This window comes from Pseudoliparis swirei, chromosome 15 (genome assembly GCF_029220125.1).
Source record: "Pseudoliparis swirei isolate HS2019 ecotype Mariana Trench chromosome 15, NWPU_hadal_v1, whole genome shotgun sequence".
Lineage (NCBI taxonomy): Eukaryota > Metazoa > Chordata > Actinopteri > Perciformes > Liparidae > Pseudoliparis > Pseudoliparis swirei.
The window spans coordinates 15,707,492-15,779,580 of record NC_079402.1 but is presented as its reverse complement, the minus strand read 5'-3'; the positions used below and the strand labels follow the sequence as shown (position 1 = coordinate 15,779,580).

General features: G+C 41.2%; 3 protein-coding genes across 4 annotated transcripts in view; 1 reads left to right on the top strand and 2 right to left on the bottom strand.

Moving 5' to 3' along the window:
• klf4 (Kruppel like factor 4) overlaps positions 1 to 1,755 on the top strand; it is a 4,028-nt gene extending 2,273 nt beyond the window's left edge. Inside the window, exons 4-5 of the mRNA XM_056432549.1 lie at positions 513 to 683; positions 1,147 to 1,755. Coding sequence (XP_056288524.1) covers positions 513 to 683; positions 1,147 to 1,322 — 347 coding nt within the window. The 3' untranslated portion in view covers positions 1,323 to 1,755. The remainder of the gene's footprint in view (positions 1 to 512; positions 684 to 1,146) is intronic.
• A 2,396-nt stretch (positions 1,756 to 4,151) lies between these two features.
• Positions 4,152 to 10,986, bottom strand: rad23b (RAD23 homolog B, nucleotide excision repair protein). Its single transcript, XM_056432317.1, has 10 exons — positions 10,793 to 10,986; positions 10,200 to 10,281; positions 9,298 to 9,377; positions 8,946 to 9,109; positions 8,777 to 8,832; positions 8,095 to 8,222; positions 7,632 to 7,752; positions 7,384 to 7,511; positions 4,790 to 4,951; positions 4,152 to 4,632 (listed from the first exon to the last, which is right to left on the bottom strand). The coding sequence occupies exons 1-10, from the start codon at positions 10,856 to 10,858 to the stop codon at positions 4,519 to 4,521; spliced, it is 1,101 nt and encodes a 366-aa protein (XP_056288292.1). The 5' UTR covers positions 10,859 to 10,986; the 3' UTR covers positions 4,152 to 4,518.
• Positions 10,987 to 16,051: 5,065 nt separating this feature from the next.
• znf462 (zinc finger protein 462) lies at positions 16,052 to 64,191 on the bottom strand. Of its 2 annotated transcripts, none has more exons than XM_056432578.1 (13): positions 63,154 to 64,191; positions 42,185 to 42,429; positions 36,745 to 41,963; positions 36,050 to 36,184; positions 31,844 to 32,328; positions 30,229 to 30,347; positions 28,158 to 28,355; positions 25,500 to 25,740; positions 25,157 to 25,296; positions 24,356 to 24,579; positions 21,736 to 22,063; positions 20,435 to 20,573; positions 16,052 to 20,020 (listed from the first exon to the last, which is right to left on the bottom strand). In XM_056432578.1, the coding sequence occupies exons 2-13, from the start codon at positions 42,387 to 42,389 to the stop codon at positions 19,807 to 19,809; spliced, it is 7,647 nt and encodes a 2,548-aa protein (XP_056288553.1). In that variant the 5' UTR covers positions 42,390 to 42,429; positions 63,154 to 64,191; the 3' UTR covers positions 16,052 to 19,806. The 2 variants fall into 2 exon arrangements, with proteins under 2 accessions (XP_056288553.1, XP_056288554.1); XM_056432579.1 differs by having other exon boundaries at positions 63,497 to 64,191.
• Positions 64,192 to 72,089: the final 7,898 nt, after the last annotated feature.

Genomic DNA, 72,089 nt, shown 5'->3' with positions numbered 1-72,089 from the left:
ATTTACTTATCCCCAAAACCAGCAGCTCAAAAGGAGTGAAACCTACATTGGGCCTTGAGCAGCAAACCTTCTATTCATCATAAAGTTATTTTAAAGCAGCCTAAAAAGATACGCGAGCATATGTTTAACTTACGTTATTTAACATGTTCATCCATTGGTAGTCTTTAGCTATCGCTGTGTCCCTTACTGTTAACCTTTTACACCATAATACTATGAAGTTATTTAAAAATGTGGCTGTCTTTCGAAATAATATAAAAATGAAAAAGGGGTTTTCTGAAGACGCCTGATGTTTTCTTTTGCACTTTGCATGTTGAGACACAATATAAGTTCAATTCGGCGACTCCTGCTGTGTGTCGACCGACATCTTTACAATATGATCTGTAATGCAAGCCGGGTCTGTGACCTGTGACCTGTGACCTGTGACATGTGACCTGTGTTATGTCCGATGCATTCATACACTGAAAACTCTCCGCGCTAACATGAAGATGACCATTTATCTCTTGACCCCACAGATCCCCTCATGATCTCCAGCGGGGACTGCTTGCTCCAGGAAGCAAAGCCTAAACGTGGCCGGCGCTCCTGGCCGAGAAAGAGAGTTGCCTCACACACCTGCGACTACGTCGGCTGTGGGAAAACGTACACAAAGAGCTCTCACCTCAAAGCGCATCACCGCACGCACACAGGTATGCCTCTGTGTTTTAGAAGTTCTTTACGGTGTTCTTCAGCCATTCGTATCCAGGTTAAAACCGAATAATCTGCGTGTCTCTTGCGACACTCTCATGCAGAATCACATGTTGAGTTATTACTTCATGTTTCACGGTTTAACACATTAGGTTTTGTACCGGTTTTCATTGTGAAGAGCTAATTGCAGATATTATCCTAAACGAGCGAGTCACGGGGAGTTATTGAGTCGTGATAGGGGTAAAATGGGTGAGGGATGGTGAAGGCGACTTGCTAGACAGGTGTGGTGACAGGTTTATACTAATCCCTGTTCAAATACAAACCCCAGGCAGATTAGCTTGGTGTTCATACACTGTAGCTGTAGGACAGGACGGACCTCTTTTCTCCTCAAGGTGGGGAAGGTTGGGCCAGTTTAACCCCGGGGCCGGCACTAACTGCTCCATGTGTGTATTGTTTCCATCAAAGGGGAGAAGCCGTACCACTGCGACTGGGAGGGCTGCGGTTGGAAGTTTGCACGTTCGGACGAGCTCACACGCCACTACAGGAAACACACCGGCCACCGGCCATTTCAGTGTCAGAAATGTGACCGGGCCTTCTCAAGGTCAGACCACCTTGCCCTCCACATGAAGAGACACTTATGAGACTTTGCGATGGACGAAGACTCCAGGAAAAAAAAGAGAAAAACGCATGTCAGCAAGAACCCTGAACAAACTCGTGACCTACAGTTTTTAAAACCATAATTTGCCTTCAAGCCGTTCTCAAGCAACAAGACAAGCTGTGGTGTTCACGGCAAAAAAAACACAGCGTTTCTCTCCCTCAAGAGCTTAGAATCTTCCCTCAAAGACTGATCCCGTCTTTGCACATTGAGCAGGCGACTTTGAAAGGACCTCTCAGTCAGGGTTATACACTTTTATGAAAGGGACCAAACTGGAATTTGTCTTATTTAACTGACAAAACTTGGAGGACCAGGTGCCAACAGCTTTTAACTGGAAATGTTTTTTGTGTCAGGGAAACCAGGAGCAACAGACAGACATCTCCAGAGGCCTTAGACCAGCAACATGCCGATATAGGCTCTGTTTAGTAAGAGTAGGAGCTGTCCTGCAACCGCAGGGTGGGTTCGATCTCGCCTCCCTCTTAGTTGCAAGTCCGAGTGATTGACGAAGACACTGAACCCCCCCAGTTGCTTCCCCGCTTTCACCACCACCCCACTGCTCCTTATAAACTAGATGGATGGGTTAAATGCAGAGAACTAATTTCCCCTTGGGGATAAATAAAAGTGTATATTCTATTCTATTCTATCAACTACACACTGTTCAACATACTGTATTAATAAATTCATCTATATTTATATACACATTTTACCTGCAATGCCATTCATTTCAGGTACAATGTTAATTTATACAGAACGGTGCTCCGTAACTCCCGAAGGAGGTTTTTTTTTTTTTTCATTAAAGAAAAGGTACCAAAGATTAAGGACAATATACAAAAGAGTGAAGACTATGAAAAAGTGCCATATGGTTGTTTGTGCGTTTCTCAGAAACCCCTCTTCCACAATCTGACTTAAATCAGGGGAACAATTCACTTTATAAACGGTGATGGCAATCTTTAATGCACTGCAGTCGCAAAGTGCAATAATTTATATGAGACATTCATATTTTTGTATTGAATGAGTAACTCTGAACAAATATTTTTTTGTTTATAGCCAAAATATGTAATATAATCTTGAATTTTGTACATTTGTAAATAAAAATGCTTTGTTATTGTTTTGTATTTTACACTATAATAAAATAAACTGTATTTGAAATAAGAAAATGGCCTTTCTACTCTACCCTATCTACATCATTATATCATTGAAAACAAAACATCAAAGATGTACCTGCTAGTGTAATGAAGACGCACATTTAAAAGGCAGCAATAACTCACGCACAATATCAATATCCTCCCTGACAATCGCCATATCCCTGCAGGCAAACTAACACAATGTTGCCGTTAAAAACATTTTTTTTATTTTTTAAAAGCACTCCATCTATGTCCTGTTTCCATGGGGTTCTCTTTCCACCTGTCAGTGGGAAGAATGGGGAGGACAACCGAGTTACTGGCTGGCATTCAAAAGGTGACACCGGATCCGACCGCCACTCCGGTGCACGATGTGAATATAACCTATAACGAGGTGAGAGATGCATTCACTCACAAAATAAGTTCCGTGACAAAATTTTGTTCACTAAACAAACTGAGTGACTTACACAACCTTGAAAGGAAGCCATTAAACAGGTAATAATTGCCTATGTTTTAATGTATGTTAAGAAAAAAGGGCTTTTCTTCCACTACATTATTTGCAGTAAATATTGTGATTTTGTTCCAAAACATAGAGGACATGATTGTTTTTTTTATATATTATAATATTATACGGTGAATCATTTTGAAGAAATAAGATAGCACTTATAATTAATAATTAATTAGAAATTAATCTAAACTGTAAGTGCTTAATCTACAATTTTTTTTATTTATCCATACATATATATATATATATACATATATATTATTTATGAAATGTTTAAATTGCCAGGAGGATATATATATATTTATATATATATATATTAAAAGTTCATATCATTTTACTGTACAGTATGGCATCATTGCACTCCACAAAACATGTCTTTAAATTAATAAATAGAACAAACAAGCAACACAAAGAGGTATAACTATTGCCTTACTTTGACTGTGTGTTAATACAAACAAAAGTGTATTTGTTGCTCCGTCCTCCACAGTAAACAGCATGTCTCCGACAGTCAACCATCTTCAAGCTGGCAAAGAGAGCTCAGGGTTTCACTTTTGGAAATATGTTGTGGTCTCTGCTGCCCCCTATAGGTCAACTCAGTTTAGAGCACCCAGGACACTTGCCTTTCAGCTTTAATGCCTATATCGAGCATCATGGGGCCCCTCGTTAGGCTTAAAAAATATAATTCACGAAACAAGACTGAGATTTATCTGTAGTGTTTAATAGTGGCTTGACACTTTGTAAAGTAAATTGCATGTGTGTAGTACACTATACATGTTCCTGGTCTGTTTAGTGTTTATTGCAACACATGTTGTGAGCCTTATTTATTGCCCTATAATTTGGGGTTGTAGTGTCAGGCAACAGATTCATTTTATTGGGGTGTAGGACTGGATTTTCTCTGAAAAAAAGGCTGACTGGCCAATAAATTAGAACCAACATTATGTAATAAAACAACTGTACACATGATTCACTAAAAAGAAAAGCTATCTGGTATCTGGAACTGCCTAATCTCCATGTAAACATGGCAGATTAGGCAGTTCGCATTTGTTTCTTAATATTTCTTATTTATACGTACAAATTAGAAGTTATTGCAACTAAAGCCTCCCACGTGTATGTAAACCACATGCATGTTCAAATGCATTCACATATGCATTGCAGATGAGAGATGTCTAATCGAAAAAAGAAACTCATACATGTTGTGCACAACTTTTAATTTTTTCAAACCTTCATTACTTGTGAACTTAAAAATAAAACTAAACAAGAGTGCATGAATACTGTCAGATCTCTACTGAACAAACCTCACTTAAAATGTGACATACTGCTAAATCATATTGATTAACTAAATGATTCAAGAAAATCAAAAGCACACATGTGAAACTGATAAAAAGTTATCGTACTTCAATTGTTCTTCCTTTTCGAACTGATCATAAACCGCTGATAATGATTCAGAGTTATTCAGGTAAATGTGGAAGTGGTGAATACATCTTTTGTTGTTGTGAGCTGTAAAAGGCTTGTACACACATTCAGCAATCAAAAAGTCGAGGAAGCGAAATGAAGATTCAATCATCCTCGAAGTTCTGTTGTAAAAGGAAGTTGGCCGCCAAGTTCTCGTTCTTCTCGCATGCAAAGTAGGCTTGTATAACGAGTCCCTCCGGAAACCCTAAAGCTTTTAGCTGGAATGAGAAAGAGAACAGTTGCAAATTAGTCAAACAATACTTTAATAATAAGCACGTTGTATTTTCTGCTCGGCAACATCATCAGCTGTGTGTCGCGGTGCAGAGAGGAAGCGGTTGGTGACCGTGTGGCGCTCCCCCTCCCCCTCCCCCTCACCCTCTCAATGGCCTCTTTCTCCTGTGGCGTGACCTGGATGTAGCTCATGTGACTCCCGCCGGATGCGTCACCTGCTGTCCCCCCGTCTCCACCTGCCGGCACCGCCTCTGGATTGGGTTCATTCAGCATCTGGATGAACTGCTCCTGGTGGCTGCTAATTTCCTAAAGTGGTAAACGAACATGTTGACGTCTAGAACTCTGAAACGTAGTACACAACAACAAATAATTGCCATCTATACATTTCGGGGACTCGCAAGAGACACATCTCGTAAAGAGAACGGTAGAAATCCGGACTTTAAGTCTCTAATATGGGAACAATTAAAAAACGCTGGATCCTACAAATTCCCATAATGCAACTCAATACCTGCTTCCTAAATCCCCTCATCTTTCAAAGTCCAAAACTGAGATCCATACCTGCAAACTCATGAGGGGTGAAGAAGGTGACAACGGGACGAGACTTTTTTTTTTTGTCGTCGCCACACCACATCCAGGTTGTTTGATGACACCTCAAAGCTTTTAGAACTACGGTCTTTTGATTGTTCTGGATTTTTTAAGAAAAAAGATCCTCTGAATAATTCAGTGATCGGGCCCTAATAATAGTAATAACAACTTTACATTGCCAGTATATATAATATGGTTAAAGCCATTCAACTTCCTTTTGTTTTGACTCGTGTGCTCTGCTGAGCTTTGAGACTGTTCCGTGACTCTGTTCCGTGACTCTGTTCCGTGACTCTGTTCCGTGACTCTGTTCCATAAAACCAGCCACGAGATAAACAAACAAACCAACTCTAAAAAATCAAGCATGTCTAAAAAACATAAAAACATGGAAAACCATTAATGACCCATAGCACTCAGACAAAAAACCAGACAATTTTGGTGGCCCTGAGCACCTGAGCACCTCAGAGATCAATTACTGTGGATTGTGGATTGGCATCCTCATTACCACTTGTCCATCGCATAACATATCTTTATCTTCTCTGGGACTTTAACTTTAACTGTCGTAATTTTAAAATCCTCAGGAGCATCTTCTCAAGGACTGCATTACAAAATCAGGCACATCTGTCAATCTCTCAAAATCAAAAAGAATTAGTTCTCGCTTACGTTGGGTGACTGAAACTGAGACTGGATTACTCCAGTTGATGCTTAAATAATAGCTAGCTCCCTCCAGTTTAGGTCGAACAGTGCAGATCAGGTTTGCAGTCAAAAAAACTCACTAAACTCAATCCATCACTGCACAAGCCTGGCTCCCAGTAAAAATCACTGGCCCCATTAAAAATCAAGAAAATTTTTCTCTCTTCTCTTAACCAACACTGGTGATGCTCCATCAGATGCTCACGCCCTTCTTCCACTATCCCACTTACTCACTTGATGCACGCTAACTACCTAGAGCTACTTGACTACTTGTAGTTCCAAAGTAAGTGGGAGCCAGCTCCTTAAGGATTAGTTACTCTTTTAGGCAACCCCCCTCAGAATTTCAGTCCGACACACAGTCACCCTAAGACCCTTCTTACTTGCTTAAGACCTTCCTCTTTGACACCTTCATAGTTGAGTTCCAGTCAGGTGGTGGGCTTCTTGATATGCTGGGATATGCGGGGATATTTTTGCTATATTTTAGGATTCTCTGAGTACTTTTCTCCTCTTTTCTCCTTTTTTTCTCTGAATTTTCATCTCTCAAATGAACGTTACTACTCTCCTTCCCGTTTCTCCTTCGAGTTTTGGCTCATGTAATGACCCGGACCCTATGGATGAACATAAATCGGATTGGATGGCCTGATCCTGTGCCTGGGTTCCTGCCTGTGACTACGCCACTGTGCCCAGACCTCTGCCCCCTCCTCCCACCCCCCACTGCCTGATGGATGTGGATCGGTCTCATAAATGAATATGCCTACTATGAACTATTCATACACTCTGTCATATTCATTGAATATGTTCAACTCTAAATCTGTCTTCTCATACATCACACATCCATTGCATCCATCTAGGGAGAGGATCCTCTCTGTTCTCCTCCTCTGTTTCTTTCTTTTCCCCCCTGAAGGGTTTTTGGGAGTTTTTTTCCTTCCCGATGTGAGGTTTTGGGGGCAGGGATGTGTGTGTGTACAGATTGTAAAGCACTCCGAGACAAATTTGTAATTTGTGAAATTGGGCTATACAAATAAACTGAATTGAATTGAATTGTTCCATGACTCTGTTCCTTCCTCTACCTGGTTGTTACGATCCTAAAATTATAACTTCTATACATACCTGCCATAAACATCATGATACCCGATACCAGAATTCAATACAATAAATACGATACTGGAATATTTATCTACAGTAGTAATAAAAATTAAAATATATTTTTTAAAGCCGAAGACCGTCTAAAAAGCTCCGCAACTTAACGCCACTCGCTGTGAGAGCGCTGCGCAGCACTCTTCCAATCTACACTATTCACGTGCATGACCTATTTTGATTTAAAAACGGCGAATTCCGCCGAAAGGTGACAAGTTTGCAGGTATGGAGATCATATATTTTTAAACACGGTGTCAGTGAACTGCGACTCCAATGCTTCAACCGTGAACTCGCTCAATCGGCACGGTGCCGAGGTCCCTCCCCACCTGCAGCAGCTCAGGGTTCTCCCGGCCGATCTCCTGCAGCAGGGCAGGAAGCAGGGCGGCGTTCTGCTGGATCAGCTGTCGCATCACGTGGAACTGAGGCTGGTTTCTTAGGAAACTGAGCGGGTTGCCTGAGAGGATGAAATGACAGTCGGAACGTTTCAGAACCCAAAAGACATAAAGACAGGACGGTACCAGCATCACGCGTTTGCTCCTTGCTAGAATATGCCGAATAGTTACGCGTCACTTACCTCCCCCAGCACTGGGTGAAGAGCCAGTGTTGGCGGGAAGGCTAATACCACCTATGGGTGCAGCCTGAACACTCACTGGAGTCACCAAACCCACTGGTCCCGGCTCTCTGCCTGGAATACCCTGAAAGAAAAATAACAAAAGTACAAGAATTAATTAAAATATATAAAATAAACATGATATATCGGTGCCACAATTTGATTTGGGGTCCCATCATGTTATGCACACATTTGAGGATTCTGATTAAAAGTGGTTATTATGGATGGAAGATTTGTACAACTATGTCATGCATGTTGCTGTCTATTAAACTAAAACCAGCATATCAAGACATTCCAAAGGCTAAATAAATGATACATTTACAAGATCCTGGGACCCCAAAGCACACAGACATGATGTATGATGTTCCAATCAAGACATTTGCTCTGCAACCCTTTTGCTGGGGCCACAGACTGGAGGTTGCCTTACTGTGAGCAGGTACTCCACCGCTCTGTCTGGGTTGTTGAAGCTCGCTCTCAGAGCTGCTACCACCCGCTCCCTCTCGTAGCCCATGAGCATCATCTCGGTCACCATGGCGTCGTATGATGGGCCCGTCACTAAAGGAACACACGCACCAAGACGGATCAATAGTGGGACTAAAGAGCTTCAGTCAGCCAACAGCACCGTGATGTAGGGCTGCAACTAACGATTATTTTAATAATCGATTAATCTGTTGACTATTTTTTTTCGATTAAACGGATTAAATAAAACTAAAAACTGTCATTTTGAACCCTTTATTAAAAACAGGGTTTGTACGCTCAGTTAAAATGGTTATTTCCAGGCCCGGAAAAATCATTGAAAAAAATAAAATCCCAAAATGTTTGGAAAAGTAATGCAAATTAGTTTTATTGATACGTTCATTTACGCTGTGTATATACTGTATGCTTTGGAATTCTCATTGATAGTTTAAATACTGCATCTTCTCACTTTGTCATGTATACACAGAGTTTTGACAAAATGTTTCGTCATTGAAAGGTCCTGGTCCATCAACATGTGTATGAACCCCGTCGAAAACAGAACTGACAGCGCTTTACTCGCCCGACTATTTGTGGTTTAATCTCGCCGGTGAGGGGGCGTGGCTTATCCGCGTTGCTTTGCGCCGCAGCCTTACCTAGATTAGAAACCGCCTCATCAATCAGGTTTGTGTTTGTTGACGCCTCAGAGCTTCTGCAAGAGGAAACAGACCTTGGGTGAGGCATGATCCGCACATCACATCTCAATAGAAGACTCACTGAGACCAGAAGGTCGGTGGAAGACAAACACATCTCCTCCATCTTTACCCGACAGGAGTGGAAGCCGGCTCGGCAGTCGAAGACGGCGTCTCCTCCGGTTTGCCGTCTGTGGAGGCTCGCTCTGATGCGCTTCCAGAGCCGGACGAGGAGGCTGCAGCGCTGCTAGCCGAAGTGGCAGGTGACGGCTGCGGGGTGGCTGAGGCCGTTTTAGCCTGCGCGGGAATACATCATTTTCTTAAAAACATGTTACTTTTCCAGATATCAACCGATATGGGTCATGGCGTCATCAGACATAAGCGGGTGGCTGTGGAAGGAGACGGTCACAAAACCGAATCATAGTTCAGTGTTAACATTCATGGGCATGCTGTATATTTACTGAAACAATTTCTCATTCCCAAACCTTCGTCACCATGACGACCACAAAGTTCTTCTCATTGATTTTGTATTCTTTGAGAGCCGTGTCATCGTTGAGGACTTTACCTGTGAAGAAACACACAAATGAGTCACAGATCCACTGGCTTTACCTGGCGTGAGCTCTGAAACGACGTGCGGGGGCGGAACAATAGACGGCATCATATTTAATCTTTGAGTGGGTCGTAGAGTGGTTAATCGCCAACTTTTATCACCACATCTGGGTCTCTTTGTTGTATTGTTTTTTTGAGTGTCTGAGAAGCTAATGCATACACAGAACTTAGAACATGTAGTGAGCCTGTGGCAATGCTTTACAACAAAGTGCGGTGGTATCATTTAGTTGTTTGTTAGTGTCTGACAAAAATCCTAATTACTACCCGGGTTTCCCCAAGATTGATTTGTTCTTGTTTTGAAAATCAGATGACTGCAACGCTTGTTTAAACAAATGGAGGTCGGCATGTCACGAAATCCTTTCAAAACCAAGCTACATCCTTTGAAGTAGAATGTGTCCGACGTCTTTTTGCTGTAAATGTTGTGCAATTGGAAACAGGAGATTAAAACCATGATGCTTTAATGCATCGGCTTAAAGTGCAAAACAGAAGCAACCGTTAACCAGCTCTTCAGCATTACATGGCTATAGCTGTATAATATTACTCGGGGTCTAAATAATTTAAGCCTCTCAATGCAAAGTTAGGACAAATCCAAAGTGTGGACATGTGCATACCAATGCAGCGACTATAATACAAACAGATGCTTACTTGAAATTATGAAATTACACAAGTTCTCAAAATGTGACATAACTTTGTTGAGAGGCAAGACAAAAGTCGGACAACTTCTGCTATTTAAAGGCTAAATCCTTGTAAACATACACAAACTAAATCTGCAGCTCACCAGCATATATCAGTTTCAGTCCATCAACTGCGAAGTTTTCCTTTCCAGTCTCCTTTTCAATCTTCTCTTTCAACACCTTCACCTGTGGAACAAAGTGACACGTTTTCTAGTGTTAAGCAGGAACTACAGCACGAGTTAGAAAATAAAGTCCAAAGTGTGCTTCATAAAAGTGGAATTTAACAGACGTGCAGTTGGTGCACTACCAGATACACCACGTTAAACACTCCAGACTGGTGGCACAGCGACGTTGTATTCCTAAATAAACATATTAATATGACACCGACAATACCGTTATACCCCCCCTCACTAATCTGTCCATAAATGGGCTACGGCTAAATGCTGACAATACAAAATACTTTTTTTCTGATCAGTAACGTCAGTAAATAAATTACGTTAATCGGTCTCAAGCCCGCTGGCTAACACACGCCGTATTAACCGGGACAGTTGGAGCTTCTCTCCGGTATCCGTTGTGTTAACGCGGACCCATCTATCCATCGTCTCTTTTGAAACGGTCGAAAACAAAAGTGATCCCTTCCAGGATATAGCCGACTCCCACTCCACCCCCTTCACGAATGCATGCTCTCAAGTCTCACCGTCTCCTCTTCATCGATGTCGATTTTGAACGTCTGCTGTTGTAAGGTTTTCAAAGTTATCTGCATTTTGTCGACAGAGGTTATTTAATTTGTTATATCCCCGGGACTCGTTTAAATGTTGTAGATCCGAAGCAAGAATCTTGTCTGTTTTTGTTGGCTCATTACAAACTGTCAGCCGCCATGACTTTTCGCCTTTCTTCTTCTACGTAAGATATTTACGCTACAGCGACCCTACTGGACAGTCCTGAAACTGCAGCTACAAATCAGCAATTTTACAGGTGTGCTTTTTCCCCTTTTTATTCGTAGTTTAGTTAATAGTATTATCATCATATCCTTTAATTAATCCTTTAAATAAGTTACCTCAGTTAAAAATGCACAATGGCCACTCTCAGAGGGTTTTACTATTATAATGATATTTTATTGGATTAGTAATAGTGATATATGAACATATAAACAACACTTAATGTTATGGTTTGTCAATATTGAACCACTTAGTGGCGTTATCGACAGTTGCATAGTTTAATATTGTAGGACAAATATATACACTCTGCAGTATAGTATCTCCAGTGCACTTCCACTTAAAAAAAGATTAAAGAAAAATACATCCAACAATACAAAGATGTACTAGCCTAGAGCATACTTTTTTTGGTTTAACCTTCCCAGAAGAGCCCCTTAAAAATAATAAACAGCATATTATTGACAGTTATTTTGATGAAACAGTGCATGGCAAAGAGAGGGTATTATAATAACAATATTAGAAACATCCTGTAATAGAGAACAATGTAACTTCACCCTTCTGTAGGACTGGAGTGTGAGAATCAGACAGAGCAACCACTCAATCCCTTTAGCAAATGCATTGCTAAGTACCAACCTGTATTTTCTGTCAAAAGAATTTCATATTTTCCGTCAACTTTAAATTAACGTGATGAAATATTTTTGGGACTTTTGCTATCTAGGTTTTGGATTAGTTGTTTCATTATGCTCCTCTCAGAACTGATATTAGAGGAATAAACAAGCATGCTTCCAATACTGAACACAAGTTAGCATTCCAGGCCATTATCACAATGCCAGGTCCTTCAAGCATGGAGGCATTTCAATATCATCCATCCAGCACTCAGTATTCAGCGGCTTTATTGACTTCTGCCTCACATGCTGCCCGGCTCACAACTGACTCTGAGAGGACTGTTAAGTGCCAGAGATAATATGCTGGAGCTGAATGGGGTCTCTTCCCCAGGCCACTTTTCTCCTTCTTCTCATATCACTCCACCTCACTTTATATCACTGCATGTGTGCAGCTGTTAATCTCTCACTCCTCTCAGCTGCCCCTCCCTGTTCTAGCTCTCTTACTCTTCGTTTATCCTGATATTCTTTTCTATCACTCCATTTGACACCCCCTCCCCTTCTCTCTTGTCATCCAGTTATTACGACCGGAGCTGTGCCCTTGTCTATACCTTGGCTCAAGCGTACGCTCATCAGGCATTCCTTATGTTGCTCCACTCAGCCGCAGTAGCAGCAGCAGCATCATCATCAGCGTCCTCCTTTCCCCTCTCCCCACTGTGGCTGTGTCTCTTGCTCCTGTCTCCAGGGGTCGTCAGTCTGCCATCGGCCCCCCTCTGAAGTAGTGAGCCACAGAGATTACAGTCTAATCCCTGGTTGACTTGGAGATATTTTTAAGAGATGATGTTAGACATGTGAAAGACTAAATACTTGCCCCCTTCTAAAACAGGCGGGAGAGGAAATTCAGAGGATATGTGCGAAATGAAGACATTCAAAGGAAAGACTCTTCAGATAGTCTCCTCTAAGTGCAGTATTTTTTATTTTTTTTTAGATTCAGGAAGATGTTGAGACCAATCGGTGAAATATAAAGCGGAAGCAAAGCCTGCTGATCTCAATGAATTGTGGTATTTAGAGCACAAGAGCCGCAGCATTTTGTGCGTATGCTTTCCACAGACACAGACACACACACACACACACACACACACAGACACACACGCACAGCATTTGCAGGGTCTGCTTTTTTGGTCAGCAGAGTTCCTGCTGGGTGTGGAGTGGAGGAGAGAGAGACAGAAACAGAAGGGTGGAACACAGAGTGAAGGCCACTGAGATGCCTCCTCAGCCCCGAGCTGTTTCCTGTGGACGAGCTGCTGTGAGTATTATTGGTTGTTTCAAGGGCTCTGTGGACATGTTCCACAGGAAATCCTATATATGTCACTGCAAATGGGAATTATGTTGCACACAAGCTAAAATAGAGAAACCAAGACATTGTATGTTTAACTTTGGTCAATAATGTAGCTGCTCACAGATTGAATTGCTCCTCGTCCAGAGTGTTTCCACTGAGCATCAAAACAACACAAAGGCTCAAGTGGCGGTGGTATCCATGAGAGTTTTCCTTTACTATAATAAAAATGATTGATATGAACAAATATATAAGACACAAGAAAGAAGTGGAAGGGCGCGTCAGCAGGGCCATAACAGGAGGCCGGCTCACTTGGCAAGAGGCATCAGATACAGCCTGGTCCAATGTCCAATGGACCCTATGAGACGTGAAGTCACAAGGACTCCAGGGAGGAAGCAGAGTTAATAATATGAAATGGAGAGATACAAATTCATCCATAAGTAGAGAGAGAAGAGGAGAGAGGTGCTCAGTGTATCCTAAAACGTTCCCCAGCAGCCTATCAGCCTATAGCAGCATCTCCAGGGGCTGGACCGGGTGAACCTGATTCAGCCCTCACTATAAGAATATCAAAAGAGGAAAGTCTTAAGTCTACTCTTAAATGAGGTGACTGTGTCTGCCTCCCAGACTGAAGGTGGAAGCTGGTTCCATAAAAGAGGAGCTCTAGTAACCAGTAGCCCCACATTTAGTGAGGCAGCTCTCTAGTGGGGCAATATGGTACTACAAGCTCCTTAAGATATGATGGAGCATCACCAATCAAGGCTTTGTAGGTTAGGAGAAGAATTTAAATATGACTTTTGATGTTACAGGGAGCCAGTGCAGAGCAATTCTTAGTGTTTCTGAGTACACAAGCTGCAGTATTCTGGATCAACTGAGACTTATTAGAGCAGCCTGATAATAAGGAGTTGCAGTAATCTAGTCTAGAAGTAACAAACATGTGAACCAGTTTTTCTGCATCTTTGTGAGATAAGATGTGCCTGATTTTTTAAATGTTACGTAGATGAAAAAATGCAGTCCTTGAGATTTGCTTCACGTGGGACTTAAAGGACAAGCCCTGATCAAAGATAACGCTGAGATTCTTTACGGTGGTGTTGGATGCTAGAGCAATGCCATCTACAGACACCACATCACCAGATAATTGATCTCTGAGGTGTTCAGGGCCGAGAAAAGAAACTTTAGTTTTGTCAGAGTTTAACATCAAGAAGTTGCAGGTCATCCATGTTTGTATATCTTTAAGACATGCTTGAATTTTAGCGAGCTGTTTGGTCTCCTCTGGTTTGATCGATGGATATAATTGAGTATCATCTTGTCATCAGGTATTTGGTTCTACACTAAAGTGTTTTTGATCTGACGATGGCCCGAGATTATGAGTTATTACAATTCATCCTCATGGGAACACGATACAACTGTTTTTAAGATATTTAATGTACAATCCCAAACGTGACCCTCGTGGTGGCACTAGGTCATGTGATCCCCAAAGCCATTAGTAGTCATCCTCTGGGCACTAACCAATATAGTTGTTCAAATATTTCCACCTGTATCGAGGTCATATAACGACCAAGTGCCCTCCTCAGAGCCCACACGGCTAAAAATATATTTTTGTTTTGACCCGCTCATGACTGGAATTTCTCAAAGCATCTTTTATTCCTCCCAGTTCTGTCAAACCTTCCCTTTTTGTTTTTCTACCTGGAAACAGATATTTGCTTTAGCTCGGTGTATGTGTAAATAGAATGAATAAATAAAAATAGTTTCTCCCGACGAGAATCATATCCCACATAAATCTACAAATAAGAACATAGCATATCTTTGAGTAATATTTGTCTAGTGAACGGCAAGTGTATTATTGCCACCCCGAGTATTACATTAAATCTTGCTTTTTTTGTTTCTACATGTCCTCGAGTCTCCAGCAATATACTTGCGAAGTGTGTTGCCACTATTTTTCATAAGAAATATCGTGGGCATATAGTGGAACAGCTATTTGGGAAAGGAAAAGCTTTAGTCAAAAAGATAATATCTACATATGGGCAGAAAAAGAGTTGGATTAGGACAGTAAAGGCAGAACATGCAATAAAACCTGAAGAGAGGAGGTCCATCCAGATGATGGGTTCATCACGGGTTTAAAAAAGATGTGCGGGAAGAGTGAAAGATAATGTACTTAAATGTACTTAATGTCTGTTCAAGGTGGCTCTTCCAATTCTAATATAGCCTAATGCTCGATAGTTTAAGGAATAATAATGTATTATAGCTTAATTAGGTAAAATCTGAATCTGCAATGTAACCAGTACCATTTCTCTGTCAGGTAAATGTAGTACTTCAATGTTTTCCTCGTAGAAGTACACAGTAGACAGTTGAGTCTCATGTTTTGGAAAGCGCTTTGGGACCTTTTCTAAGTTATTATTTCAGGGAATAATGACTTTTTAATATGATCATAATCCAAATATTTTCATATCTAAACATCATGGTAAATCTGTATCTGAACAGGGCTCTTGGGGCGTGTTTTGAGTTGCTGCAACTGGGTGGGTGACGCCACTATGTCATGGCAGGTGTGTTGCCGAGGCCCCACGGAGGCTCAGTGTCAAGGGTCAAGTTGTTTGTCTGAAATAAGGGCCAAGCGTTCGGCCCGCTCTGAGCAGGCACGCTTTGCAAGGTCACTTTACTCGTTTGATCCAACTTGATGATGTTAGTTTCTTCAGAAAAAGGCATTAAAGATGAGTTTAATTATAAAAATGTCACTTTGTCCTTGACAGCGAGGCACTTCAAGTACACTTAATTCCCAATTTGCTATTCAGGAAGCTTGCTTCTGAGTGAGTTTTAACAGTTTGACATCTGCTCTGATGTTCATAATTCACTGACGTAGAGGGCAGCGGAAGTTAAATATGATATACGAGGAAGTGGTATAATGCGTTATATCAGGTCTGCGGAAAATATAAAAATTAGTTTACAAATTAAAAGTGCAGCATGTACCCACAATGGTATGGTAAACCCATAACATCTTCGTGCTACTGTTAAACAAGATACAAGTCAAACTTCAGAGCCCTGAATTAATATTTATTATGAGTCTGGACAAGGAAGAGATCAACAAAATGAACCGTTATCTGATAACTTTATTATCAAGTTAAAAAAAGACAATGAATTACAATATTTACAGAATATCCAGAGATAAATGGAATAAAATTGTAAACAATCATTCTAGGCAACATCACAACCCACCATCAGGTAATCAGGTTTATATGGGAAGAAAGGCAAAAAGGAGATTCTAGTGTCAAACTATGGAGACAACAGTCTGAAAAGAGAAATTCAACAGAACAAACTAAACATATATACAGGTATCCAGTGTGTTGTCAGCAGGGGCTTAACTTTGGGTAAACCGGGAATATCGCAGTCTAGAGACTGCACACAGTGAGGGATTCATAGTCATTTTCTATTAAAATGATCACAGAACAACAAACAATTTTGGGTTGACAGCTTCATTACCCAGATTGCCCCAGTGTAGCGTCTGGTTTGCACTGGGCGTTCAAGCTGGGCAACAAGCTGCCTTAACAAAGCTTATTTCTACAACAACAGGTTTCAAACAGTTTTACTTTCAAAAAGCTACACGCTGGTCCTGGAAAACAAAAAAATGGGCTTTGAGATTCAGCACCAACTCATTTTTTTTTCTTTTTTCTAAAGTTATTACAAGGACTGAGGACCATCATGGGGCTGCTACATTCCCACCTCTCGGCAGGCCTATTTGGAGCACGTGAGCTGATGTCCTTACTGGCCATGGATAGGAGATACTGGAGTGTCAGATGTTGGACTGGACATGAGTCAGCGAGATCTCAGAAGGATCTATAGGTCGACTAGCCAAGCCCAGAAAAGGACCAAGCAGTTCTAGGTAAATGCCCCTAAAGGAAACCTTTTTTTTTGTCTCTTACTTTATCATGTTTTTCCTCTTCACAATAAAAGTCCAGGCCATGAATTAATAGAGATCTGCATACTTTTCCTTCATGTGTTTAAATATTGTACAACCACACCGCTCTTCCGATCTGCTCATTCCCATTACAGTACAGAAAAGGAGATATTTTTGTAACCAGACATTGTACAACAGCGTGATAATGTTGGATTGGGGATTAAAAAAGCCCCTAAGGGTTAGCTATCTATCGTCTTTAGAGTTATTTTTTTCTTTTTCCTGAAAAAAAAGAAAGAAAAGAAAACACCTAAAGGAAAAACGTTTAAAGTATCTTTTCTGAAACACCACGGTTCAAACACTTAACAAGTAGTTTTGTTTTCTATACACGGCTGCAAACGTGGTTGGCCTGGGTTACAAACACACATTTCCCATTTCCATCAATGGTTTAATGCTCAGGATAGACACAGCAGCAAACGCAGTCTTGGTAAATATTTCGGTACCAAGAACACAATTACATTAATCGTACCCTTTAAAAAAAAAATTTATATTCATGTTATCAGCCATATTATTTCAGATTGTTTCATTTTGCTTATTGGTCTTATTGGAATTGGGTTTTTATTCGACAGAATTGCTATTTATTATCTTATAAGGCTTTAGGGTATTCAAGCAGCAACTTTCAACAAATACAATCTCTGCCTTTTGTCAGTATCAACAATAACATGACAACTTTATCTAAAAAGAAGCACACATATCCAGGCTCTGACAGTTGTGCCAATACACAATTTAAAGGAGTTTAAGTTGGGGGGATTTTACACCTTTTTAAGTTCCTGTGGCTAATGAACCAATTATTTTTAAGGTTTTCTGTGCTGGTGACACTTGTCTTTTCAGTGCATTCCATAACTACAAAACTGGACCACAGACTGTCGAAAAGCATCACTGTTGTGTCTGTGGCATCAACCATATGTTTCTGAAGAGACCTCTCGAAGCCAAGTTTTGGGTTTTATGCTTAATTCCAGCCTGTCAGTCATTTGCAGCCTAAACATCTGAACTTGGGTGATGTGAACGGGCCTTGGATGGAGTTGAGGTAATCACCAGGGCCAGAGACATTTGTCAATCAAGCAAACATGGCTCCAACCCCAGTTTAACGTGGAGTTTCATTTGTCGTGCTTACAACATTGGAAAAACACACACACTTAGCAGCATTCTCTCTCTCTCAATAAATAGCTTTCCCTTTCACTCCGCATAATATAGCACAACACCTCAGATCACACTGGCAACAGTTTTCATCGGGACTTTTAGTTTAGTAGAAAGTAGTTCCAACAAAATCTACTCCATTCTCTTAAATGCTGTGAGTAAAACAAATGAAACTCCACCCACTTCCATTGATTCAGGAATAATCTCAAAGATTCTTTTTTAATACCTCAAGATTGTGCCAAAAAAAGAAAAATAAGCTATTTTCTCATAATTACCACCAGGGGTTGATACGAATATATATATATATATATATATATATATATTCATAATAAGGTTAAACCAACACTACAGGCCCCAACATCCTCTTCGCTGCTGTTTGCACTCCCTGGTTTCTTGATACAATACATTTTGTTGTACTCATACTCAATTAGAATAAAATCTAATCTAATCAGATTATATTTAAACAATGACTGTATGAATTGCCACAAAGGCACACGTTAATAGAAGGAAAATTAGCTGTTGAGTCCATACATTATTGTGGAATTTTCTTTTAGAGCGATTAGGGATGATTGCCTGGTTACTTCAAAATAGCAAACTTTTTTATTTAAAAAAAAGCAATTAAAGCTGTTTATTGTCAATTAGAGGAACTGGATTGTTAAGGCACTTGCACACTGGCTTCAACACTCAGCCGTGGTGGTCAGCCTCATCAAAACTTTGCATTTAATTGTCATTTTGGTGGACATACAGAGCGAGATAGGCACATCATTTTTTTTCCCACTGAAAAGACAAGTGTGATGTGTGTTTATTGATAACGATGACACACAATACGCCAGCGTTCTAATTAATTATGTTCCAGGCTAACTCTTGCTGTGCTCAGTTTAACGGATACCTACATCATGACACATTAAACATATCTCTGTTGTTGTATTGATCTTTTGAGTGCACAGGTGGATCTTACAGGGGAAAGGAGATTTTAACTCGTCCCATTACTTCCATTATTCCATCACGTGAAATTAATGGACAATGAAATGGTACAGTCAAAATGCGAAAGGGTGCCACAGGTTGAAAGCTTATACGTAGTATAATATTGAGGGACCTACAATATAGCAATTTGCTACAAAAATTGGGGAAATTGTCAGTATTTCTACAAATAAAGAAAACAGGATTTGTGGTTTTACTAAAAAATAGTTAAGGTGCGATTCTTTCTCGAAGACGACTTCTACACACTTAACACAAGGCTAAGATGAAAATAAGTCTAAAATGTGGACAATAAGCAAGAATAGGTAGCTCTACAGGGGGCCACGGTTTAAAATGCTTTCACGTCATGTTTGTTCTATTTGGGTACATTTACAGTACCCCTGTTCTGGGGGAGCGTAAAAGGTGCTTCAAATAATAAAATTCTAAATTTAGTTAATCATTTTGGACATCATTCTCTATAAATAGCATAGTTTCATCTAGGTGGGATCTTTCACTGTAGATTTGACCAGAATGTCAGCAATAAAGAGTTCTGTTCACTATTGGTTACCAATATATTAAGATCTGTCCTAGGGGACTGTCCGTTTAGAGAGCTCAGCCGTTTTATGCAGCACAATCTAATACTTAAATATGTAACACCTAAAATCTAGTAATGCGCCAACTCATAAGAAGTCACTTTTTTCTGTTTCAATCTTTTTGTTTCCTTTTTTACGACTCAACTCAGTGCTGGTACTACCCATGGTCACAGTTTCTAGCACCTCATCCCAACAGGCCACAAACACTTCATCCAAACTGCTGATCTCTTTTGGTGTCAAGCGGTTCTGTGCTTTCCACAGACTGGCTCGGACTTCCCAGTGAGAGATCGGCGGGGTTCCCTTCCTCGATGCTGGACGCGTCCAATCCTGCGTCCATGGATGCAGGGAAGCAAGTGGAAGAGGAAGCTGAGGCCTCTAATGCGGAGGTGGTGCTGGTGTCCGTGTTGCTGTTATTAACCATCCTGACAATGAGGGAGAGAGCATAGATAAGTGCCTTTTACACGTGATTTTTAAATATACAGATATATACTAATACTAATAAAACAGGACTACGGCCATGCCATATATGGCATCGATTCAACGTGTTCATTGGTGGCAGCACAGGTGTGCCTCGTTATACAAAACACATAAAGAAAAAATAGGATACACCATAATTTACTCAATGATATAATAATAAATAATCTAGAAGTCAGTGTAAAGTTTAGACGAAACATTCTAAATGTTATTCTTTTACGTCAATACCATTGCCTGTAGTGGTTTTTATTCACATGACAACACACGACTGAAATGACTAGAAAATAAAAGATTTTGGTTTGAATGATTGCTTTGATTAAATATTTAAAGATTGAGAAATAGTTTTTAAAAAATGTACTAACATGCCATGTCGAAGGACATGCCGCTCCCAATCGAGGCTGTTGGTGAAGCAGCGGCCACAGAACTCACAGGGAAGACGCTTCTCTGCACTGCCGGGCACAGAGCTGCTGCTGCTGCTGCTACCGGGAGATGCAAGGACCTCTGGGAAATAGAGTTCACATGATTGGTCAGGCTCAGAATAGTAGCACAAGTGTTCATTGTTGCTATAATATTTGAAACCAGTTGAAATATGAACTGCTATAGTTTGTTCATTATCAGGTGATCAGTACTCCGTACATAAGTATGCATCAATCTCAAAGTAATAGTTCCTCTGTAGAACAGGGATGATCAGTATATACACTACCGTTCAAAAGTTTGGGGTCACTTAAAAATGTCTTTATTTTTCAAAGAAAAGCACTGTTTTTTCAACAAAGATAACATTAATCAAAAATACACACTATACATTGTTAATGTGGTAAATGACTATTCTAGATGGAAACGTCTGGTTTCTAATGAAATATCTCCATAGATGTATAGAGGCCCATTTCCATCAACTATCACTCCAGTGTTCTAATGGTACATTGTGTTTGCTAATCGCCTTAGAAGACTAATGTCTGATTAGAAAACCCTTGTGCAATTATGTTAGCACAGCTGAAAACAGTTATGCTGGTGATATAAGCTATACAACTGGCCTTCCTTTGAGCTTGAAATTTGAAGAACAAAATTAATACTTCAAATATTAATCATTATTTCTAACCTTGTCAATGTCTTGACTATATTTTCGATTCAATTTTAAATTCATTTGATAAATAAAAGTGAGTTTTCATGGAAGACACAAAATTGTCTGGATGACCCCAAACTTTTGAATGGTAGTGTATATATATATATATAGTATATATATATATATCTTGGTATGAAAATCTACATTTTCCTCAGTGAGCGACCTATACCAGTCCAGCAAACTGGACCAAGACTATGGCTATTTCGCGGGAACATTTTTAAAAGCACATGTATCATGTATGCTTCCGGTATTCTGGCAGTGTGTTTGTTTTCTTACTTATAGGTCCATTCACTTTTCACACAGATCACAATATTATGGATAGTTACTGAGAAAATGACAGAAAAATTGTCTTTTCATCGTGCGCTCATATATCGTGTAATCCATGAAGGTTTTGTAAAGAAATGTGGCCTGCGTTGACTCATAAGCGGTTCTATATTAGTTCTGGTCCTGACTGGTCTCGTGAGGTCAATTGGACCATGTTAGAGTAAAGATGCATATGAGTAGATATTATGTAACAACAAAGATGACTTCATCTGCATTCACCTTGTAGGCCGGGCTTCTCCTCATCCACATCCCTGATGTCATCTTCATCTTCTTCCTCCTCCTCTTCCTCTTTGAAGTTGTCCTCTATCTCTTCATCATCCATCCCTCTCTGTTCCTCCGCGATGTTTTCCATAATCTCCATTCCTTCGTTGTCGTCATCGTCGTCCTCCTCCTCCTCCTCCTCCCCAGCGAGTGCAGCGACATTTCCGTCTTCAACTATCTCCATAATGTCTCTCTCTTCTTCCTCCTCTGCGCTGCTCCCTTGTTCTTTTTTCATCTCCAGCTGGTCCAGGTTGACGCGGCCCATCAGCTCGAAGTTCCGGATCACCTGATCAGAGACAGGAGGTGTTGTCAGTTATGGTATGGTGTGCTCAACAAAAGTATTTATCTCAAAGAACTCCCTTTTTGTGGATTTTCTTTTCTTTTATCAACAAGTGAAAGGGCGGACACAATATTTTCACAAGTCATAACACTTATGTGTGTTTAATTGTACTTTTTTTTTTTACTAAAGTGAATTACAACTAAAAAGTGAATACATTAAAACTGAACTTCTCTCCGACCAGTATTTGTTTACAATGCAACAGAAGAACAAACAATTTAAAAAGATGAAATATTTTTTGATGACAGAACCATCTCGTTTCATTGCTTGAAGCATCCTGTTGCAAATGATGTCACTCTTGCTGAGCAATTCCCTCCTCCCTCTCTCCCCGAGGACTGCTGCATCCTTCCCAGCAGAGGCAATGTCTGCTCCGACATGAAGAGACGCTCTGTCTCTCCGAGGAGGAGCCCTGCTCGCTTGTTGTTCCTCGACACTGCATTTCAACATTTTACAATAGAGTGTTGCCCGTAATGAGGCACATATTTACATAACCTAGATGGAAAATAAATATATATTTCCTCGTAGCCTCCATTGCTTTCTGGACTGTTTTTGACCTTCAGCAACACATGGGCTAAAACCTCCTGCACATTGCTAATCAGTTGGCCTGACTGTATTCATGATGATTTGTCTTCATATCTTCATTACAATTGAAATATTTTTTTATCTGACGACGCTCAAAGGATCCTGACAGTGAATTATTTGTTCTTTTTTGGGTTTTAATGCAACGCATCTCTCTGATGGGCAGTAACCTTTTAGTGACTGCGACCTTGACCTACAGTACGTAACATCTCTGTATCACCAATTCTTTGTCAAAGGATGATCTTTATGAGAAAGGTTTAATAGTAATAACAATATGCAAGTCAAAATATCCTGTGTTCCTTCTCTTCACAACCCCCGAGAGTAAACTAAAGTACATTTTGGGGATTTTCTACCTCTCAAAAATGAGTAAATTCCATTTATTATCTGTGAACATAACATGTTAATAAGGCTATCCATTCATTATTCATTCCTATTTCAGCTAACACAAGGGCTGGACCTTATCCCAGCATGCGTTGGCTGAAATTAAGGATCTTGTCATGTCGAGAATTAAAAAACAAAAGACGTGTGCCCTTTTAGTTTAATGTACTCTAAACTTGTAAAATACCATCTGCCTTTTCACATCATCTCATAAATTATCCCCATTAAGATGAAACCGTTTCCCTCCTGAATGTGGGAAGAATATCCATAGGTTAATATTCACTTTCCAGAATCTTTAAAACGTTTACACCCTTTCATATTGACTTCTGATTGACTTTACGGCCTATTGTTATTGGAATCTTCTCATAACTTCTCATAAAATAAAGTTTTATGATGCATCTTCAGGACATTACACCACAATCACATTAAATGAAAGCTGCATGGAATCATTAACAGTGTTTTTTCTTGCCTGAACTCAAAGTGGGCTGATATGGATTAGTTGTGGGGGGTAGCCGACTGTATTTATAACATGTACTCAAGTTAGTGGTTCAGATGTTAAAAAATAAATGTATGCTTCAGCTCGGTTTCTTTTGGTCATTTGATCTGTTTCAAACTGGTGAACATGCTCGGCAAACAGCTTCCAGTGTTCGCTGGAAGTCAAGTTTGGGTGAACCTAAAATCCCCAAATAATCTTTTCCCCCTGCTGTTGCGGCATGCACACACACCTATTTATATATATATATATATATATTTTTAAAATATATATATATTTTATTTATTATATTTATTTTATTTATTTTATTTTATTTATTTCATTTATTTTATTTATTTTATTCATTTATATATATATATATATATATAATTTATTTCTAAAACTGAATCTGTTTCTTTTTTTAAAGGCACCTTGTGTTCAAATGTCTTGAGGATATTTTATCTGGGTTTTTTTACGTCTCCTTTGGGAGTTTTAAATTGGATTTTGGCATCATATCCCAACACTGTGGGAATATAGACAGTTGATTGGCACAAGCCTCACACCCTCCCATAAAAACCAGCAAAGGCCATATGGAATTAATTGCACAGCTTGTGTTGAGTGTATCAGCTGTAAATATACCACGTTACAGCCATTAAGCGGACTGATCATTAAAACGTGTTTTTTATGAGTAAAGCACATTCGATAAGCCCGAAAATCTCAAAATATATTGTAGAAATCACTAACGTAAGATATATCCATTTAAATAAAACTACTTAAAGCATCATGCGTATCATGAATTGTTGCGCGCTGACCTTGTGCTCCAGGCGTAGATGCTCCTCGAGCTGGCTCCGCTGGCTGCTGTCGTAGAAACAGAGCTGGCACTGGTAGGGTTTGATCTCGGCGTGCTTCTGCAGGTGCAGCTGCAGGGCCTGGTCGCTGGAGCACGTGAAGGTGCATTTGTGGCACCGGAACACGAGGCCCTGCAGGTGGCGCGACAGCTTGGAGCGACTGACCTCCAGTGGAGCCACGCGCTCCTCTGGTGGAGGAAGAGGGAAAAGGGCGGAGTGGATTAATGCGTTTGAGGAAGAGGAAGGGGAGTAATGGCAGGAGATGAGGAGGTGAGCAGCAGGAGCTACCGCAGGATGGGCAGAGGAGATGAAGGGGCGCAGGAGGGATATCAAATGACACGTGGCACACGCAGAAAGGTAATCCCGGTGGTTGTCACCGTCTGGTGGTTTTGTCAGTTATAACACAAACACAAAGAAGAAACCTCAGTTTCATTCCTCAAGGCTCGCTTTGAATTCGGTGAACAAATAGCTCTCCTTACGGTTTAGAGCACTTTGTCTCTTTTGTTAGAATTCTATTTGCATTTCATATAATGGAGTATAACGCGAGTATCAAGGTTTCCGCTGGTTGACTGGCAACCTCGCAGTGAAGGCAACGACGTACTCCACTCGGCCAAAACAAGAGCAGCCGCGTCTCCGTTTACTTTAAGCTCAATCTCTTCATCAAACTCTCAGCAAGAAAGCAAATTAGCTCACGATTCCCCAAAATGATTGAACTGTTCCTTGACAAGTAAAGTTGACTACGTCCCACTCTGGCGCGACGCGTACCTCTGTGCAGCACAATGTGGTCGATCATATTGCTCTTGTGTTTGGTGTGGTAGAGGCAGAGAGGGCAGCGCAGGTCTTTAGGGATGATTTCAGGTGCATGGTTGTTGTGACCGGCCTCCACATGCATGGTGAAGGTATGCCTGAGAAGGATTCAGAGACAGAGAGAAGGATCCTTTCACTATTTGGGGAACATATCCAGCGCCAGTATCTGTCTCAGTTATTATACATTAATAAACGTAGATAGTTTATAAACCTGGCTCAAAGCCTGCAGCATATACACTCACATTAACAGCATGGAGCATGTGCATACAACATATCGGTCGTGTTCCTATTCGCTCCTTACTTGTAGCAGGTGAAGAAGGAACAGTCTTTGCACTTGAAGAGCTTCTTGCCGCCGTGCCGGTCCCTGTAGTGCCGACGCAGGCTCTGCATGTACCCAGAGCTGAACTCACAGAACTCACAGGTGAGCGCGCTGTCCAGACGACTCTCACCCAGCATCGAGCCAGAGGACATCTGACTGCGGGACGCCAGCTGGTAATGACTAAGCTGCTGACGAACATCAGCCGGCTCCAGGTATGAGGGGTCTGAGAGAGGGGCAGAGAAATGAGAGAAACTCGTGAGGACCAGCTTTTAAAAGACAATGCATTGCTATAGATGTAACGGGTGTTTCCACACAAAAGAAAAAACAAGAGTCTTCTTGGGGCTCCCTCCCAGGTTTCAGATGTTTATAAATTGTTAGCAGTTGCACCAAAGAGACACATGATTTCATTTAAATGACTGTTTGAGGCCCGCCAAAGTAAAACTTCCAAATCTTTCACAAAAAAAGCAAAGATTAAAGAAAAGTCCTTGTTAGTTAATGCAGATTTATGTCGCTGACCTTTCTACCTTTGTAACTTTTCATCTTTTGGACCCAAACCACAGGTTGAGAAGCGCTGGACTTAATTAACTTTAATTACCTAACTGTACATAAAGGAGAAAAAACAGCTGCACTTCCACCAGCTTACAACAATAACATTTAAAAAATCAGCATTAACAATCTAATGTCACATATAATTATACAGTATATATATTTAAAAAATAATTAAAAATAATAATATATATATATATATATATATATGGAGGCAGTCTTATTCATATTGAAGTACATTACTGTTATTCTAATATGAACACATTGTCGCTGGAATGAACATAATATTTTCTCCGCTAATTTCGAGAAGAATTAGGCATATGTTTCCACTGTGCATCTAAGACTCATGTTGTTCCAACACATATTTCCTCACAGCAGGATGAAGTTTAACCTACACTATGTATCTTCTCTTTCATCTGCCTCTTGTGTTAAATTAATCAGAGATGTCTGAAGATTTATTTTAAAGAGAAGATGCACATATTCCGTACGTACAGTGTTTAATGAAAGACTATCACAGTAGTTCAGGAGATAAGGACTACCATGGATCTAATGTCCCCTCCCCCTCACAGATACAGTATTACTATGATTGTCATCATTCGTCCCCTACCTCTTTCCCTCCTCATTCCCTTTCTCAAGAGTCTATCATATCCATCTTCTCGCCCTACTTTGAGCCTCCAACACATCAATAAATAAACCACAGTGACACTAATAGAATATCTATCCATGTGAAAAATGCCTCATTCAGCACTCAGAGTATGAGAAAGCATGGAAGAAAAAGAAACTTTTACTTTATAAAATGCTTAAGATCTAGTTTCTCACTTCTGCAGAGGCGACTGAGGCATTCACACAAATCAAACAATGCCACAGCTGATTCATGTTTTTAATATCCTCTGCATTGTGGAGATGTAGGGAGATGAGATGGCAGATGGAGAGAAAATTCCGTCGTACGGTGGCGATGTGTCTCGTTGAAAGGATTACGGGCCAGAGATGTCTATCACATCGCATAAATGAAAGGAGGAATACTTCTGTGAGAAGTTGGAGAACAGCTTAAATACATTTAAAGGCTGACCTTAAAGCCCCATAAAAAAGTAAGGACAGGATTGGAGATCAAAGAACTTGGGTCTTACGTTCATAGTTTCAGCGCCAGTGAAATCCTAATCCTTTCAAAACAAACCCTCTATTCCACTTCCACTATCAGAATGTAAGACATTAGACTGAAGCCAGCTAGTTTGGAGAGAGATTCAAGATGTCAGCTCTGCTCTTTCTCAATGCTTCACTTGTCTCGGGAGGGCACAGCTGACAGTGGTGGTTGCTGCATTGAGGAATGCTGCCCTGCTTCAGCTCCAGGGAAGATCCCACAGCTCCAGCAGCAAGGTGACAGCTGCTGCCGAGAAGCGTCTGCAAGCTGCGCGACGCACGGCCGCGAAAAACACCTCAAACATGGAGATCAAATCAAGGAGATAGATCCTGCACCGACCTCTTTGATGGGACATATGCCGTAAAACCAAGGCGTCATAATCAACATGAACGGTGGTCAAACGCCTAAATTATGATATTATTCATTCATCCCGTGTACAAAATACTTTCCCAAACGTCTACGCCGCTTAACGTCTACAACCCTAACTGCTGTTTTTAATATATTTATAGGGAATTTAATTGTTTACTTTAATGGTAACCCACCTGGGATGTGAAGGCCCACCAGAAAATGTGAGATATTTGGTCAAAATGTTGTCTTTCAATATATTTATAGATAGAGCTTAAGTTTTAGTTTAATATATATTTTTTTCTACTTCCTTATGTTTTTGAGAGCAATACGTGCATTTCATAGATTATACACAGTATGTGCTAGATCTGAAATTATGAGTCAATTAATCCATATTGTATAGTATTATTGTATATTTTCTAATAAAAGTCAAGATAATATAAGCCTATTTCTAAAAACACATAATTCATATATATATATATATATATATATATATATTCACACATATAGAGAGGGAGATGCTGTACTATAAACATATGTTCCAGATCCGGCCTGACAAGCCCATAGTTTGGTCCAATTTCTACTAAATAACATAATGCAAGATCTCATACCATCCAGGGCCAAGGGATTCTGCTCCGCCTTACTGGCCAGCCGTGGGGGCCTGAGGGCGCCGTGAGCAGTCTGCGTAGCAGCCCGGAGTTTTGCGAGGGTCAGGGCCTCTCCGTGGTCTCTCAGAGAGTGCTCCTTCAGCTGGCTGATGGTCATAGAGGAGAAGGGGCAAGACAAGCACTTGTATGTGCGCTGCTCACCTGGAGGGAAATCAAGAAATGCAAGTCAACAACGTGGCTTCTGATTTAAATGTGCTCCACAAACGCAGCAGAGACATGTGCATAGTTCAAGATCCTTTAGAAAAGAAGAACAACAAACATAGTGATAATAAACACTTCCTCCGCCACACACAAAGCTATTCCCCTGTGAGCCAGTCTGTAACATTTGTCACTTTTAGGACTCCTCGAATAAGTGTAATTTTGAGCTTTCACACATAAACATGATCCACATTCTTCAACACTGTCAAACAATTATTCTTCTAGTTGACGAATCTTTGAATATACACATAAATAGACCGTAGTCTCACACTGCCAGAGTCTGAATGTTATTAAGGAACTTATTTTCTTCCATAATTAGCACGCTTTGTGCATGTTAATGAACACAAATATAATGCCTCCAGCTTATCTCATCCACACACTACAGTCATATAGACTAAACACCTTCTGTGATTTACGCCTTTACAATATATGACTGTACTTAGGCTGCACTGGCTACTGTGTGGGGGATTTATGGCATATTTCTTCCCGTAGCTGTTGAATATATTCGCTCAACAAACTGATGCAAGCAGCATCCTGATTTTACCAGAAGTTCCTGATTGAACTATTTCTGGTAAGAACATGTTTTGAATAAAATAGGTCCTGAATATTGGACACATTCTTATCCAAATCCGTCAAATAACGCAGCTTGGTCAGTACTTGTCAGCTTTAAACTACGACGCTCCTCGTACCGCTCTAACATTAGCTTTGGATTTGTCGGGAACGGCCTGTCAATATACGCTAATTGCATGCAATTGTGTCTTTTCAAAATAAAAGTGCTTCTTCACAGGAAGTGAACAAAACCACTTAGTTAGGTTTAAGAAAATAACACAGAAAGTTCTGTGCTTGTTTGACTCCCCCAGCCTGTGTGGATTATCTCACATCTTGTACTACTACGTCAAAGGCTCTGAGCATGTCATAAAGGAGAAGCAGGTGTTTTTACAATGGCGTTTTTCGCCAGCCTGATGCGTCGCATTCACGCGCTGAAGGATGCCTCCGTGCGCCGTGTCAGACGCAGAGGAGCGCTGACCAAGCTATTTAATACACGGGGAGTGAGAACAGGTTGGAATGTGGCTGTATCAATCCACAGTATCTCAAGCTGGTTGGACTGAAGGCATGGACACAAATGAGAAGAAGAAAAAAGATTGCTTATATCAATCATCAACATCCCCGAACTCGACTTTTCAAATGTAATTGCAACTCGAAATTGGTTTGTGCCATTAATCCACAGCAGTTGTTAGGGCGACTCTTTTTTCTTTCCTCGTTCTTTCCAATCAGACAGTTGAGAGCACTCTAAAGTCTTTTGATGATTGGCCTTTCTAGTTGGCCACTTTTAAAATAGTTTCTTTTGCTCATGTATTGATTTCCTAAGTGGAGCTTTTTTTATTTTTATACATTTGCTTGAATGTCCATGACGTCTGGCTCCCTCAAGAAAAACTAAAAAAACAATCACGGGCAAAGAACCGCATCCAACGGAAGACACCTGTAGGCATTTAACTCATGCTGAGGGATTCATGTCCATATTCCCAAATAAACAATATTAACAATACATTCATCGAGGCTATTTGTGCTAAAAATCCAAATGTGATTCTTTTGTAGGTGCTTAATTAGGTGTATCTAATCTGTGAATGGTGACGTTGCTCCCCCAGCTACTGCATTGGTTACACTGTGCAGGATACACTAAATCATGCACAGCCTCTTTATGTGGAAGATGATGAACAGGAGGCTGCTATTCTGGCCTGGGAATACCTTGTTAGTCATGGATACAGCTGTAAAATGGGATTTGATGTGTGTGTGTGTGTGTGTGTTTGGTTTTTACCTGTGTGTGCCTTTTGCAGGTGGCTCTTCAAGCGACTCACGTAGGCAGATTTAAAGGGGCAGAGTTTGCACTTGAAGGGCTTGTGGTGCCCGTGGTGAGACTGCACATGTCTGTCCAGACTGCCGATGGGATGAAATATACAACGAAAAAAAGAAACAGAGGGGAGGATATGAGATAAGAGGATAAAAGCCAAAAAAATTGATGGAACGAGGACAAAAGGATAGCAGATCAGGAGAGAAAGTGACAAGAATAGTGTTCAGGAAAGAAATAGAGCTCTACTCAACAGCATCCACTTTGATGATTTCAACTGCTGGGTTTGTTTTCTCTTCAGAAGCATCTAAAGTGCTCAATTCTGTTTACCTCACAAACAACAGCCGCACATTTCCAATGACTACAGAACAAGGAGCCGTGGGGGGGGGACTCATCTTCCCACAATTCCTTGGTGGGAGTGAATGTGTGAGTGCCTGTGGGAACAGTGGCTGTGTTTTTAATGCCAGCCTCCTAGGTGGCATGGGAATTGGGCTTCTTTCTGGGTCAGGGCACATACAGTACAGAGGGATTACACCTGGGAGCTCAGAGGAGATGAGGACTCGCTCTTCCCCTCTCGCTCTGTGTCTCTGTGATGGATAAAACAAATCACACAACCAGGATGTCTGTCTCGCTGTAATGTTTGTCTTAGTCTCCTAGCAGGCAGGACATCTGAGGAAAGATTGAGGATTCAAAGGGATTGTGAAGGGTAAACTGAATAAGGTGTAAAATAGTGCTCTGTACAAAACAAGTTTAACATTCTGTTGATTTGCAGAACAGCTGGAGCACAACTGGTAAAGTACAGAAGGGAGATAGCTTAAAATAAACTGCTACCGGGGCGACATATTGAAGTCTATTGATGCAGGTTTATATATTCTGTAATGACCTAACAATATAGTTGTTTGTGGCGGAGTCATTCGCCATTCCTGCAGTGGATTTAAATTAACTTCATATGCGTAACGGATTCCCAGGAAATGATGCATTCATGTAATCTAGTGACACTATTTGCTGTCTCATCTCCCATAGCCATATCACGCCCGTGTTAAATTACTGTAATCCAAGATGGTTTTGGTTTAATTCTTCTCCTCTGCATTTCATTCAGTACAATGTGCATCAGTAAATGCTATGCAGCTGTATGGTTTATTTTTTCGGGCAGTCACACTGAGCTGCAGACTGCGGATGATTCTTTCCATCGTGACCACCAGCAGCCCTCGTCCAATGACACGTCGCCTTTTAATACGTCAGCTTTCTAATTTGCTTAATGCTTAAACTCCAAAACCGCAGAGAAGAATGGATTGAGGAAACCCTTTTTGTTTCTTAAAAAGTAGTCCCCGTACTAAAGGGACCAAGAACTTCTTATTCCCAGGTCAACCAGGACTAAAATCTGAAGGATTACAATTTGAACTAACCTTACTGAGAAGCACGAATGAAAGGAACTGGACAGTCAGAATAGCTCAACGGTCAACGGTGGAGATAACGGTTTAACACATTTACACAAATGACATACTTATAAATATGTGTCAAGTCGACTCGGGAGACTCTACTGTGGAAACAGTGAAGCTCCTCAGACACGGCTCCTCTTACTTACTTGTGTCTGAAGGGTGAGACGAACTGGCAGTACTGGCAGCTGTATTTGTCTTCGCGGCTGAACAGCGCCATGGCTGAGTGGCTCCTCTCATGGGACCGCAGTCCCTGCATGGACATGAAGACTCTGTCGCACTGGACACATGCGTGGCCCCCTGCAGCCAATCGCTGCTTCAGTTCGCCCTCTGACACCGTGGCCCTCGCTGCAGCCACCAGGGCCGCTGCCTTTCCTGCAACAGCTTTAGTTTCTGGTTCTCGTGTCACGGCGGCTACAGCCCCACCAGCCGACGCCGTGGAAGCCAAGGGTGGACCCATCAGTGGACCCATCAGTGGACCCATCATTGGACCCAGCATTGGACCCAGCATTGGACCCAGCATTGCAGCCGCGGGTCTCTCGAGGACGTGGGATTCAGCTGCTTCTTCCGCCTCAAGGACGCCATTAGTCAGGGTCTCTGAAGGCAGGGTCAGGGGGACTTCGCTGACTTCCTGCTGCAAAACAAATAGGAGAAGTCTCAGATGTTCAGTAACCTCTCTGGGCCCGTTGATTTTGTTTGTCGCAGTCTTTTTGTCATGCGGCTGCACAATACTGCAATATAAGGAGAACGATGTTTGGATAGTCCAATGTTGATACTCAATCAGCTACCAGATGACACGAAATCGCTGTTCAATGAAGTAACACTTAGGGGCTGGCAGCTCTAACTGTTTTTCCTAAATCAGGCAAATCATGTAAACAGCACATACGCAACAGTTAAGCATCTGCTCCTGTGGTTCTTCTCTGTGCTGTATCAGCGCAATCCTTGTCAGTTAGTTACAGCTCTCCCACTCCCCCTCTGCATTGTCAGTTGGATTCATTTGTGCTGAAGATCAACATGTTGGTATATCAGTGATCTGAAAGCCTTTCTATGTCACTTATGTTCCTGAAACAGCCAAACACCTGTTCAGAATACTGTAAGCTGCAGTGTGAGCTTGTTAATGGAAGTGTTTCTGGTCCAAGAACGAATGACATGACTGTCTGGTCTAGTAAAGGCAAGCCTTAACAGAAACCTTAGGCCAACTCCAACCCCCGACCTGACACTCGGTAGTCTGCCGCTATTTACTGACACACCACTTCCTTAATATTGAGTTGATTGCACCATCTAAATGGAATGTGAGTGTGAAAATTTGAGTCTGACCCTTCAAATCGGTCCAGGAGCTTTATTACCCATCCTTCCTGACCCTCCTCCATCGTTTATAAATATATATCTAAAAAAATACATGCAATTGAATAATTTTTAACAAAGAAAATCACAATATTTATCTAGCCCTATGATTAATTTGTTAAAGTATTTATTCATTTATTATTCAGCTGTGTGTATATACTGTAAAACTGAATGACATTTGAGAGATTCATATGCGGTTTTATCTCACAGGGAGGGTAAAACGGTTATTTTACAGCACACATTCATAACGATTCATCATTAGTGGTTGCTGTTGATGCTAACGTCAACCTGAGAAGAAATGAGATGATGAAAAAACGAGTCAAACAACAAAACAGATAAAGACCTCAAACAGAAAACGTGGCACATTCGCAGATCAACCAACAACAACAACACGAAGCAACTGCTAAACAAAACTCCTTATCTTTTCCCTCTTCTGTTATCTGCTGGCTGGTTTCTGTAGTCATCACAAGGAGACAGAAAATCACCGCAGCTTTTTTATTGCCCGGAGGAAGCTCGTTCTTTCAGTGGAAGAGCCTGACCCTGCACTTCACGCAGTCATAAATAAGATGTGGCATCCACAGACCTAACCTTGCCATCCAGTCTGCCCTGGTTGCACTGTCAGCCTGTTTTTGTTCTTCTTCATCCAACTCCATCAGAAGCTACAGTGGAAACTCTATTCATGCTACCACAAAAAGCAACGTTCTGTTTGACCTTCTGCAATGTGTGAAGCATTCCATCTGCTAGAGATGTTGTCGGGCATGAATGCTAGCAGTTAGCCCGTGTTAACTGTATTCATGCTAGCAGTTAGCCCGTGACCCTGCCATGTGCCTTGAGCTTCGCAGGCTAACATATACTGAATATGCCTAAAAGTCAACATGGCACATTTTTTTGTCGACCTCAGTTGCCAAAGTGCAGTAGCCTACATCTTAAATACATAAAAGCCAGACCCGAGTGACTGACAGAAGAACCAGGTCTCCGTTTGGGTGAGGCGGTGGGTCCTTGGGCCGACTCCCTTCACATGCAGCCTCAGTGGAATACTGATGTATGAATGGTTACCCGCCGCTGCCCTATGGCTTACCACTCTGTACCCCCAACCTCCACCCACTTCCACTGCACTGGGACAGCATTGCTTGTATTCTCTGGAGGAAGCTGACATCTTGTCTATCCAGAAGCCACCATCATTTATAAACAAAAACAGAATCCAAGTAGGCTACAGTAAAGCAGATCACAGCAGAGGAAAATGAGGAGCTAGTTTACAAGATAGAAACCAGGCACAGTCAAAGTAGGCTTTTTGAGTATTGTGAGGTAAAACATAACATCAATGTCAATAAATAATGCATACCAAACATTTGCTTGATCTTTGAAGTAGTAGCTGCTCGATTGATTAACATTCTGGGAAATATACTGATTCACTTTCTTGCAGGGTGTTAGATACAAAGATTTAAAATAAGGACACTAAATTTGAAACTACAGCTTTATGCTAAGCTACCCAGCTGCTGGCCGTTGCTTTACATTAATGAAACGGATCTTAAAAATCTTCTCATTCAACTAAATTAATCCTCTGATGCATTTCACAAAACATTAAATAACATGTGCCATTGTGAACATATACAGGACTGTCTCAGAAAATTAGAATATTGTGATAAAGTTCTTTATTTTCTGTAATGCAATTAAAAAAACAAAAATGTCATGCATTCTGGATTCATTACAAATCAACTGAAATATTGCAAGCCTTTTATTCTTTTAATATTGCTGATTATGGCTTACAGCTTAAGAAAACTCTAAAATCCTATCTCATAAAATTAGAATATTTCCTCAGACCAAGTAAAAAAAAGATTTATAACAGCAAAACAAAATCAAACATTTGAAAATGTCCATTAATGCACTCAGTACTTGGTTGGGAATCCTTTTGCACGGATTACTGCATCAATGCGGCGTGGCATGGAGGCAATCAGCCTGTGGCATTGCTGAGGGTTTATGGATGCCCAGGATGCTTCAATAGCGGCCTTTAGCTCATTTGCATTGTTGGGTCTGGTGTCTTTCAGCTTCTTCTTCATAATACCCCACAAATTCTCTATGGGGTTCAGGTCAGGGGAATTGGCAGGCCAATCGAGGACAGTAATGCCATGGTCAGTACACCAGTTACTGGTGGTTTTGGCACTGTGGGCAGGTGCCAGATCATGCTGGAAAATGAAATCCTCATCTCCATAGAGCTTTTCAGCAGACGGAAGCATGTAGTGCTCTAAAATCTCTTGGTACACAGCTGCATTTACTCTGGACTTGATGAAACACAGTGGACCAACACCAGCAGCTGACATGGCTCCCCAAACCATCACTGACTGTGGGAACTTCACACTGGATTTCAAGCAACTTGGATTTTGCGCCTCTCTTTTTGTGTCTTACCCTCCTGATGGAGGGTGTCAATGATGGTCCTCTGGACAGCAGTCAGATCAGCAGTCTTCCCCATACTTGTGATTTAGTTTACTGAACCAAGCTGAGTGTTTTTCAAGGCTCAGGAAACCCTTGCAGGTGTTTCGAGTTAATTAGACGATTCAAGTGATTTGTTTAATACCCTACTAGTATACTTTTTCATGATATTCTAATATTTAGAGATAGGATATTTGAGTTTTCTTAAGCTGTAAGCCATAATCAGCAATATTAAAAGAATAAAAGGCTTGCAATATTTCAGTTGATTTGTAATGAATCCAGAATGCATGACATTTTTGTTTTTTTAATTGCATTACAGAAAATAAAGAACTTTATCACAATATTCTAATTTTCTGAGACAGTCCTGTATATATATTTTTATTTTTATTTTGCCATAGATAAATATAAAATAGAAATGTAAACTTATCACGATTGTCATTTACATTAACGTCCTATTTAATAAAAATATGTGTAACATAGACATGTGTGCAGTTGATACGAAAATATTTTTGAGTTAGTGTAACAAATCCCCAGACACAATAACAGGATACAAGAAATCTAAAAATAGACAGAACTCTATTTACCTTGACATGTCCCGCTTTGACCTCTCCGTACTGGACGTGCTTTCTAAGGTGGTTGCAGATGGCACGGAGGGTGGGGTGCATCTCTATGCAGAAGTTACACCTGAAGCCTACGGGAGCATTATTTACAGGGGTTTCCTGTAAAATAGATAAAACAAACATGTTTTAATTCCATTTTCATTAGACACATTTTTTTAGGTTTTTCGATAAGAATTTGTATTTTAAATATTATTTATCCCTTTGAGAAGAATAACAGTGTATACTCTGAACTCACTGGTGTACTTAGTTCAGAAGGTACAGCTATTCGTGAGCTTTACTCTTTATCCATGAAGTTAGAGACAATTTTCCTAAATAAACATTAAATGGTAATTTTAATGATCTTATCATAAAACTAACAAATCACAAACTATGATCACATATTTTCTTCTTTAGTTCCGTTATAATATGACTATTTTGTGGACAAGTACAATGATTTGGGACTTATCAGGTCATTTTAAGATAAATTGACAATACTCTCACTATGAGACTATGAGAGCCTCTTACACGAAGGACTTAAGGAACTGCTGTGGTATGATAGACACGTATCTTACAGCATCAGGAGATGGATTGTCTGCGGTTAAATCTTCAAAGTAAAAGTGAAATGAAATAATGCCCATTTCATTCTTTCATATTCTTTCAAAACTCGTATCTCCGCTCACCTTCTCAGGTTTGCTCTCGGGAACTTCTGCGGCTTTCTGTTTGCTCAGCAGCTGCCTCCTCCTCTCCTGCCTCATGGCCCTCTTCTGAAACTCCTCGTTGTGGTTCAATAGATGCTTCGCAAGAATTGGGAGAGCCAGGAACTTCAGCTCACAGTGTGTACACTTGTACAACTCCTCGTCCTCGTCCTCGGGTACGGGCGACACCACGAAGTCTCTCTTCAAGTCACTGCTGTGGTGATCGTTGTAGTGCATAGAGAGCAGAAGTCCGGTGCTGAAGGACATCTGGAAGCATTTTAGACACTTGAATGGCAGCCATTCGACCTCACTGTCCTGCTCGGGTTTAAGCTGAACCTTTAACACGTCCTTGTTGTCCTCGGTCATTGCACTGACATCCATTTTCTCAGGTTCTTTGGCATAGATAACGGTAAAATAGCGACCAAGCTTGCTCGCGTGCTGCTTCTTGGGGAAGACCCCTGGGTGGCGTTTGATGTAGTGTGAGACGATGCTCTTCCTGCTGAAGGCCTGGAAGGCGCATAGAGAACACTTTCGTCTCTCCACTGCCAAACGCAAGTCTTCGCTCATTTCCGAATTGTCCCTTTCCGGTGGCGGGGTTGCTATCACTTGGATCGGCTTTTCGCTCATCATCTTGGAAGCAGCCAGACAATGGGTGTAGTAGGCATCAATGTCATGCCGCTTCTGGTAGTGGGCGGCCAGACCTTTGCGTATAGGGTTTGTGTATGGACACAGAGCACATTTGAAGACATTGTTTTTACCCTCTGGCTGAGCACGGACGTTGTTGTGCTTGATACGGTAGTGACGAGCGATGCCTTTCCTGGTGGAGCAGAAGTATTTGCAGAGCTGACACTTGAATATAGCGTGTTTCTCAGTCTTATTGATGGGTAACTGGGAGAGGGCAAGGTTCAATTCACTGACCTCCTGGACTTTTGACAAGCTTGATATATTACCAGCACTGCATTCAGCGACTGGTTCTCCTTCTTTACCTGGAGAAAAATACGTCAGAGAGGGAGTGAACATTTCAGAGGCCGACTGATTGTGATATTTCTCATAATGGATTTTGAGTTTCTCCAGTGTCCCATGCGTGTAGGGGCAGATTTTGCATCTGTATGCACCGTAGCCTTGCCTTTGAGTTTTGCACTTGTCATCTCCTTCATTTCCGTCAGCGAGTTGCTCAATGTCATCCGCAAAGTCTTCTGCAGTGACTTTCACCAATGGGTGTCTCTTCTGATAGTGAGTTAGGACACCGTGGATTCGGGAGTTCACATACGGACAGTGACGACATTTATAAACAGAACTTGGGTTGATGTCGGCCTCCTGTGCAAAGTCTGCAGCTTTGACTTTCATACCTGGGTGCTTTTTTCCATAGTGAGTGAGGAGGCCATGGAGACTGTTGTACTCTGACAGACATACAGTGCACTGGTAAGCATTGTTTGAGATGGAAAGATGTGGGTGGGGAGGATGGGGGTTGCTTTCTTGTGGTGTACTGACCATAACCTGTGCTCCATCATCTTCAACAGGGTGGCAATTGAAAGACATAAGGTCAATGGCAACCTGCTGGTGTATATCTTCAGTTGAGCCATTTCCTTTGATAATATCCAAAAGCACAGATTCATCCTCTTTAATGGCACACGGGTGCACTACCTGATAGTGACTAGTGATGTCCCATATTGTACAGGCCTCAAATGCACAGTCTTTGCATTTGTAATGTTTAGTTTCCATATTGCCCTCTTGTTGAGTGGTCTCCGGTCCAGCCCATAGCTTGCTGGCCATGTATGTGTAATCAACATTGTGCTCAGGATGGCGTCTTTGGTAATGGAGCAGCAGGCCTTGGGGTTCAGCGTGGGAGTAAATGCACCACTCACAGTGGTAGCCAGCCTCCAGAATGCCATCTTGGTAGGCCCAGTGTAAAATGGTCATAGCTGTGGCTTTCACAGTCGGGTGCTCTTTCTTCAGATGCTTCTTCAGGGCATATATGTAGGGGGATGTGTATGTACAGTGTATGCACTTCAGGGAGCGAAGGGTTGTAGTGTTTTCAGGGTCTGGAGGAGTTGGGATCAAGGCAGACGAGACACTGCCCGACTGAACCATCTGTGCACGGACGCGCTGACTCCGGACAACTGCAGTGTGACGACGTACGAGGTCAGCGTTGGACTTGGTTTCCCGATGCTTCTTCTGGTAGTGAATGAGCACACCTTTTACAGTGCGATTGCCGTAATCACAGTGCTGGCAGAAGAAGAGCTCATCCTCTCCTTTCTCACCACTTCCAGGTTTAGGACTCGTGTTGTTAGATCCATCATGACCGTTATTTTGAAACTGCTTCAAAAACTGTTTGGGAGCCGCAATTTGCAATTCATCCATTAACTTCATCAAACCGGCAGTGGGAGTGCCGTGTTTGATATATTTAGCTGTCACTTTTACCTCTGGGTGTCTCTTTTGATAATGGACCAACACACCAACAACGGATCTGTTGCTGTAGACGCAATGTTTACAGTAGTACATTTCTTCATCTGATCCGAACAGTGCTGCGCTTGGTTGTTTTGGAGGCGAAGCCATGTTGAGATTATATGAAGAGTTTGCAACAGGCTGCGATTGATCCACCGAGATGACCTTCATGGTTTTCTGTATGCGGAAATAAGACGCCTTTTGCTCTGGATGTTTCTTCTGATAGTGCACCAACACAGAGTGCATGTTGGGGCTCGCAAAAGTACACACATCACAATCATACACAACAACATTGCCACCCATAGGTTCTTTGAGAGGGTCTTCCTCAGCACTAGCTTCAGGGCTCTTGGAGACCGCTTTCGAAACGGGGCTGGAGGACCTCGGGGTTGACGTGGGTGAGGTCAAATTCTTGGGGCCAGAGTTTAATATTTCCCTCAGGGTTTGCGATTCCCCCGTTTTGTTGGGCTGCTCCACCATATAGCTGGAGAAGATCATTGCGTTGTTGATTTTCACTGTTGGGTGCATTCTTTGGTAATGGGGCATGAGGCTCCTGACATTGGGGCTTGTGTATGAACAAAAGCGACACATGTATACCAAATTTGGTTGGTTGAAGTTGAGCACATTGCTTGCTTCGGGGTGGTGATCCATATAGTGTTCATGCAAATCATTGTAATTTGAGTATTCAATGTAACACTCCAAGCAGCGGAAGACAGCACTATGGTCATTGGAATCCAGGATGTACTTAAAGCTGAACTTGATGTAAGGGTGCATCCTCTGGTAATGGGTGCTGACGCTACGAGCTGATTTGTTGTGGTAATCACAGTGTTTGCAGTAGAAACGTGTCGTTCCTTGACCCTCTGAATCATCAGCGTTCTCTTGGATAGCACCGTCAATGGGGTCAGCAGAGATGTTCTCATTATCATCTGAGAGAGTCAGGGATATAGGAACGTTTCTAGGTTTTGACTTAGGGTTGCTTTTTCTTTTCCCTATTCGGCCTCCTTCGTGAGAGATCATTGAATCTCTTGCATGAAGCAGTTGAGTGTTATAAGTGAAGACAGGGTTTTTGTTGTCATGGTTTCGACCCTCTTCATCACCAATGCTGTGATTTTCTCTTCCATCTACATCCTCCATGTCGTCTAGGTTTATAATCATGTCCTGTTGGCTTTGGCTTATCTTACTTTGAAGGTTACTGGCAATTTCATCAATTCTAGTTCTCTTCTTAACCGAGGACAAATCTAAAGGTAAGTCATTGATGGACTTCCTGGCTCTTTTCCTTGTTACTAAGGACTTTTTGGTGGCATGTCCTAAAATTGAGGTCTGGGTTTTTTGTAGGAAGATTGGAGAAGCGTCCGGTTCAGACTCCGGCTGGTCAGTCAGCTGGCTATCAAAGACAGTGGGATCTAGGTCATCACAGTAGGAATGCTTATGCTGCTGGTGAACCCTCAGCCCTTTCAGAGTGGTGGTAGAGAAGCTGCAGAGTGTGCAGCGATGAGGGTTCTGCTGGTCGTTCGGTGTGCTGGTTATCTTTTTTACATTGACTTTGGAGTTGACATTGCCACCATTAACTGGCTCTGCAGCATTGTCATTGTGAGGATTTGGACTGTCACTTGTTAGGTCCATGGTGTCTAAATCTGAGGATATGTGGCTCTGTTTGTGCGTGCCTAGTTTTAGAGGGCTGGTGCAAATAAATGGGCATTCATCACATTTATACACTGTAGTTTTACCAGAAAGGTGAATGTTCTCAATGTGCCGGGAGATGCTTCGCCTGTGCATGGTAAGGAAGGAGCAGAAAGGGCACTGAAAACGATTCATGTACTTTCTAAATGGTATTCCTTTCGTCTCCAGTAACTTATTATCCTCATCAGTTAAAAGCTGCTTTGCATCTGCTGACAGGGTGCCGGTATAGCTGGGATCATCGATGTCGCCCAACTCCTCTTCATCATCGTTCTCGAAGCTGCTCTTAGAATCTTCTTCATTGAGTAAGTTGGCATCCGTCTCTCCGACGCTCTTGGAGACGTCAGATAAAGCAAACCTCTTGGACAAAATGGAGGAACCTGTGCTGTTGGGTGTTACTGCATACTGAAAGGATGAGATCTCTGGGACTGACCTCTCCGACGTGTTTTCTAACGTTTTTCCTTCCGGCTTTTCCTTTTCTTGAATGTCCGTGAAACCCATCTTTGATCTATTTTGGCTTCGGGAAGCGGAGGGAGAATCTGGTTTGGGTGAGCTTGCACTTGCCTCTCCTTCCAGCTCCTGGATGCAGGAAACTATCTTGACCGTGTCGCTGTGTTCCTTCACCACATGATTAGTCCAGCTGTCCTTCTGGTCAGTCTGATAGTCACACCATTCACAGGCAAATGTTCCCTTCATGAGTCCACTGGCTGAGTCCGATTCCTCTCCGGTCTCATTGTATTCTGAAGGATTTCCAGCGCTCTCTGCGGGAACCTGACTGTGATACATTAGTTGGTGTTTCAATATTCTTGCTTTGCGTGGAGACTTGTATGTGCAATACTGACAGGAATACACTTTTGAATTGTCATTGTGCATAATAACGTTGTAGCTGGGCTGCTCGGCGCTCTGCAAGGAGATACTTGCGTCAGAATCTTCCTCGACAGCATCATGCACTTTTTTGGTGTGGTTCCTTAAGAATGACTTTGATCTGAAGTAACGGACACAGAACCTGCACTGGTAAAACGGCAGGTGGGTTTCAGCTGTCTGCTTTTGTGGTGTTGGGTTGGCATTGTCAGTAGTATTGGGGCCTAAAAAAGAAAGAGAAAGTGTGTGAGATGTCTGATGGAAAGTCACATTTTTATTATTTAAACACTTGCTTGTTTCAGTCAGTAAAACCAGCATCAACTCATTAATTTGATGTCCCTCAATTCAAAGTAGAATCATCCTACTATTAAGAGTTATATGAAACAAACAGAAATAATCCTCCACAAATTAAACTGTAACATCCGATTTGAATTGGTGGACATACTCATTCCAGCTTTAGGAGTTGAATAATCCCGGTCATCCTTGTCATCATATTGCTCTGCGTCCTCCTCCTCCTCCTCCTTCAGAGAGTCAGACTCATCCGCATCTGCAGGCTGCAGGAAAACCGTGTGCACGTCCTGAATGTGGTTCTTCAAGTCATCATATGACTCGGCACGGAAGTCACAGCTGTCACACTGCAATACCTCCATCACCGAAAAAAGGGAGCTCTCCCTGGAAAATCAGGGAAACCTGCAAAGAAAAAGAAAGAGAAAAACTCATGAGGACATGCAGGATGTTCCAATGCGGAATACATGTATAATTAAGTGGGTGGGATTGAAAATAAAAGAAATTTATAACAGTTGAGTTAAAATATTTACAGGAGCCATTTACAGTGCACATTAAGGGGTATTTACTTTGGCATTAAGACTCATATTTACCGAGCTATTACAAAGGAGGAACAATATTATTCCGTAATGCTTCAATATTCAGTGTAGCGAACATGTCTTTCCATAGAAATGAGCTTGGTGATGACCTAAAATGATTACCAATAGCAATTCCTGCTGTCAACAAAGAATAATCAAGGAAGATATAAGATGCACGTTTTACACATAACAGGTACGACAATGACAAGCAAAGCATACAAAGCTTTCAAATAATCGCGACAATGTGTTCAAAATATAGCCGGCAAAAGAGTCTGGTATGCAAGATTTAAAGAAGCTCTTTAAATTGTATTTCTAAGAATTTGTGACAAAATGAAGCACGTTGTTCGAAAATGTTGCACTGGTGGGACACATGTCTGTAAATTCAATGTAACATACTGCGCATTTATTTTTTTTGATTGCATGAATGCTGAATAATATGCGATATGAGATGATAAAAGCTGAAATAAAAATAAAAATAAAAAAGATGAAACCATTATGATCCTTCAAGTCTGCATGAAATATGTCACTGAAATACACTACTGTAAAAAGTTACAATCTCCAAAATGTAATAAATATAAATGTTTGCAAAAACAGCAAAACATTCTGTTATGAAGACCAAACAACAAAATTAAATCATTTCCGGTTTCCCAAACGAATGAAGCTGTCCACCAACGCCATTCGAAAGCCTCACAAAACATGACAAAGAGGAGAAATCAGCAGATGCTGATGTTACTCAGAATACTAAGGAGGTCCCATTTTTGAGCATAGCGTCATTCTAAGAACAATGGAGGGACTGAGGAGGGATTATGGGCTGATTTGTCCCATTTTTATTACCTTGGGATAAGCAACAGCTGGAGAGCAGCTCCACAGCTCAGTATTTAGAGCAGACTATTCCATCAGATTGTATCAACTGCTCTGAAATAAGATTGACTGAATCAACGGAGAGATGAAGGCGTTATGTCTTTAGGCTTCTCTGCAGTTTGGACTTTGACAGGAAAATGGAAATTGGTGATGTGGCCATCATTCCACAGCTGATTCAATTGTCATGTTGTTACACCAACCATACTGTATAATATCATAAATAGCATGTGTAGCTCACACTGGTTCTGATATAGGTACGGTAGTTAAAGAGTAAACTCTCAAATCTAATCAACATGATTATTTTTACTATTTTACACATTTTCGGTGAACACATGTTTGCCTATCACAATAGGGGCATACAGTTCCATGGTACAAACTTTAGAGGGGAAACAAATCTACATATTGTATTGGAGATCAAAGTTTCTCAAACACAAGTTAAAGGTAGATCTAAGTTCTTCAATGAACACTATGGACCGCTTCCAGGTGTGAACAAATTCAAACCCTAGATTCTGAACGGAGAATGGCCATTCTGCTCATTACTCCCCTTCATATGATGGTAGGTGTTTACACTATTTTGTTCACCCCAAAACCAGATCGAGAAAAAAAAGAAAAACTTGAAATACAAGACCAAAACAGGTGAACATATGGAAAGCTGTGTGCAAATGTAAACACATTCATTCACATTGTGTACACTGTACATCAATTTGTTTTGTAACCGTTAAAAAAACGACCGGCAGCATACAACGACTTTTTACGTATTTTTCTTTTGTGCCAAACTCCTTTGTGTACTGACAAATTAATAAACCTATTGGTTTTGAAGATATGATTTGCCTATGCGTTGCCTTTAGCCAGACAATATAGAGGCTGGAGAACATCCCACATGTTGGTCCAGAATACTGAAAACAAATTTTCTTCAAAGCTGAGAGCCATTCCTTTGTGTGCATGTTGTGTGCATTTGTGTAAACTATTGGACAAAGACAAAAATATTTGCATGTATTCAAAGAAGATTAATGGTTCTCAGTGCCAGCATGACCCTTTGTGGATCCATTGTTCTTAATGAAACACGTCTAGATCACACTACGCCATGATTTGTGTCTATAATCCAACTAAATCCATATCAACAGGAGCATCAGTTCTCTTTATTATTCTTGCTGAAATGCTGGAAGATGATCCATCAATTGTTGATACAATTATAATCAACACAATTATATAACACGATCATAATCAACATTTTCTGCTTTAAATAAGTTACATTCATAGAACAGCAGCTTTATGAAGAGGCTTAAATACAGCACCGCGATGTGTTTTTCATTTGGGCGTTACGTTTTATAGAGAACAAGTTTATTTTATTTAGCCTTATGTTGCATTTAAACATGTAGTAAAATGCAGGTTGATTGCATGTAATTATTAAATGTTATTATATGATCTCAAATGGAATCAGCAGGTCAATAAAGATTACAAATAATTAAAAGGCTACAATCTAAGAGGACATGTGGTACACCATAAAGGTCATTTTTCTTTCTTTGGCCATAAAGATTTTCCAGTTTGTCTGCAAAATATAAATATTTTTAGAGTTAATGTGGCAGATTCGCCTTTCCGACTTTAACGAGGAGCTGAGCTGAATTTACCCATAAAGTCTTTCTCCAGGTTTTGGGGAGCACTAGTGCAGGTGATGCAGGTGCCATGTCACAAGAAAGAGGAATGCGTTGAATAAATAAAAAGTGATGTCTCTGGTTCTGCTGCATCGATTTTGATCTGAATTTGTAGACTGTCTACCTGAAAATGTTACAGAGTGCCAAGCTAAATCAGAGCACTTCTCCTTTAATGTCTTCAGTTCTGGCACACAGCAGGTGGAGCGGAGACATTTAAATATGTGTCCTTACTCCTTGCAGGGTGTCTTGTAGCGCAGTATTTGAACTGGCACAGGTTTGTTACTAAAGTGTACCATGTCAACTTGAAAAAAATAAAACTGATGTAATTGTCATCGAATTCAAAAGTTAAAGAACATTTGTTGACAGGTCATATCAACATGTTCTCAATCTCATCCCAAAGTGTCACAAACTGGTGCTCGGATAGACCCCTTGGTGTCATTTTCTAACGCACTCGGTAGCCCACCGCGCCAAACTACGATGCTTTCCTATGGTCGCATTAAAGTGTTTTCGAGTTTATTTTGTTGATGTTTGTGCCGTTACTTATCACAAGCATAACTTAAATAACTCAACAACACTTTGGGACACAAACACAGGTCTCCTGGTTGAAAGTCCTATGTTTGTTGGACCCACCCTACGCCCCCCTTTAAGCCATAAGTTTAGTGAACTAGAAAACATGTTAAAGTTCCAGGTTTGTTTATTTTCATTCGACAGACCAATGGAACAACGTTGTGTTGTGTAGCCAAACCAGGTTTGATTTGAATAGAGATATAGTGAAGTCAGAAATAAATTCCGTCTTCTGATGTGGATACGGCCAATGTCAAGTGAGATCCAGCCAGAGACAGTTGGGAATCCCGCCCCGCTTCCCACTCCCAACTGGCCAGCCAGTGGCGAGCTCCATGTGAGCCGGCCGAGCTGCCAGTATGTCCCTGAGCAACCAGGGGATCCATTGTTGTTCAGGGTCAGGTTACAGCCTCACCACGGGGCCCCACCCTGCTCTCTTGGCAGTTCACTGCTGTTTTGAACAAAGTTGCCTCCTAATGCCAGGTTCCTTGACATGGATATCAAGAGAATCCTTTGGTAGAAAAGGGGAGAGGAATGCCCGGGGAGGAAGAAGAAGAAGAACAAAAAAGCCTCCAACACAACCACCATCTGCCTTCAGAGTTGGCTGTGTCTTTTCAGCCAGTCGGTCCCAGCGCCACACCAAGTTAATGGGTGAGATTGTGTAACTGCTTTCATCTAGTCTGCCGGGGCTCGAAGAGGCAGCAACTGAGCTGCTCAGATCCTCCTCTGAGCCGAGCTTCAAGGGCAGCCATTTTAGGAGCTGGCTATGTGCGCTTAGGTGTTCAGCCAGCACACAACATGGACCCACAGATCTGATCCTCTTCCTCAAAGGCAGTGGCCGCCTGACACTGGAGAACTGCTGACAGAAATCAATCTGCCAGATGTACAGCCCTGTGCCCACACGGCTCAGCAGAAAACATCTCACACTTTTGCCAGGCTAACTTTGCCTGGTCCTTTAATTTCTCAGGGACATTATCTCTCACGAGAAGGAGAACAGGATAGGTCAGCGCGAGAGGCATCCACCACGCAGAGAGAAACGTCTATGTTCCACAAGGGTGTCTAAAAATGTGAGGTATGTCTGGACTTCTTTATCTCAGAGCTCTGAAACCCTGGGGACAAGGGGGCAGAGAGAGAGAGTGAGAGAGAGAGAGATGAGCAGAAGGAGAGAGCAGGCCTGAAGGGGGAAGGGTGGAAGGAGAGGACGGGAGGCCGCGAGAGAGCATGACAGAGCCACCTGGAATACCTTTGGTGGAAAGCAACTGAGGACAAAGCCTGGGCTCCCCAGATTCCAAAGTCTACTGACATTTGTTAATCACCAACCGGTCTCTCTGCCTCGGCGAGCTCTGCCAGCAGTCACACCCTCTACTCAAACTGGCTGACAGCAGCTGCTCTGTCTGAAAGAGGGCCTTTGAATGCACCAGCATTAAGCTGATTAGGACTACAGAGGTTTTGTCCTTAGCTGTTGGTTAGCGGTACCATCTCATGTCGCCGGGGAGAGAAAATATTAGCATCCTGGCTCCAGAAAATTCACCTGGCAAATAAGATGGGATGTGCACCGTGTCAACGCGCACACTCTCAATAATTAATAAACCATTGATTGAAAACGACAGGCAGAATTTTTAAAGGGACAATACAGTGGCAATGACAGCAGGTAGCCAGAGCCATGGCGATTGATTTTCTTTGCTGAAAGGAGATGACAGCGTCAGAGAAAAATCTATAATTGTTTTTGTTTTATGTGAGTGTATAATCCTTCAAATTCTGATCTCTTCAGCCCACAGTCTTCTCCACGTTCATTCAGAAGAGACTGCAGAGAAAGATCTCATCGTGTCGTTGAACAGAAGATGTTACGTCGCCACAGATCATTTGGCCTACTGAACAAACGGGAGATAGGGAGCCGGAGATCAAGATGGCTATTCCCATCTTCTGATGTCATCGAGGAGAACACAACACGCCGGCTCTGATCATGTCCTCAACAGTTGCTGAAACACATATTATAAACTACGTAATAATATACAATACACCACAAACTAGGGCCTCAAACAAAATGATCAAATAGTTGAGAGAGCAGCTCTCGAACATGAGTTTGAACAAAAGTAGTTTGTTGTTGTATTTCATTGGTATTTGCACAGGTGTTCCGTCTGTCCACCAGGTCCGTATCAACAAATGTGAATCCATATGACACCAAATCAACGTGAATGCATCTTAAAAGCATCACAAATAAACACGTTGTAAAGCAGCAAAAATATGGTCAAGCCAAACGCATGATCTTTCAAACTCCAGGCGAACCTCCGTCCAAATATTTAGCTCACATGATAATCTCATTGATATGAAACAGTAATGAAGATCATGATTATTTGATTTATAATTGGCTTCAAAAATCCAGCCACGCTGTAACCATCCTTGTGAACTTTAGAGGCTAATATAAAAAAAATATGCCTTCAAAACCATGTTTTTTTTCTAGATAGCAATAACTAAATTAACTAAATTAAGTTAATTGGTTAATCTTGTGATACATTATCAATACGCTGGCACCAAATGCTGCTATTTCTATGAAAACATGCCGTATTGGGGCACTGGGAAATGAACTAGTTAGCTGCACTGACATCTTGAGCACGGGGGTCAAGTGGCCGCTCCAAGCCCAGAACCTCGCGGGCCGAAGAGAATCCAAATCTAGGTCCCATAAATAACACCGTGCCACCATTTCCTCAGAGTGACAACCGGACCATTACGGCCTGATGCTTGATATATATGTGACCGTCACTCATGGTGTTCTCATTAAAGATTCATTCAAACGCTGAACTAGTGTGTATAAATTGATATGGCCCGCCATTTCTTTCATCACAGTGATGGTCTTTTGGCTCTTTAACTCTCAGTGCTCTCAAACATTCAACATGACACTTAGCGAGTATAATAATCGTACCTTCCGGCATTAATTAATATATGATAGGATGATGGGGACCCTTGCGGCTGACACTAACAGACCTCCGGTTTCGCCTTTGATGGCTTGATCTGAATGAATTGTGTGTATAAAACATGTGGTTTTGTCTTCGGGCCTGACATCACAACATTTTGAGGCAAAGCAGATATGAAAAGCGGCCATGCAGATTGTTGTTATCACTTATGAAGGAGTTGCCAATTTCGATGAGAAAGATCTGAGTAAGAATTAGATGTATCCTTCCTTTCAACATGTTCACCCCCAGAAATGTTGTGCTTTATGGCAGTTTATGGCTATTTTACATTAGAATGATGGCGCACGTGGACATCGACATGTTGCAGTCAGTGCGTGTGTGTGTGTGTGTGCGTGTGTGTGTGTGTTTAAAGAGGCATTACGCTAAGACTTTATACACTGTTTCTACATTGTTGTCACAATGCAGTTAATAAATACATCATTCTTGTTTTTTTGCCTTTTAGTATTTTGTCTTCTTCAGTTCCACAGATTTTGGGATGTATCCTAGATAATTGTCTTGTAATGTGTAAAATATCGCTGTAGAATTGCTGTATCGTGATACCATTGTTATCGTGGGAAACATTGTTGTAAATAAACAAACACTTCACTTGGTGTGAGTTACATTTGTTCACATTAATTCCGTTTTTTGCAGCTCTTTGCTGTGATTATTTTATTTTATCATGAATTAATTGCGGCAGCGAGAGACTTGACGAACACCCTCCCTGTGGCGTCCACACTGATTCTCCGTGTGAATAAGTAATATTCAGACTTTAGAACAATCTGATCGATGGCAAAATCAGAGCGTTTCTCCTTTCTCACTATTCCCACAGTAATAATGTGCATCTGTCATTTGGGCTCATTGTTTCACTGTAAAGTATTTCCTCCCATGAAAAATGACAACTTGTGACAGAATGCTGCAATAAATTATTTAATTCAATTGTATAATGAATCTGGTAAGAAGAAATAGAGAATATGACAGTGAGCAGTTACATCTGATCTGATGATGATTTTGTAATTAAATATACTATCAATTCCACACATTTGAGAGGGTGTGACAGTAACCTAAATGATTTTATCTGAATATGAAATTAGCTTCCGATGAATTTTCTGTCCATCAGCTATGTTTACATGTTTTTTTAATGACATTTTGATGTCCGGATGCATTGACATAAAATACTACTACTAAAAGCCCTCTTGGCTGTTTCAACAATACCAGTCTTCCTCCCAGTGTGACAGCCTTTCAGTAGCCTTTTATCTGAAGGCTCAATTCATCGTCCTGAAATCCGACATCCGCTGATGCAAGTATGGGGAAGTAAGTCAAGCAGCAGCAAGACATATTTTTTGGGGCAGCAAACCTTTCATCTTTCCATTTTCCAGATTACAATTTTGAAAGCAGAAGAAGTGAGTCACGGCTTTGGTTTTCAAAATCAAACTTTTTCATAGAGTGACGATTATAGCCGCTGTTTAGTTGCCGACCACAGTGGTCTGTTTGTGAAGCAAAACATGCAATTTGAAGACATTCACACCTTTGGATTGAGAAAATCGAGTTGATAATTTCCCCTATTTTATGACATTTTACAGACCAACAAATAAACAATTAATTGACATAATAATTGACAGATTTATCGATAGCAAATATATTATTTATATATCAGACTACTGATTTGCATGTGCTCTGCCTGAAAACACAAAGTACTCCAAGTAGTTTCTTTCATGTGAAGAACTTAAAGTACGACAGAATATGTTTGCCTTTCTAGAGCTACTTCAATGCAATTTTCCCCACGAGGTTCCTAGTTTGTAAAGACACCGAAATTATGCAAGCTGCATAATCTTTTATATCCGCTGAATCTGTTCGAAGAGGACAGTATATCGGGCTTGACATGGTTTTAACTGTATTAACTCCTAAAAACAGATTGAAAACAAGCCGGCTGCAAGGAGCTACGAATACCGCCACAGAGACGCTGCGGTCCAGGCCGACTGAATCACTCCTTCCACGTCTGTAAGAACTGTGAATACTACATTGCTATTTGTGCTGCAGCAAACTCATTTCACCTTAGTTACTTCTTTTAACCTGCAACGGCTGCCCGTTGAATTCTATTACAGCTGTGTATGTCTTTCTTTTTAAGGAAATGTTATTTAAATTAAATTCAAAGCATTAAATGACACGCCACATGGTGTTAAGTTCTTCTTTGCTTGCAACAACTGAGACAATTATTGGTTTTGGATTTAAAATGTAGAAAAAGGGTTCCTTGCATAATTGCCCAGAACCCACGTTGGGGTGCTTTAATGTATTTTTTTCAATCCCATTGATCCAAAACCCAAAGATAAACCTTTTATCAGTACACATGACAAAGAAAAGCAGCCAATCCGTATATTTGAGAAGCTAAAACACACCCTAACTGAACATTTTGGGATTTTCTAAATAGAATCATAATGAAATAAAATGAGATTGTAAATGTTATGAACACATGTATGATCCTACCATGAAGCCATATGTGCGTACTTTCTCTTCGCCAAGCATGCACAGCATTCATAAGGGAAAGCAAAGTTAACCAACACCATCACCAACTGAAATAAGGTTTTCCGGCGTCAACTTCTCTGTTTCTTTTACAGCTTTGCCTCACCTGAAGGTCTCAAAACACCCATTGAATTTGTCACAGATCATGTATACCCCCTAAGAATGTCTTAATACCTGCTGAAGAAGTTAATTTTGTTGGTGCCCTCAAATGCCCGCAACACACCAGCGCCTGGTTTGGGGTGATTCTCTGGCCTGCATGCCACTCACACTCTTGTTGGCTCACATTGGACTTTTATCTTTCGGCACTGTGGCAGATAACAACACTGGTTGAAAAGAGGAAAGCTTGTCCGACCTGAATGACCTTCATATTCCAATACTGTGCTGGTGCCTAATCCCTACACAGAAGAATTACATATTGACAGATTCAACAACAACACTGCACAGAGCTCCATTATGGTTTCAGTAAGCACGTAAAGTGGAGACATTATAGATAGGCGCTGTGCTTTTGCTCTTTAAAAAAAAAATGTGTACTCATTTTCATGAAAAGCTGATCAATTAAACTGATTCTCACACTTTTTTCCCACTCCACTCAGAAGTGTTCCTGCTACGAGAAGACGCCAACGTTTACAGTCAACTAAGTCTTCATGGTAAAAGGGTAGATCAGACAATGAATAGTCGGGGGGTTAAGAGGTAAAGAGAAAAATAGGGAAGAAAATGTCAAGGAGGCTGCAACCAACCGTTTTATTATGAGTCTGTTGATTATCTCTCAAAAATGGAAAGAATCTTATATTTGAGAAGCTCAAACTGGCAAATCTTTGGCATTTTTAGCCATCGCTGTAGTCCAGACTGCAATATATAATATTCACCCTGCTGTGATGCTCATATTTAACTCACATGCTGTCCATTTCTTCTGATCCTCCTTGAGATGGGTCTACTCCTTCATCAGAGTCCAGCTGTGTTTAAATAAACTGTATATATATATATATATATATATATATATATATATATATATATATATATCCTCCTGAGAACCAAGGGAAAATAGTGTTTTCCAACTTCTTATTTTTTTGTGATTTCCTACCTATTTAGAGTTAAATAAACATCTTACACTTTAAACATTTCGAGAAAAAAAAATGATTTTACAGCATGTCCACTGTAGTGGACCTCAGGACCATTTTCGTGTAAAAAGACAACAAAATATAGAAGATAAACTAACAAATTATGGCTCTAGAGTGATATTAAACTAATAATACCTTCAACTTGACTGTTAAACTAAATCATTCATTATCTGGATGGTTTTGCTTGCTGGTTGAAGGATGGTAGAACTTTTTTTTTTTCACTAAACATTTTATTTCCAGAACTAACTTAGAACAGATATATTTATTTTAATTTTGATTACCTAAACTAATCTTTTGTTCATCATTCATTTAGTGTTCTTCATTTATTATTTTGCATGTTTTATTTTTAGCTGTGATATTCCTGGAAATGTAGATGAACATAATGCATTTGTTACACCTCCCATACCATGTTGAGTCATTAAATACATAAATATTGTCCCGGTGTCCACTATAATGGACATTCATAAAAGGACTATTAATTTAATAAACAAATAACTAAATTGTGTTCAAAACTAAATATATCATTCCTGACATGTTAATAAACAAGAACATATATGAATATCATGGTGAAAAAGACAATAATCAAGCAATATTTGACTTAACCTTTGACTTTCCAGAAAATGTGCTGGCTGATCTTGTGTCAAAGGTTTCAGGAAGTTGTCATCATCCCACCCCTACACATGTGGTATCACTGGAAAGCCCAGGATGTCCTCTTGATAGTACAACAGGACTTGATAGTAGAGATCAAATGAGTCAAAGAAGAGATGCAAAATGTCCACTACAGGGGACATAAATTAATGGGCTGGGTCTCATATTTATATATATAAATGTATATAGCTAGACAGTGACCTCACTCCTCTCCTGGTCAGAGCTGAGAGTCTCCTTAAATTATGTGATCACATTCTGCTGCTTATTTGAGAAAGTCTGAATACACAGAGATGAGACAATCAATAATGTTCGGTATAAACATTTTGTCATAACATTCATCAGACATCTGCTGGAATGGAATGATAGGGAGGAGAATGGCATTCAATACAATAGAGAATAAGCAGAATGGAGCTGGAACAGTAATGCCATCACGCATGTTAAATGTTAGCGTGTTTTATTTATTTTAAGCTCAAACTACAGAACTCAAACTCAATCTTGAGTTCCTTCCTCTTCTGATAAAAAGTTTCCATATGCAGTAAATCCATATCATGCTAACAATAAATCAATCAGGCGTGGATGGGCCAGAAATCACTGACAGTCGCCCCAAATCATCAACATTGTCATAAATTATGTTCAGCCACCTGATGAGAAACATTGGTGTTAATCTGACAACAACTCTGTTTCAGGAAGCATACGGCATCAATAAAACTAAGTCAGCGATTAACCGGCTAACACTGCCTTTACCAGAAACCTGCTTCTGCTTCATCTTATATCATCTGAATAATTGATGTGGAGCAACAAACTCTGCATTAAATATCTTATGAATTGAAAGGTGAATTCATAAGAAGTAAAACGCACCCTTGATCAATCAGTTCAACACATTCAAGGTTTTTACCACTATGGCGTTATTTGGTCTGGTATGACCCGTAGCTTATTGGGGCTAATGTTAGCTTTTGTTTAGAAACTTTAGATAGATATTGCTCGGTAACTCATTTAATTCAGTCTTTACTTGTGTGACAATGAAACTACAATTCATCCGCAACCCTCATCCTGGAAATGCTGCGTGTTGCCGCTGTTTAGCAAAAGATTGCTTCCATTGGAGAAAAAGGTCTTTCCAGGGTTTAGGACGGCCCCGTTTCAGTGCAGTGGTTTCACTTTTGGAAACAGGAAGTGGTCCCATTTAGAGCCGAATAGAAGATTTAGTGAGATATGCTCTAGGGCGGGGCTACGTTGTGACTGACCGTTATCACGGAGTTGTTCAGTCTGGGTGTTGTCTGTATTTTTGCCTTCGAACTTTAACCCTTTCACTGTGTTTTCAGTTCATGACAGTTATTTATAAAAAAATGTAGGCCTAAATATTCCACTACCATGCGTTGGTCGGCATTGTCTGACCTCTAGTCGATGTGCAATTGCTCTATATTAATGAATTAAGATCAGAACATTCTAGTTTGATTTTCACAGATCACAAGTTCATTTTCACGTCGCAGGAACGATTGTTGCTTTTGGTGAGAAGTAGTTCTACTAATCAGCTCAGTGTATGTTGTGGATAGACTCTGCTATAAGTCCTTCTGTTATTTTTAGCTTGCTGTTGGCCTCTTGGTAGTTTTTCCTTCAGAGCTTCCTCTTTATGTGACCACCCATAACATCGCAAGAGGACCTGATCTATATTAGGTCCTAATGGGGCCACCAAATCTTCAAGTTTGTCTACACAATGTTACCGTACAAAAATCCAAGGGTCTTAGATCAGATTTTATATCTGAATCTTTCTGCAGTAGCTTTTCTGCTCATTCCAGTCCACGCTTGTCTTCGTACACTTTGACATTCACCCAAGATAGTTAATGAATGATCTCATAAGAATCCCTTCACTTGAGCTAAAGTAGCTCACTTCTTGATTTTCATGAAGTCTTTTTCAATGCCAACCCTGCATTTACGAGGTATCTGTGTATGCACGGAGGGTCTACAAAGAGAAGCCTTTTGGGTTGAACTGGTAATAAAAGAAAATTTGGGATTTTTTGGTGAACATTCAGGAAACCAGCTCGGTAATCCCAGATTGTCTCAGAGGGCTGGTAAATACAGGTGCAAAGCCGCACACAAGCGAGCCTTGCTGGTCTGTCTGCAGCCTGACCTTCACTGGTGTCACATCCGGTGGAGTTATATAAAAAAAACATCTCACCACTGCAGGCCCAGGCGACCCTGAAAGAGTCTGTGTAAACGAAAAGACTATGTAGGATTCCCACCATCCCGTCAAGTTGACTCAATGCAGGTCTAATGGATCAAAATGAAGGGGAAGCAGAAGGGAATTTCTTTTTTTTAAATTCAAGGATTCAAGGATCATCTCTGGTCATAATGCTACACAGGGTTGCAGAAGGAAATTCAGGTGTCGTCCATTTGCTACACAAGACCAACAAAACAAAAACCGATGTGTATTCCTGCGATGTATTCTTTTTTAACCAGGTGGAATGTAAACAGCAAAAACAGCAAAAACGAGAGTCAAGAGTCAAGATCTAAGAGTCAAGTGATGCCACGATGGAGACACAACTCTGTACAAATGTTGGAACAACCATCACCAAGCTCCCGCTGCTGTGTTAGCCGGGAGTCTTATTTCATCCATTGTATTTTCATGCAACTGGACATTAGCCAGGATGTCGTCCAGGAAGTGACATTTGGGTGTTTGATCCGGCTGTCTGAAGGTCTGCTGCACTTTACCCCGTTCCTACACTTCCTTCTCCAATGTTGATGAGTGTATCTCTGTCTTGTGCCAAATGTGCTGCCGTAATAAAGACTAAATGACAACACATTCAAAGAAAAATGTAGCAAAGTTCAGATTCAACATCAAAGTCAATGCTTTGCATCATACAAACATGTACCACATCAGGAAGAAAAGGACAAGCCGAGAAGAAGATTGAAGGATTTTGATCTTGGGACTTCAAAGTACTCTGCTGACTGAGGCCTTCAAGCAAGACCTCACATCAAAATGAAGAGACAGAAAGTAGAGAGAAATGCCATTACTATCGCTCCAAGTTGCAATACCATGCTAATCCCAGGGAGAGATGATAGTTTTCTATTTTATGTCTGTGTCGTCCATACTGCAAGGTCAGATGGTGCGTATGTCCGTCTGTCTCTCTCTGACAGATGGTTACCTGACATCACCCGCCCAGTCAGGCGGCCTTTAATACTTAATATGGCTGCACTCATTTTCCTCTTTAAAGTATGTATCTGCAAAATAAGACATTTCCTTTCCTCAATCACAACATAGTTCACACAAAAGATGCCCCCCCCCCCCCCCCCCCCCAAAAAAGGAAAACGGAAAGGAGCTGGCCATCTTGGTGCAAGTAACCTTGCTCCAAGGGTAGCCTTTGTGTTGAGCAAAGGGCTGAGACTGTTCCATCTGAAAAGGGGACAGCTGCAACACAGAGCACTCAGTAGGAGCATTTGCCCTTTTTCGCAGAGAAGATAATGACCAAGCAGATTAAGAGGAGAGGAGCATTAATGGCCATCTTCCGTGTGGCTACTGTCTTCAGGTTGTCATGTTGAACATTTGCCGTAAAGGAAAATGAACAGGACTACATTAAATATGTACCCGCTTTACAGTCTTTTACATCTTCTGCCTTTACCTTTAATCATGAACCTTCAGAGATATTTATGTGACCTTCAAGCCTGAAATATTTCACAAAGAAACAGAAACCGAGGGCTGGTAAATCCCTCAGCTAAAGCCTGCTGGGTGTCAAGGTTAGATAATGAATACCCTCACACAGTCGCTCTCTTCATTCCTGTTATTTACCAAAAATGAATCTTTTCATAGATTCTTATTTTTCTTTTCTCACCACTACATGTCTGTTGAATGCAAAAAAAATGAAGGGAAAAAATGCAGTTAATAGCAGAAGTCAGAACCAAGGAAATCAAGTCGTTGAGTGGGCATAATAGGTGGGAGCCAGCAGCCGGGCACGGTTCGAGTTATCTGGAGGCTCAACCTTCTTTTAGTACAGTCACCTCACTTGGCTTGCTCTCGTGCCTCTCTCACTCTCTCTCTCTCACTCACTCTCTCTCTCTCTCTCTCTCTCTCTCTCGGGGATGACAGAATTATCTTCTGCATCAGAGCTGAGGCTGGGCCAAGGCTCCACACAGAGGACTCCATTTCATGAAGCCGGCCCCACTGTGGCCAAGGAGACACTGCCACTCACGCTGGAGTATCAGTGGCTCGGACATCCACCATTTTGTGCTCCTCAAGGTCTTTGACTTGACTGTCCTGCTCAGCTGAGCGGAGGCTGCAGCCTCTGCTATCTCATTACACAGATGGAAGTGTTGAACTTCAAGAGCACAGACCTGGGCGAGCGGCTTCCCCTGCTGTCTGTTCCTCAGCAGAAGCAGAAGTGAGATGTGTGGTTGTTGTTTCTCTGCAAAAGATGGCCACCTAGAGTGAGGCTCAGCTGTTCTCCGCGAGCCGAGGACAACGTCCTCAAGAGAGCTGAGAGTCGTGCTTCTAAATACTGAGCGTGCAAACATACCTGTCATACAAAGATGTCAGGAGATACGTGGAAGCTTCTGTAGATTGTAGATGACATCAAACCCAGGTGACCCAACATGCTCTCCAGTAAACGTGTTTTAGTGCTTCTACGAGAGGGAAAAATATGTTTTTTTTTCTCGACGGAAAAGCATTAAAGATAAAAAAACGTGGGGTAACCCTCAGCAACATGATTAGATATTCCATCCAAAAATGATTAAGTGCACAATTTAATTAATAGCCTTAGGCGTGATTATTTTTACAATTTTATATTGGGAGGAATAGGTAGATATATTCGTTTTTCTCAAGAGGTTTCTTCCCTCAAGCTTGAAGAGACAAATTCGCGGAGAACGAATTTCATCAAGTACTGTACACAAAGTAGGCTACAGCGGGGGGAAAACACAAAAACTAATGTATCTGCTGCTCCACACACAATACATGAACCAGGAATGTTCTCAGTCAGACATATAAGGCTGAAAACGTGCTTCATTCAATGTCCACAAACTGAAAAGCACAAGTTCATGGGCTAAATAAACAACCGGAGAGGTGAAGGATGTCCAAGGACCGATCTCAGAGAGAAACCAGGAAGTGTTTTTCCACAAAGACAATCGAGCCAGGAAGCCTTACATTCCACACAGCCTTGTAGTCCATCTCTCCACGGAAACCATTTCCTGACGTAAATCAATCTGCTGCTCTCTCAAAGAAGTATGTATCATCTCAGAGAACATATATGGATATCTGGGGAAACAGCTCTCAAACCAAACTCCAGTCCAGTGAAATTGTAATAGTTGTATTACGTGCCGATGCCTTCCGTCTCACTACGAGGAAGACCATCTTCCAGCGGATGATCTTGCTTCATCTCAAAGTCTACAACTTTTGATTCCATTCTTGCCTTCCTGTAATCTACCAATACACCCTCAGTGTCATATTCCACCAATTCACCAGAAGAAGAAGAAAAAGATGACAAGAAAAGGTTGTTAGATTCACTGATGGGTTTCTTGTAAAGTGGTGCTCAGTGGACATCTGCCAGAAAACACTGCAATGCTGACTTCCGTATATGCCTGACATGGCAGTGACTACAGTTACAGGCAGTGGGTGAGGTTACAAGCTAGTCAGGATGGAGTACTTCAGAGTGACCAAAAGAGGACACAGGAAACCATTTGAAATGAAGCAAAAAAGTCCAATTTAGCCTGGCTTGCTTGCAGCAACATTGGAGGAAAGCATTTTTTTAGTAGACAACTTTTTAAAGCTTCTGATAAGTTTATCTAAGAAGGCGGGAGGTGAGGTTCCTCTCCAGGTTCACCAAACTGACCTCTTGATGCAGCTCAACAAGTAAGAGAGGGGAAAGATGAGAGACCCATCAATATTAACTTACCACCGAGACCTCCTTTCCAAGCTCTTAAATATTTAACCGTCCTTGGACAGCTCTGTTGCTTCGGAGGCCCAGCCAGTGTGGATCCCTTCTACAAGACCACTCCTGTTCCTGCTCAATGAAGGCCTTGTCCAGTGGCACCACACTGCCCAAGGAACGGGCGTCTCCAAAGAATTCAGGATTTTTTTCCACCACAGTCCGATCGAGGCTGACAGAGTTGGTTCACTCTGTCTTTTAATAGAAGAGCATAAATCCTGAATTTAGGCTGGAAAACTGAGTATGCCGCGTCGACGGCTTAATTCATGTCACCGGACATCACCGTGGCTACTTTATACCTGAAGTCTTCATGTTCTATGAAACTAGCCCCCTGCATGAGGCATAACGCTGTGAGCTCTGCTGAGCTGCAAGCATTTATTTCCAGGAGGGGAAAGGTGACGCTGAACTGTTGATGTTCTGATGGAAAGCAGAGAGGAGGAACCAGTTCTGCAGCAGTGTAACGTGGCAACTGACAACAGCAACTGGAATGACACCACCAGCAAGCCACTTCCTTGTTCCCATTACACCCCGACATCATGTAGCGTTTGGGTTTTTCAAATCGGCCTATACCTAGTTACACAGCGTTAAATTATTCAGAGCATCCTGGCGGTGTTTTTTTTAATTTATTTTTTACTGGAACAATGTTGTGCGTTCACATCGGAGGAAAATCTCTAAATCACGAAGGAAATGTGCTTATGGAGTGTAGTAGATCAGTAAAATGCAGGCAGAAAGTAGTGAGTCTGTGGCTGTGCTGTAATGACAGTAGTGTGTTGCATGTGGGGGCCTGTTTGTTTCAGCACACTTACAAGTGTAGCAGAAGGGCCCGGCTGCATCTCATGAGCCATGCATCATGTCAAGAAAGCACTCACTGGAGCATTTCAATTTGCTTTTGTGTGTCTCCCTGGCCTTCTTCACTGCCCCAGGTAGAGAAGAATGGAGGAGTGCATCACCCAATGTGAGTGAGTGAGGGAGGCAGAGGGAGGGGTGTGTGTATGTGTGTGTGTGTGTGTACAACAGACACAGAAAGAGTATCACAGTGAGTGATGAGCTTCACAACCACTTCCTTCCAGCGCTCGAACCATCACAGAAGTCTCTCTTGTTTAATCTTCTGTCCTCTCTGTCGAGCTTTTTAATACCTTACAGAAATCCAGTCATGTAAAAGAAAATCTAAAAGTATCTCCAGCTCAGTCCTGCCTTGTCACCTTGAAGATGAACTGCAGTAAAAATGTCACTGAAATATGTTACGTGGAATAGAAATGAAACTTTGCTTTGATTTGCCTTTGTTGTACTCCAGATACAAAATGGATATTTAGTCCAATTTGGACAATGACACGACCATTGAAGCAACAAAGGTCAACATTAAAAGGAATAACAGTATTTTATATAATGTTGCAAGAGACTACGTTATCAATTTAACAATCGAATGCTCTGTAAATATATTGTAAATAGAGTGTGTTTGATTACAGCAGCTGTAGAAATATAAAGATGATAGAAAAAACAATGTATTTTCCCTACATTTCAAGACATCAACCAGTATTTCTACTCTGGAAAACTAATCTCTATGTTGGCTGTTTGCCAGTTAGATTAAACAGATCAAACACTACCTTGTTTAAATATTATACATATCATGTTAATAGAATATTGACTGCAATTCTTGAGATATGAAATACCAATTTAGTAAGGCTGCAGCTTCTGATTATTTTTCTTGGATGTCAATTTATCCACATCCCAAGGTCACATTTTCAAATGTCTTATTTCCACTGAAATCCAAACATATTAATTTACTAACATCATACATGACAGAGAAAATCAATGGTTCACAACTATATCAGTTTACAATAATGTCAAACACAGAGAAGCTGCAAATATGTAATCGATTAATCAACTAATCATTTTGGCTGTACACTTTAAACACAGCTATAGGACAAGATCTAGTCACCTTATGGCCTTGTGCTTTTTTGGGTTTTTAATACTTTAGTGCTGTTTATTACCATGCAAATGTGTAATTAATCTAATTACAACACAGTAATTGCCACACAGAGAACCTGGGGACCTCGGGGGGCCTCTGATAGTCTGGGGCCCCTGAGTAGTCCCCTACTATGCCATGTTAGTAATCCAGCCTTGGCTTACTGTACAACACCACACAACACAACGAGAAACGCCTTCTCTGCTACAGCCAAATCAAACAGCCCTGCATGACCCACGTGACCTTAGCGGCTGAGGTGAACTGAAACCTCGGCACGCAGATTAGCTCACAGTGAAGCAGCAACCAGCAACACGCTTTACAATCGAGAAAGAGTCAAGAATGTGTTGAAGGCTTGTGAAAGTTACTATGGGAACTCTAAATGCACAGAGACGGTCGAGCAGGTCAGTCTCCCGGAGACAATCTGTGTGCAACGACACATCAACCATCGCATCCGGAGCTAAATGGGCTCATTTACAGAACATCCACCGTCCACTAGACGGTATCCATTGCAGCCGCCTGTGTGACAAAAGTGTCGACCGCAGCAGATCCTGCTCGCCCGTCCTCTATCAGCTCCTCCTTGAGAACCTGTTTGCCCTGCCACGCCAGGGAGAAGGAGCATCGCCACCATTTTGATTGCTCTTCTCAGCCCCAGCATTGTCGCAGCACACTGTGTCAAGCTCACAGTCTCCTTGTCAGCAAGATTTCACACAGTGGCCAGGGGAACTGCAGAGCACACACACACACACACACACACACACAGGACATCTTGCAAAGATACCACCTTCACTCTCCTGACAGGCTGGTCAACAGACACCTTCAGGACATAATGTGTGATAAGTCACCTCTGGCTGTAGAGGGTGTGTTACATCAGAGAGGCATGTTCCTGTAACACATGTCAACATGTATGTGTCCGAAAATAAATTTCAAAGTATCTGGATGTACTTGAAACAAGCAAGCAAAGAGGTACACGCTCACAATAAACAGCAGATTCCTCGAGCTCCTGTGTCAATAATTAGTCTACAAATCATGAGGAAGACTATAAACACTTTACTTGTGAAGATACCAGCAGCTGAACTCTAATATCCCTCAAAAGTCATTCAAAACAAAAAAGGAACGAGAATCTTCTTGAGAACTTCCTTTAAGAAACTATCTGCAGATAGTACTTCCCTCTCTCACACACACAGAAAATAGAGAGAGGGAGAGAGAGAGAGTCGAGACTACTTTGTTGAACATTAACTACCTGCATGGCCCAAACACAGCATTATTCAGCATTTAAATTCCCATCTCATCCATGTTTCCCTCAGCCTTCACAACCACACACATGTAATCCAAAAGTGCCATCTGCTAATCTCACAACAGCGACAAACACACACACACACACACACAAACACACACATGTACAGTTCACGTTGTGTTATAAATCATGTATAAATAAAATCAGCCCATTCATAAAGATATAACCTTGAGAGCCCCACTAAAAGATCTCACCTCACTTGTCAGAGTTCTTCTGCTTCCTGTAGACTCAACTTCCAAGCAGAACAAGAAGAACAAGAACAAGAAGGAGAAGAAGGAGGAGGAGGAGGAGAAGAGGCAGTGGCCATGTCATTAATGAACACAACCTTTGTTCTGGCGTGAGGGATCCTGCCTGTCTGACTCCAGGGCTCTCCTTGGAGACTCATCTCCTTTCCTCCATTTTATGGTGAAGCCCTACTCGCATGACATACCTGACTTGAGAGACCAGTGACAGCAAATAGACATCCAACCAGTGCAGGGGACAAGCGGGCAACCCAGTGGAGCAATGGGAGCAACAACCAAACACCAGAATCAAAACACATAAAGCCACCATTGCACCACCATCAAGCTCCAACCCTGTGGAGAACCGACTCCACCAGATAAGGTTCAATTGAGAGGAGCAGGGGAGGAGAAGAGACATATAGCTTCCTCACACTGGACATGGCTTTCCATAGTGTGTGGTGTGTGTGTGTGTGTGTGTGTGTGTGTGTGTGTGTGTGTGTGTGTGTGTGTGTGTGTGTGTGTGTGTGTGTGTGTGTGTGTGTGTGTGTGTGTGTGTGTGTGACTGGGACGGCGGCTATGCCAGCTCCTCTGTGTCGCTAATGGAGGCTTCTTGTGGGAGAGGAGAGCAACCCCGTGCAATGGCTTCTCCGTGAAGCTAACGCGCAACCACACGCACGGCCGGAGAGGGCACGCGCCGCCGGGGCCAATAATTCCCCTGACCAGACATGTCAGCGTAACAAAAACACTCCGCTCCGAAACACGCAGGCGACCCCTCTCCTTACGCCGCCGCCGCCGCGTCCATTTCCTTGTGTCACTTTGACAACAAACCGAACGGCGACATGGCGAGGACACTAACCGGGACGCGAGAAGACCCACTTGACTTTGGCTACATGGCTGCCAGCCGGAGCGTCCACCCGACTACAAATCTCGAGCCCGGGCTTCCTCACACGAGTCGGCTGGACCTGGACTAAAAGGAGAAGAAAATGTGGTGGTAGTGGTGGTGGTGGTGGTGAAGGAAGGAGGAGGGGGAGAGATCAGCTCTTTCCAGGTCATTCACGAGGCGCTCTCCAAATTATATCCCATGATCTACCAAGCCGACGTTCTCGCAGACCCTTGGAGAAAAAAAAGCCCTGTAGCCGAAATCGTTGGCGAAACTGGAAATATAGTGCAAGAGAGGGGAGAAGAAGAACAAAACTCACTGGTACAATCTTCTCCTCAAGCGATCCTCCCAAAAGTTGTCCTCGTATTTCATGCGTGCGCCCGGTCGGTCTAATGGATGATCGCCATCTTTCCTGCTTCTCCTTTGCTGCAGCTGCAGATGACCTGAGATCCGTCTGTCTCTGAATAATGAGCAACCACACAGACAAGGAAGACAATCTGCAAAGCGGGCTACACAAAGAAGTTTGGGAGACTAGCAAGCACCAGAGGGTGCACAAGAGTTTACGATGAGACGAGGGAGCATCAGCAGGATGGACAACGTCGATGTCTGAGAAGCTCATCCTTCTTCTAGACTGAAGTCAGATCGCCTGCAAAGCCTCATCAGCGGCTCAGACCACCAGCAGATACACGCGGGGCTCTGGACATTTTTATATAGGCTTTCCATACTGTGTCTGCCACGTCATGGGGTTATCTGCAGTTCACTTTGGTGGTGATGATGCTGCTTCACACTGGGAACAGACAGCAATGATGAATATAGAGATAGATGGAGATAGATATGTTTGATAAGACAGTGTTGATACGGTTTTTTTAAATTTGTATCTAATAATTGATGAAACTACATTCGCAATGAAATTAATTTTATCAAACTACATTCGTATTTAAATAAATATTATCAAACTACATTCATTATAAAATTAATACATATATTTATATATATATATATATAAACAATTCCATTCAACACTTCCTCTGTCCAGTTAGCATTGTAACCCCCCCCAAAAAGGTTTATCATCTTTATTCAAATTAAATCTAAACAATATATATATATATATATATTTTTATTTGTCTTAATTTATTATCTTTCCCTAATTGAGAACACAATACAAATGTGCCGATGTGTGTGTAGTCATTACATTGTTACAGCAAAGGAGACATGATGCTGCTGCAGGCGGCTGCTCTGTCCACCAGCTGCTAACAAAGAGGGAGCCCAAGACAAAAGGTGCAGGGTCCTGCTCAGATGTATGTCATTGGAAGGATGGGTGGGAGGTGGGAGGGGGCTGAGCGGCCGGAAGGGGCACACACAGGAGGCTGCATGGCCAGTGAGGAGAAGAGTCTACCCTGCATGATAGAGTGGCTGTAATGTCGTCTGAGAATCTTAATGATGGCTTTGGTTGAAAAGAATGCAGCATGTGTTATAGTTCTGCTTATTGCCACAAATGTAGCAGCTGAATGTATTTTGATACAATGTCAGGTTTCTTGTCACATCACTGCACTGCACGGCATTTTGGATACAGTTACAGTTTTATCGGTTTAGAGTTCTTTTGTGCCGATCGCTTTATCTTCATACATTTAAAACTCTCGTAATACACCCTATTTGAATAAATAACATGGTTTGTAAAGCTCACTTTTATAACAGACCTTAGTTAATCTAATTCTTGCAGCTGGATGCATCATTTTAAGTTCATAATAAAGCATTTATTTCATTGAAAGTTACATTGGGTCGATGATGTATTTGTTTTTCTTGCAGAATTATAGGAAAAGATAATACAACACATGAATACACAACATTATATTGATCCAAATGCCAGTATGTTTATTTATTGATACCTGTCCGTAGTAATTACTGTGATGTGTTTGGTGTATGTGAGATGCGTTGTGTGTTTCTTTTCTTCTTTGCAGACAGTAGATGGCAATAACAACATCTGCTCCTCAGGACAGTTTTCTTTCTCTCACTCAAACGACAAGGAAACTAGTTTGAATCCCGAGAAAGTAAAATATTCTTTTTTATTTACACAACAATCTTGCCAGTGACACCTGAAAAACCTCAGTTACAAATCTTGTGAGCGTGCTCAATAGTGATTGTATACACTGATTCACAGGCAGAAACACAGAGACAAATTAAGTGTGTGTAAGATACAGACGTAGTTAATCAGGTTTGACAAGTGTTGATGCGGCCTATTGCGAGATTTGGTTGTGAATTATGGATTGTGGAATACATTTTTTGGAGAATTGAATAGAAGCTTCAGATAGGAAACAACATCCAGTCAGTGTTTGTTTCACAGCCTCCGATCCGTGTCACCAGTGCTAATGCAAGGGCAATGCTGTCAACGAACAATGTGATATAAACAGTGTCTACAATATGTGACACCTTGGGATCAAAGAATATAAATTATGAAACGTGCTGTTAAGCATAAGGTGCCAGATGGAAACAGGACTGAGACCTTTATTTTTTAATGCAGGTCCATAGTGCCAGTTCTCCTGTGGCAGTGACGTACGTAGCTCCATGTATTTCCAAAACTTGGTGGCAAATGATCACTTGGCCCAAAAATGACTTCCTCCTCCTTCAGGGTAGCCTCTCATGTCATTTTCTTTATTCTGGCTCTTTATATAATTTATTTTTATTAAAATGCACACAAAAAAGAGGAACATTAATGCCCGTTACATTTGTTGATGTCTCAATAGATCTTTCAAAGGAATCTCCGGAGGAACGACATATGAAATATACACAACCATGCTGACACACACAAACATACACTGTGTTGACAGTGCGTCCCGTGGGTGCCAGGTAGCAGCCGGGATTTATCATGTTGCTTTGACATATGGTTGCTGCGGCAAATCTGATTAATATGGGATGGCGAGGAGTCCAGCGTACAGCAGAGGACAGACTGCACCGGGACATCCCCACTGGTCCGGCCTCCCCCGCACACCGGACCAGGCCTCCATCCAGCATGGCTAAAAACAGACCAGTCGTCAGGGATTCAGATGGTAGAAGCGCTGGGAGGGCGGGAGGAATGGGGGGTGGAGGGGGTGTGCTGTACAGATTTAGAAAGTGGCCAATTACTTTTTTGGTTGCATTAATTATTTATCTCGATTCTCTTCACTCGTGAGGTGAGTTGGATCTTTTCTCGGAGCGCAAACTCCCCCGAAACTCAATTGCACCTCCTTGGAAAGGTCCCACGACTGGAATCGAGACCCAAAAAGCTGGTTTCTAATTTATTTATTTTTTGGTAACCAATATTTTACTGTGGTTTGACACCAGATGTTCACAGATGTTACAGTATCAAGAAAAATGACGGGAAACCTCTTTAAAAGTATAATTTCTTCAGTTGTACCCTGTATGGATGGGTCAGCAGACATTAGGAGAGGTCCACCATGTGCCAGTGGAGAGGATACCGGGGAGATGATATGATTGTGGGAGTTTTCATGGACGTCTATTTTCAGCTATATTTATTCAAACCTTTATTTACTATAAGTCTGATTGTGTTGCATGTCATCTGTTGTTATGTTATCTCTTTGATTTTTATCCCTTGTAAAACACAGACAAGTCTATATATTCTAAACATATACAAATGAATTGTGTATGCCCGTTCAATTCTATTGTTGTTTCTATATTATCAGGTAAGACCGACCGCAGCATGGAGCGATTCTTTCAGTAGTTAGACGGACTTTGATGTAACTTCTTGATTTAAATGTTTGTTTTTTAAAAGAGATAATGATGAAAGAAATGGCAATACATGTGATTGTTTCTGTCATCAGTATCTACACCATCTCATCCAGAATTTAAATTTTCTCCCAAAAAATTCCACCGCAGCTAGTGTGTGAGGGATTACTTGAATTATTAAACACAAGTATAACAATGTAAATAAAAATGGAAATGAAACCCGCTTCAGCCCACTCAGACAGAGAAGTTACATCAACCAAATTGTCAAGGCGTGTGCCTAAATGGAGAAATGTTCATGAATTATTAATGCTTCAATTACTATTTCATTTAGATAAGCCCTTTAACTCGTCAGAAATGCTTCATAAATGTCTTCGTGCCTCGGCTTGCTCGGACGCCTGCGCCGTAACACACGCTTGGATCTGGCCCATTGTATGTGAAACTGGTCTGTTAGCATGTTCTCCATGTACTGTATATGGCTTTCTTTTGTGTGTTCAACTGTTAGTTCACAGATGCAAATCTGGTTGACTTTGATGCTCTAAGTCGCCCAAAGGTTTGTCGGCCTGTGTGTTTGTTTACGTTTACCCGGAAGGTGAGTGTTTCCCCACCGTCTCCTCGTTGCATGCTGGGTTCAGTTCCCCGCGACTCTGAAGGGGAATATGCAGTTATGGACGATGAATAAGTGAGAATCTCTAAAATCTCGACAAAAAGTAACGGCAAGACTATATGTATGGAAAGTGTCGAGCAAGAAGCCTCTCTTCAATCAATTTAGGTGGCTCTGAGCTTCGGGTGGATTTGTTGCGTCTCGTGTAGCTTGAAGTCAAATCTTCCTCCAGATCAAAAGAGAGCAGCCAGTACGAGCATTACGGTGCACTTACAGTACATATCAAAATAACACGATGCACAATGTGTGTACCTGCCATGTAATCTGATGGCAATGTCCCGCAATCTACACTTTAAAGGTTCTTTTGAATGAGTGCACTGTATGCATTTTGTGGAACACAACAACTTGTGATGGCAGACAGAACCAGCCACTAAGAGGGAGCATTTCATTTTTACTTTCAAGATTTTAAAACGCTGCCATTTCACTTAAAATATGAACACTCAACATTTTCCCAATCATCATATTTATCGAGCATCTTTAGTTATCAAGGGGAAATGGCAATATATTGTTTTATCAGAAGACAACTATAACCTTTTATGTCATTACAATTCTTTTCACTGACCTTCAGCTAAAAAACATTGACAAATATGCATTTTCACTTACTTCAATCAGCATCTAACAAATGCAGAGCCATTTGTTGACATACAACATCAAGGCAGGGAAAAGTATTTTCAGCATTTGAATCTGCAGTTTGTATAAGGTGTCGGCTGTAGCTTATGGGGGAAAGTGGTCGTCCCCACTCTCCCCATAGTTGCATGTGGAAGTGTCCTTGAGCAAGACACTGAACCCCCAGTTGCTCCCACTGCTCCTTAATAACTAAGGATGAGTCAAATGCAGAGAACAAATTTCCCCACGGGGGAAAAGTGTAAATTTCGTTCTTTCTATATGCAGTGGGTAAGAGACTCCCTGATGCTTCAGAAATGGTCCAATCATGACAGAAGCATGCATTCTGTTTTTATCGTATGTTCACATTTTATATATTGTGTGTTTCATGATGTATCTTATTTACTATAAATATCTATATTATTTATCTATATTAATTAAGGCATCCTATCCCTTTTTTATATTCAGTGAATGTATTTTCCTTTATTGTTAGAAACTGGATTTATTGTATGAAAGGCGCTGTACATAGACAGTTTATTTTTATTATGATTACTAATAACCAACTTAGCTTTCGGCTGCTGTTCCGTGATTTGCATATGCAGTCCACAACTCATTCAGCCATCCTCTTCTGATGTAGTGATGGTGTCAGCGGGTGTGTCACCTCTCCAAAGGGGCTGAAGCATCGCTCTGCCACTCCTGCTTATGTCTCGTCTCCCTCGTGGCGACTGGCTGTGACTGCTTTCTGAGGCTGATGGTACTGATGCTGTGTAGGACTGCTCTGGACACGTGGAGTGTTTGCAGACAAGTCGTACGTCTGGATGCTTTTTGTTTTTGAGTCAAATCTTGATATCTAAAATGTAGTATTTAAAAAAAGACAGTAATTAGAGATAATGGTGTGATGTGATGTCTCAGTACTGGCTCTGGATTTATTCGTCAAATTACTTCACGGAATACTCCGCTGAAATATTTGCGGCTGATAGACTACAGCCATGTTAGGAGCCCTGTGAGGCCAGACTAAATAAGAGCAAAATGCTAACACTAATATTAGGTATAATGTTTAACATATTCATAAAAGTAGTGTGCAAACATTGTCTAATTAGCATGAAATATAAATGACATTCCACAAATGTCACCCTCAAGGTGACCTTAAGATACATCATCTGGAATTGTTTTTTTAAAAATGGTGTGCTATTACAGCTTTTAGATGTTAAAATATTTCATTAGATGAGTGACATTTTGACCTGTTGGTTCTGCTAGATCAAAAGGGGATCAGCAAACTCACTTGGATTCATAATAGACATTCATGGTTCCCAGAGGATGAACATGTTGTGGCATTGAGGCTCGTTGAGATATTGCAATCTGGACCAACATGGTGGACTGACAGATCAAAGAATTGACCGACATCGACAGCATAGTTGACATTTTAAGTATTTACTCGTCTTTTGGATCTATATTGAGATTTCTCTCGTTGAAAATATATGTGCAACATGTAAAGACTCTGCTCCGTGCAGATTTCTTTCATAGTAAAGTGCTTTTTCATAGGTTTTAGCACAATGGAAATACCATTGGGTGTGTACATGTGTGTTTCTGTGTGTAAGCTGGCGGATAATTTCCCATCGTGGGGAATTTTATTGCTTTCAAGTGCTCATTCTTTGACCTCAGTGAAGTGATTGCCTCTGATAATGCCATTAACCACTGCACTGCAATTCTTTGGGGAGCACTCAAGAGACAGAGAAGAGAAAATACTTTTATTTCTGATATTGGGTGTGGATGTTTCAAACACCGGATTTATCAAAGGGCAAAAGTTGTCATTTTATTTGCTTCAAATTTCCTGAATTGTACATCGATCACTCCTCAGCTGCTAAGCCTTTAATTTGTATGCCAGCGGCTGAGCTAGAGGAAGATGGTCAAATGAAGGAGTCACAAATAACACTCTTGTTAGAAAAGCTAAGGCTTTTTTTTCTATGTTTATACTTTTAAACTGTAATACAATAATGCACGAGTATTCAATTAAAATTCAGCGAGGTCCAGTTAGAGATAATGTCCTCATGCAAAGGTCTGCAACATCACAATAATGTCAAATTGGCCCTATATGATGTTGTGCCATATGTTTTGAATCAGCCAACAGTTGTATTAACGGCTGTATGTCGTAAACAACTGACTGTCAAATTAAATAAAGAGAAATGTAATAACATATAAACAATATTTATTATTACAGATTTCCAATTGAGAATTATAAATATTACATACTCTAATAATAAATACATTATCTTCTCTTATTTACAAAAAATAAAGGCCGGGATTAAAAAAGAAAGCTTTTGAAAAATGTGACTTAAAATAAAGTACTTTATTTTAGAAAAAACAAAGTTATATCTACTTTGTAAATACATTTCTTTCTCACAAATACGTATCAGCTTATGTTCTCATTGCACAGATCCTGTCTTCCTCTGTTGCTCTGCTTCCAGCCTGCAGCGCTGCTTCCAGTACAGCTTGTTTTAAGGAGAGCTTTTTTCAGACGTCACCTCTATGTCTCTAGGTAAGAACAGAGGTCCGAGGTCTTACTTTGCAGATTAAAATACATGGGGACGTTATCGTTGATTGTCATAGGTTTCAACCAATCAGATCTTTCGTTTGACATGCTGGGCATATTCATTAATTCTCTCACCCATCACCTCAGACGTTCCCAATCATTCGCCACTTTCAAAGCAGCACTTAAAACCCATTTATTTAAATCTGCATTTAGCTTGTGATACTAGTTTTTTGTATTTGTTTCTCACAATTGTCTTTTTTGTTTTGCTCTTCTATTGTTTTGTCTTTAAAGTGCCTTGAGTACCTTTTAAAGGCTCTATACAAATGCACTTGGTTTTCCTGAAACAGCAACAGTGTGTTGTTTTTTTGGTGCATGATTCTTTGATTTCTTGAGCAGTTAATTCTGCGACAAAAAAAAGAAAGAAAAGGAATGTAGCTCCTGTCCCACACAACTCAGTTATTCGCTTCATTCTGTGACAAACTAATTATGTTCAGTGACCTCTCAGTGACGTCACGGAGCATAGAACCAGAGGTTATAAATAGAAGTGACCTCCACTAGTCCGGTGGGATCGGGTTAAGTGACCTGTTGAAGCAGCGGCCCTTTTGTATGGGATCAGATCAGTCTCAATAATTACAAATGCACACAGAGAGACTCACAAATGCAAAAACACATAGATTCACAAATGCGCACAGAACAATTCACAAATATATTAAATTTACAAAGGCGCGCAGAAAGATTCACAAATACATTCCAATGCACACGTAAATACATTTATATAAATGTAAAAGGAAAATCACAAATATATGTATGCATTTCTATGTGCATTTGTCTATTTGTTTGTGGATTTATATGTATTTATTTGTGGATCGCACTGCATTTGTTTGTGGATCGCTACACAGATTGTTGAGACTCCCCATGCCTTGGCTCAATCCGTAAATGAGTTTTTTATAAACATAGACCTATCTGTAGCCAATCAGATGTCGCCCTCATTTTCAACCAATTGAGAGCTGAGAGAGGAGGCTTCACTGCCTGAGCTGAGGGCAGTAGCTTGGCTCGTTGCCTGTCGAGTAGCGGCAGTCACCGTGAACCACACTGTGTTGTGAGCCCAGACATGAGGGCGTTAGATGTTCCATGAGGTGTAGGGTCGCTCATGTGTTTGGCAGATGTCCTCAGTATAAAGCCAGCAGAACTAGTGGTTATTCCATGGGTGGTGGAAGCCTGCGCATGGAAAGAAAGGAAGTAATGAAGGAAATGAATTGGATTTGTGAGTTTTTGTGAGTTTGTTCAATAAGTGCAAAGAACCTGTTTTTTTTATGAAGACATTTTCATTATTAAGAAGCGCATAGAAGAAGTGCAACAGACACAGTTGTAAAATATAAAAATAAGAAAATAAGAGTC

Bases quoted from the DNA above. Each gene is read 5' to 3' on its own strand.
- rad23b (XM_056432317.1), bottom strand. From the start codon at position 10,858: ATGCAGATAACTTTGAAAACCTTACAACAGCAGACGTTCAAAATCGAC. The intron at 7,753-8,094 runs GTAAGGCAACCT...TTTTTCTTTCAG, and splicing joins CGGTGGAGTACCTGCTCACA to GGTATTCCAGGCAGAGAGCC. The intron at 4,633-4,789 runs GTGAGGGGGAGG...TTCTCATTCCAG, and splicing joins AGAAAGAGGCCATTGAGAGG to CTAAAAGCTTTAGGGTTTCC.
- znf462 (XM_056432578.1), bottom strand. From the start codon at position 42,389: ATGGAGGTATTGCAGTGTGACAGCTGTGACTTCCGTGCCGAGTCATAT. The intron at 25,741-28,157 runs GTATGAGATCTT...CCCCTCTCTCAG, and splicing joins GAATCCCTTGGCCCTGGATG to ACCCCTCATACCTGGAGCCG. The intron at 24,580-25,156 runs GTACGCGTCGCG...TTCCTCCACCAG, and splicing joins CCACATTGTGCTGCACAGAG to AGGAGCGCGTGGCTCCACTG.